This window comes from Genypterus blacodes, unplaced genomic scaffold (genome assembly GCF_046128005.1).
Source record: "Genypterus blacodes isolate CSIRO-AG114 ecotype Tasmania unplaced genomic scaffold, CSIRO-AGI_Gbla_v1 ptg000007l_1, whole genome shotgun sequence".
Classification (NCBI taxonomy): Eukaryota; Metazoa; Chordata; class Actinopteri; order Ophidiiformes; family Ophidiidae; genus Genypterus; species Genypterus blacodes.
This window is the reverse complement of record NW_027466821.1, coordinates 571,189-642,713: the sequence shown is the minus strand read 5'-3', so window position 1 is coordinate 642,713 and position 71,525 is coordinate 571,189. Positions and strand designations below refer to the sequence as shown.

The window sequence follows — 71,525 nt, the reverse complement described above, 5'->3', positions numbered from 1 at the left end:
GCTTACATGTTTATATCAACATTTAACACATTACATTACAATTTACTCATCTGGTTACACACAGACAGCAAGTACAGGCTAGCAAGTGTTTAGCTCGCAGCTGTGTTTCCCAATCTATGGGTGTTCCTAGCTCAAACTTGACACAGCTGGTCAATCAGAACAGATATGGGTTTTTAGGAGGGGGCCCTTAAGAGACAGTACTTGAGACCGGCTAATTTCCCTCAGTGTGCAGAGCAGTGCACATTAAGTGACATCATGGATGATTCAGAATAGAGCCCTGTAAGACGTGTATGTTTAGATCTATCAGTTGCAGGTTGTTGTTTGTGTTGATACTATTGCACTGCTGTCATTAAAGTGAAAGCCAAACTACCATGGTCATTTCTAAGTAATTGATTTACATTTGATTGAATTAAAAAAGAGGCTGCTTGAGGAAATGATATATTATAGGTTTTTGACTGACAATGATCTGCTCTTGTTGGGTTTGTTGGTTGGAATCTCGTGACTCTGCACTCTCCACATTTCTGTCTCACTTTCTTGTCTCTCCACTCATTCCATTCCATACTACTAAGCATAGCACAAAAGAAGGTTATAGCTACATTTGTAGCTTTTCCTCAGCTGAGAAAGCACGAGGCATGAGGTGAAAACTCTGTGGCTATATGTTACATATATATATATATGTTACATTTCTTTACTGGCAGGAGGCATCTGTCTTTGCTGTGACTGTTTTGTGACCTTTTGATAGCTGTATCTAGTACATCACATAATACCATCTACAATAGAATCTACAGGAAGTTACTCAAAAACATTTGCGCACAGTTCCCACACCAGTATTTCCTTGTTTGACAGGAACACTAATCAGATGACACACCCCAAAGGCTCTAACACGAGTTCACTTAAGTCAAGGAAGGTACTGGCTTTTAACCTGACACTGCATGTTGCCTATTTGGATTGAACCATTGTAAGTACTGTATCTATGCCCTGTCTTTGAGAAATATTAATAGAACACAAACCCCAATAATCTGTCTATCCATTACGGTGAGTGAAATTAGCTGATGTCATCTTTGATATGAATATTGAGGGTGCACATTTCTTTGAATTTCCCCTAAATTCTGCTCCTTTGCAGGGCAGGAGAGTGACTGAAGTGATGAAGAAGAAATAGAGTCCTCTAGTGGTCAGACAGATTTCACACTGTAGATCATAAACTAAAGTTTATTACCCACAGAAACTCATCGTTGCTGCATTCCAGCAGTGAAATACAAAAATCTCTAATCACTAGCAGCAAGCAGAGTTCTAAGTTCTATAAACACCCTAAAGTCATGAGTTTGGGGTTCACAATGAGACACAATGACACAATGAGTCCATTTTTTTATTTGGTTGTCATTGCCATGAGCAATGCGTTTTAAAAAGGCCTTCATTTCATTACAAATGATCGCCACTGACTTATGAAAGGAGCTTGTTTTGGGATGCATTGCACCTTTGAGCTTCCATGACAGAATCACCCAAAGGCTGCATCCATGTGTGCTTCATTTACACCGCATGTCATTAAAAGTAAACCTCTAAAAAGCTAATGGAGCAACTTCTGCAGGGAGCCTCTGGAGGTAAGATTGGTAGAATCCTGTGGCTGCTATTGGTGAGCATCAATTCCTGGTTTAATCAGTGGAGCCAGGATTAAAGTTGGCGGCACTGGCGGCAGTGACATGTGTGGACATTTCAACATGAAAGGAAGATCTACACACACACACACACACACACACACACACTCAGGCACACCGGTTATTAACATCTTGGTTCTGAGGATCCCATTTTCAATTCTAAATATCAAAAGTCAAATTTTTAAATTTACACCTGCAGAAAACCTTTTTCCTGTGACTGTGGTGCTCATGTACATACATGCGATCACACACCAGCCTCTAGTGACAACATGAGATGAAAGCATTATCATTTCTGCCAGCGGCGATCTAAGGTGTCCATGAATTTTTGCACGCACACACACAAGGTGTTTTTAGCCTTTTACAGAAATGTGACTGCTGGTGAAATCGCAATGAGAAAAGAGAAAAGTGAAGAGGAACAAAGGAGACAGTTGACTTAAGCAATCCTCTTCCTGCAAAGCAAAACAGGAAAACGTTCTTCCTGAAACTGCCTGTGTAAACCATGACAACAACAGTGCAAATCCCTGGATCTCATATTCATCATGAATTAAGTTGACAATTTAAAAGTAGTCAACTAAATGAAATTTTCTGTCACAGTAATTCCCAATCCTTAGTCCTTTTGTCGCCCAGCACTGCATATTTTCCAGCTCTAGTTGCTCTCCCACACCTGATTAGTAAAACAGCTAGTCATTAAAAATCTAGGAAGCAACAACACTCAATCAAGTGAACATAATGATTTAGTTTGCCAGGTGTGGCTGGAACAGAGAGAGATGTGAAATGATGCTGTGTTGTGAACCACAACTCTATGGCGAAGCGAAAGGCATCTTCATAGCATTAATACGCATTAAGGAATATTTATATGCGTCAAGTCAACTGGGAGCCTTAAGCAAAATAGTCAAAGAAGTGAAAAAAACATGATGCACAACACTAATTAGACTAAAACTGCAAATAGGTGTTATCAAAATATTTCCCCAACAAATACTAACACAGAACACGGATCACAGAATGATGACTCAAAATGCACTACAATGAAAGTCCACACTGTCCTGAATAACATTTGTTGTGTTTGATGCTGGGTGACAGAACAAGCTCAGTATAACAAGATGTGCACACGTTGACAACATTTAAGCACCAGTGACAATGTTGTGGCAATGCTCTGGCTTACATGTTTATATCAACATTTAACACATTACATTACAATTTACTCATCTGGTTACACACAGACAGCAAGTACAGGCTAGCAAGTGTTTAGCTCGCAGCTGTGTTTCCCAATCTATGGGTGTTCCTAGCTCAAACTTGACACAGCTGGTCAATCAGAACAGATATGGGTTTTTAGGAGGGGGCCCTTAAGAGACAGTACTTGAGACCGGCTAATTTCCCTCAGTGTGCAGAGCAGTGCACATTAAGTGACATCATGGATGATTCAGAATAGAGCCCTGTAAGACGTGTATGTTTAGATCTATCAGTTGCAGGTTGTTGTTTGTGTTGATACTATTGCACTGCTGTCATTAAAGTGAAAGCCAAACTACCATGGTCATTTCTAAGTAATTGATTTACATTTGATTGAATTAAAAAAGAGGCTGCTTGAGGAAATGATATATTATAGGTTTTTGACTGACAATGATCTGCTCTTGTTGGGTTTGTTGGTTGGAATCTCGTGACTCTGCACTCTCCACATTTCTGTTTCACTTTCTTGTCTCTCCACTCATTCCATTCCATACTACTAAGCATAGCACAAAAGAAGGTTATAGCTACATTTGTAGCTTTTCCTCAGCTGAGAAAGCACGAGGCATGAGGTGAAAACTCTGTGGCTATATGTTACATATATATATATATGTTACATTTCTTTACTGGCAGGAGGCATCTGTCTTTGCTGTGACTGTTTTGTGACCTTTTGATAGCTGTATCTAGTACATCACATAATACCATCTACAATAGAATCTACAGGGAGTTACTCAAAAACATTTGCGCACAGTTCCCACACCAGTATTTCCTTGTTTGACAGGAACACTAATCAGATGACACACCCCAAAGGCTCTAACACGAGTTCACTTAAGTCAAGGAAGGTACTGGCTTTTAACCTGACACTGCATGTTGCCTATTTGGATTGAACCATTGTAAGTACTGTATCTATGCCCTGTCTTTGAGAAATATTAATAGAACACAAACCCCAATAATCTGTCTATCCATTACGGTGAGTGAAATTAGCTGATGTCATCTTTGATATGAATATTGAGGGTGCACATTTCTTTGAATTTCCCCTAAATTCTGCTCCTTTGCAGGGCAGGAGAGTGACTGAAGTGATGAAGAAGAAATAGAGTCCTCTAGTGGTCAGACAGATTTCACACTAGATCATAAACTAAAGTTTATTACCCACAGAAACTCATCGTTGCTGCATTCCAGCAGTGAAATACAAAAATCTCTAATCACTAGCAGCAAGCAGAGTTCTAAGTTCTATAAACACCCTAAAGTCATGAGTTTGGGGTTCACAATGAGACACAATGACACAATGAGTCCATTTTTTTATTTGGTTGTCATTGCCATGAGCAATGCGTTTTAAAAAGGCCTTCATTTCATTACAAATGATCGCCACTGACTTATGAAAGGAGCTTGTTTTGGGATGCATTGCACCTTTGAGCTTCCATGACAGAATCACCCAAAGGCTGCATCCATGTGTGCTTCATTTACACCGCATGTCATTAAAAGTAAACCTCTAAAAAGCTAATGGAGCAACTTCTGCAGGGAGCCTCTGGAGGTAAGATTGGTAGAATCCTGTGGCTGCTATTGGTGAGCATCAATTCCTGGTTTAATCAGTGGAGCCAGGATTAAAGTTGGCGGCACTGGCGGCAGTGACATGTGTGGACATTTCAACATGAAAGGAAGATCTACACACACACACACACACACACACACACACTCAGGCACACCGGTTATTAACATCTTGGTTCTGAGGATCCCATTTTCAATTCTAAATATCAAAAGTCAAATTTTTAAATTTACACCTGCAGAAAACCTTTTTCCTGTGACTGTGGTGCTCATGTACATACATGCGATCACACACCAGCCTCTAGTGACAACATGAGATGAAAGCATTATCATTTCTGCCAGCGGCGATCTAAGGTGTCCATGAATTTTTGCACGCACACACACAAGGTGTTTTTAGCCTTTTACAGAAATGTGACTGCTGGTGAAATCGCAATGAGAAAAGAGAAAAGTGAAGAGGAACAAAGGAGACAGTTGACTTAAGCAATCCTCTTCCTGCAAAGCAAAACAGGAAAACGTTCTTCCTGAAACTGCCTGTGTAAACCATGACAACAACAGTGCAAATCCCTGGATCTCATATTCATCATGAATTAAGTTGACAATTTAAAAGTAGTCAACTAAATGAAATTTTCTGTCACAGTAATTCCCAATCCTTAGTCCTTTTGTCGCCCAGCACTGCATATTTTCCAGCTCTAGTTGCTCTCCCACACCTGATTAGTAAAACAGCTAGTCATTAAAAATCTAGGAAGCAACAACACTCAATCAAGTGAACATAATGATTTAGTTTGCCAGGTGTGGCTGGAACAGAGAGAGATGTGAAATGATGCTGTGTTGTGAACCACAACTCTATGGCGAAGCGAAAGGCATCTTCATAGCATTAATACGCATTAAGGAATATTTATATGCGTCAAGTCAACTGGGAGCCTTAAGCAAAATAGTCAAAGAAGTGAAAAAAACATGATGCACAACACTAATTAGACTAAAACTGCAAATAGGTGTTATCAAAATATTTCCCCAACAAATACTAACAGAGATTTACATAACATCAACCCAATAAAGCAGCAGCTTGAGTTGAGGATTCAGTACGGGGACCCTGTTGAGTAAATGTGTTGTGAAATGGGGCCCTGGGCCGATGGTCCAGTTCACTGAGCTCGGCCTCCTGCAGGTTTCCAACCCTCTCCAATATCCATAAATCACACATGTGAAGCCTAACAAGCTGCGGCAAAATGCACCATATTGTTTTCTTTTTGTTTGTTTTGTTTGTTTCCGTCTCGTACGGTGGATATAATCAAATCATATCACACTGGGAATGAGCATAAGAGAAGCGTTTCATAGAGCTTCTCTAAGATAGAACATAAACAGGGTAATTTTCCATATTTATCTGTGTTGATTCATATTGTGCAGCATATTGTCTCTCACCACCCTCTGGCCTCCCCGCCATTTCCATATCTTTAGAGAAAAATGGATCTCAAAATAACAGTGGCCTCATATGTGACCTCAACTGTTTTGGGTTGTGGACATTTTAATGATATTGCGATGCAACAGCCAATAAAATATTAAACATAACTTAGTGACAGGGCCAGATGAAACATCAGACATGATATTGCACAAAATTGTGAGAACATTTGCTGAACATATGCATATTCTGTCACGTTATGCCAGAACAGAGGACCCAAGTGCAGATTCATAGATACAGGTATTTATTTAACAAAGGCAAAAGTATCCAGGGAGCAGGCAAAAGGCGGTGTCGGGGACAGGCATAAGACGGAGGTCGAGCGCACGGGGAAACACTAGATGTAGTGCCACAGAGGAACAACAGGAAACAGGAACGGGTAACAGAAGTACCACAGGTAGCAGCAGCACGCAGGTACAGAAGCAGACGTGACAAAGGCAACGATGCGACAAGGAACACAAGTCACACAGGGGTACATATACACAACCAGACAGGGGAGGAGACAAAGAGACACACGTGAAACACATTAGGGAAGACAGGTAATCACAATGATGGGAAACACATGGGGGCAGGATGTAAAGACACCAGGAACATGGACAAGACAGATTTACAAAATAAAACTGGAAGTACACAAGACAGACCGTGACATATTCAGTAAGTAGGAAGAAATACTAAGTGCATGAGTGCAATATTTGTGTTGATACTGCTTTTAGTGCCACGTTTTTAAGATACTTCTACTAAACTTGTGCATGTATTTGACAGGAAAAAATATTCATATAATTATTTTTGTATTTTTGGTATTATTATTATTATGGAATGTTCCCCTCTTGTGTTTCTAGGATTATTTTTTTAAATAATTTATTTCATTATTTTCAAAGATAAGGAAGATGTTTAACAATTGGTGATTTGAATTAATCACTTTTAATCTTGTTCTTTTTTAGAATGTTTAAATGTAATTTGACTATTAATTGTTCTTTTTAGGTTAACTATTGTCCTTTTTTAAAATAGAAATTCTCAATGATTTATTTCCACAATTGCTTCCAATCGCTCTTTGTTCTAAAACTAATGATTAAATAATTATCAATAATAATAATTGGCAAGTTTGTCAGCAGTATTAATATGTTCAAGGACCAAAATGTGTCATCACGTTCTATAAAATGATTATTTTTCTACATTGCCTCTCTGTAGGTGGCAAATGAAAGAACATTTTAATAAACAAGTATTAGGCAGCATCACAGCAGGAAGTCACTGAGTAATATTTTCCTGGATGAGGAATAATCTCATCATAAAATAATCTGTATTGTATTTTCAGTAAATGATTCACCTCTTACTGCATATACCTCATGTATAAAGCATCAGCAGGAGTGAATCCTTCAGTGTCTATTTGATCAAATTAACTGTAGAATCTGTATTATGGTTGAAATAATAATACTGACTGAAAGCAGATAAAATGACCCTCCTGGGTGCTGAAATTACAGCTCTGTAATTTCTCTATTATCATCACACTTACATCTGCAGAAACTTTTTCTTCTCTCCATTTTCCTGCTGGGAGACACCACACTGCACTGCAGACACTGCAGTGCAGTGGGTTTTACAGATTTAGAATTCAAGACTTTGAGTCATTCAAGACTTTGAGTCATCATGATAAAGTCTGTGAAAAACTGAGCAATTTTGACACACAATCCATCAGATTTTGACATTAATGGAAATTCGTGAGCTTGCTAATTTCCCCAAGCTAAATATAAGTTTTCATCTGTATACATTTTGTATCTTAGACATAATACTCAAAAGTCTGAACTGATTGAACTGAAACCTACAATTATTAAGATTGGTATATTTTGTTCAATTTCATTTAAGAGAATACATCAGTTGCCTGATTGGTGATGATTTTACACAAGGATCCCCTTCAAAGGGCTTTGGACCCGGTTCACCAACTGTCAAATAGTATCCTTTACAAGTATCACTTATAGATGTGCATGTTATCTGCTACATCTAAGATCTCCAATAACTAAATGCACCCCATCGACACTGGTCATTGACTGCATGTATTTGAGAGAGAAAGAGAGAAAGAGAGAAGAGAGAGAAGAGAGAGAAGGCACAGAGACTAGCTCACGTTTCGCTTCCATCCTGCCGTGGCAACAAATTGACTCACTTCCCCTGAGCTTACGGCGTACTTGGACAAATACAATTTCCATTTAGTAGAGAGGCTGAAATAAATCGAAGTTGTTTTCAAGGGCGCACAAGTGGAGGATTTTTTACTGTGGTGCAGCAAAAAGAGAAGAGAAGGTCTTACAGCTGAGTGATCCAGAATCACTCAATCATATCAGGTAGTCCAGCCTCGTCTTGCTGAAGTGTTGTGTTGACCAAGTCATTGATTCTCTGCCCAAAGACGCAGCTTTACCTCAGTCCTGACCTCTGAAGTTTGAAGACCCTGTGGGCTAGAAAATGACAAATTCACCTAAAGAAACAAATACTGTGTGACATGATAAGCTCGTTGGAGCATTCGTTTTAAGATTGGATTAATTCTAACTTTAATTCAATGTGATCCAACATGTGAGAAAGCAAAGAGCTTATTACATTTCACATATACACCTACTATGCAGACAAATAACAAAAAAACAGAAAACCTCATTTCAAACCTCACTGGCAAATGAGGAGATTATTGGAAAATTGCAACTGTATGGAAAACTGTCTGTTAGTTACTGACCAAGCAGCAACAAATAAGTCACTAGCTGATTTGATCAACACGGATCAATCAGAAGTGACCACTGTTAAAAGCCTTGCAGGGTTGAGTGAGGGTAAACATTTGGCTGTTGGTGCTTCAGCTGACTCCCTGACAACATATAGAGCTGGACGAGTCACAACATGCTCCTGCTCAAACTCAGCTGGGAACACACACACACACACACACACACACACACACACACACACACACACAGTCACAGTCACAGAAACAAAGACCCAAGCTTCAACACACAACTCAATCTCAGGATGAAGTGGAACATATGACTTTGGTGCATTCAAGTGCTTCTCTGAAGAAACGCCGCAAACACGGAAGTATAAACACGGAGGTGCAGAAGATCATAACACTGATTTTGTTCTTTTAGGTAAACAAATACATATACTTTTTCAGGCATTGTTTGGTCCGGGAGAACACGGACAGAAATTCAACTTCTATTCTAAATACAGATGTACAAGGAATTTCACATGGAGTCGGATCAGGTCATGGGAAAAGTACACAACACAAGCTCACTATGAAAGCACACTAAATACAAAGTAAAGCAATACAAGAATAAAATAACTAATAGTTGTGAGTGACTTTATGTTATTGTGCTTTATGAAGTGCAAAACTGGATACATGACATAAACAGTAGAGGTAGTGGGAAATGGGTTAAGTTAAGTTATAAGTTATGAACAATATGTACGCATGGTGATTGTATTTAAATTCTTACAACGTACACATTTGCAGGTGTGGATATGGAGTGTGAGGGCAGGTGTGGAAGGTCCTGGGACAGGACTGTGAGAAGTGTCATTGTTTATAATGCTGATGGCTGCCTTGGAGGAAGAACCTGTGGAGGTGGCGAGTCGTCCTTGTTTTCAGTGCTTGCACCTTCTTTCATCACAGAGAAGGGAGACACTGAAACAGAGAGTGTCCTGGATGGAGGTTGTCAGACATGATTTTCCTTGCCCTCTTTCTTGTCCTGGATGAGTGCAGATCAGTTAGAGGTGGAAGTCGGTGATCCTCTCTGCACATCGAACACAGGGGTGTAGTTTCCACTTAGAGTGTAATGTTGCAGAGCCAAACCAGACTGTGACAGATGATGTGAGGACTGGTTCTATGAGGGCAGTGAAGAATCATTTGTAGCTGGAAGTGTCCCAGGAAGTATATGCGCTGCTGGGCTTTTTTTGGGGGGAATGATAGTCCCTAGCAGTGTGGCTAACTCAGCTCTGCTTATGATGGAGCTGGGGATTGACAGGAGCAAGAGTGTGGTGGGCTTCCATCTGAAGTCCACAATCAGTTCCTCTGTTTGCTACCTGTTCAGCTGAAGGTTGTGAACACCACAACATGACACCAGATGACCAAAACCTCCTGTCTGCATGCGGTCTCATCTCTGTCAGAGATGGGACCAATTATGGTGCTGTCACCAGCACACTTTAGGAGTTTGACAGACACAGATGATTGTTGTTTTCTTCGTGTTGATTTATCATTTATCAGCATTCTCTGATTCTCCTTTGTTTATCAGGAAAACACTGTGACACTTCTGATTTCCTTACTTTTGTTCCTTGCTTGATGATGTTCCTGATCTACAAATTGAGTCTAATTTTATATTATTCTTTTTTATATTATTTTACCCCTATGTTTACTCAAAGTTGCTCCGGATGAGAAGATTAGTGAAAAAATAGTGTGCCTAAAATACAGGCACTTACTAATAGCGATCCACAAATGCGTCCATCCATGAAATGTTTTGTGTTCCAATCAGGAATGATTTATTTCTTTGAAAGCTTTTAGGGCTTTTAGCCAATGTGGCTGACAGCGTTCATTCATATTCATTGGGTCGTCCGTCTTTATCCCCTGCTGCCATATTACACTAACAAATGTGACATTTGAGATAACTAACCAACAGATGTTTTTCCAACATGCCTTATTTATATTGTAATTAACAGTAACAGTTAGTCACATTCATGCTCCATTTTAAAAAGACACATTCACACTACATTCACAAAATGATGTTACAACTACATTTCTGGTCTGGCTGCAATATAATTCACACGTAAGTCTAATGAATTTTGACAAAACATTTAATATATGTTACATAGATATCCTTGTCCTCTATAGGATAATAAGGCATGTGGGCAGGTAAACTCATAACATAATCAAGCAATGGGTTTGTTTTACTGGGTGCATTTCTTTAGGTGTCAATTTTGCAACTTTGTCAGAGTTCAACACTTGCTCTGCTATTCTCATTATGAATTCACAGAGCTTCCAATTCTGGTTAGAGGATACATTAATGTTGTTCAACCATCCTGTGGCCATTTGAAGGCACAGACTTGCAAAGCTGCCTATACCAAACACCATCTATCTGTATGCTTTTACACTTCATGTGGCTCTTAACTAATGAGTGGCAGATGGTATTTGTGTTTGTGTTCACCACTGAGTCCAGTCTGTTGGCCATCAACCACCAAACAGGCACTCAGTTTGCTTTTATGGAGCCCCTCATAAATGTTTTTGGCAACATCTGGGTGATAACCACAGAATGTAAGGTTAAGTTAATGATTAATAAGGGAATCTACTGCGCATGTGTGTGTGACGTGTCCTCAGGGGACTCCAAATAGAAGTATAATTACAATTACAGGCTTTAGGTTCGAGTTCACTTTTGCTTGTTGCCGCCCTTGATGTGGTTGCTGTACTTAAGGCTCCAGTCACACAAAGAATGTAATAAGTGGGTGATCGCAAGAGTAATGACATAATGAGCCTGTGCACAGAAGAGCAAAGATAGAAGGTAAACAATATGTAAAACAACACATGCATGCATCCATCTTTCTCCTTCATAACCATAATGCTTCTATCAAACACAGAGCTTGTAGAGTAAATCTAATCACTCCGTCACAAGTGCTGACAGCTGCAGCCTCCATCTGCACAGCCGCAACAAAACATGAATTATGAATTATGTTTGTGATAATGATTTGATTTTCAAACAAATTACAGTAAATGTTTATTTGGTCGCTACGAAATTATGAAAATGACAAATCATTCTTCAAACATTTATGGCACTTATCTAACCAATCATTGTAAATTCTTCTCACTATCTCCTTGATAGAAGGGTTTGATTGATACAAATTAAGCCCATTCTAAGCCTGTGATGATACAACTCAGACATGTTTTAGTGGCTTTTTTTTCAACATAATCACACATCAAGTGAATGTCATCATCATGGAGCGAAATGTTTCCCAGCATAATACTGGCGGAAAGTCTGACGGGGCAAAATTATGATCACTGAACTCAAATGAAAGCAGACGGTGCACAAAAACACCAAAGTAATCATATCACAAACATAATACTTGGGTCACTTCCTTCGGTCTGGCTCAGACTCTGAACCAAACCCTGTATCAGAGTAGGCATTTTCCTCCAAATTTTACAATTAATGAAGCTATTTTGATTACCTTTCAATAACGGGGCCTTTTAACAATAATAGTAACTGCTTAGACTGCTGATCCATACAACTGTGCCCTTCTTCACACAAGCCCAGTCTTGCAGAGCGTTTGGCGGTAGATTTTGTGTATTGTGGTCTGTTGTGCAAACACTGGGGGCCAGTCCTCAGACAGCCTGCTTGCATACAGGGCGAGATCCGGCCTGCTTCAAACCGATCTGTCCCATCAACTTTTCGCGCGGTGCCACAGGTAGTATTAGCGCCACTCCTGCGGTCGACCCCCTCCACTGCCTCCCATCTGTCTGTTTCAACCGCAGGGCTAATTACAGCCATCCGCAAGAGACAAAGGCCCGAATGATTAGGTCGAAGGTATTAATAGCAGGTTTCTAGGAGCGGGGTTTATGCATTTCGGGACGCCGATGTGTCAGTGTGGGAGAAAGCAAGCAACACCTCCTTGATGAATTTAAAATAAAGATCATCTGTTGAGAACATGAGTCACTCTATCCGATCTATAAAAACTCATCCGAGAGATTATAGGCTGTATCTATTTACAGTTGTGGATATGAGTTGAACTTGAAAGCAGCGAAATAATGTCAGTAAGAAAGGTCATGTTTATCCTGAGGCGGTTCAGAGATGTTAGAATTACTTGAACAGGTTTGAAACATGTCCAACAACTTTTCCCGCTGGCCTTTAAATATTAGTACCCGGATGTGAGTGCGGAGTGAGACCTCGTTCTTTCCCCCTTCACACTTTGGGCCCGAGCGCGCCTGTTGCCCCGCCAACACAATCTTGTAGGCGTGGTCACCGCTTGCCCACTGTCGAAAACCAAGGAACGCTTCCAAGCCGGTCAGACGCGATTGGCTGAAGGCGAGTGACGTAATAACAACCCTCGGCGCTCATTGGTTGGAGGCAGCCCGATGCCTGAGAGCGCCAGAAAACAAGCTTTCGAGCGGGTGATGATGAATTCTCCCCGGGAGTCGGACATATTAGACCGAAGCAAACCGGGGAGGAGGTTCAGACACCCGCAGCCGAAGACTGAAGACTACTGCCCGCTTATTTTTATAGACGGAAAGCAGAAACTATGTTGTTCTGAAGAATCGACGCACTGACAACTGTAAGCCTGGACACACAGACACAGTGGGATAACTAATTCATTGGAAGAGTGAGAAAAGTAAGAACGGTTTTTACTTGTTATAACTTAAATGATTTACCAATCAGCTGAGCTAGTGGTGTTAGCTGAACTGCTAACTACAGCTACATTTGCTTTAATTATATCACAAATAAGTAACGAGTGGCGGTCCATTGCCTTTTGTAGGCTTTGCTGCCTGTAAATGGGCGAAAAACATAATCATTTGGGCTAATTTGAGGCAAATGCCTTCACTCAGCCCGTAACGCTACAACTAATAACTTCGCTACAACTGATTTATTACTTAAGGCAGAAATATTCAGAGATTTTTACACACACAACTATAGCGATGCTGTAGGATATGCTGACAATGAGTAAAAAAGTACGAGTTAAGAGTTTCTCCACTCTTTTCGCGTCCAGTTAGCTTGCTATAAGCTACATTAGCTGATGTCTTTGCGCCAAATTCAGCTGACCACTAGTCTGAAGTTTCCGCCTACAACTTTATTCACCACAGTAAGTTAGTGATAACGTTTGCCACCTTGATTTGTTCTAATTTCCTATTTTCCTTTTCTTTTACCAATGGTCTCTTCTCAGATGGAAGTTGAATGTCTTGCACTGAAAGACCTCACAAGTCCAAGGAAAAGTTTCCCGGCAGAGGCAGATCATGATCTGAGCCAAAGCGAACAAAAGGTAAGATGGACTTACAGTGCAATGCAACAGTATGAGAGTGGGGAAATGGGGATTAATGGACAGATTTGATGGTAACCAGCTGATTCCCTCCCCATGTCCATCACAGGAGAACATTTGCACAGACAGGAGAAGATCCACGCCAATAAAGTCGGCGGAGTCCAACGTCCCCGCTTCGATGAAAAGTAGGAGAGCTGATACCCCCGACCTCACACACATCACCCCTATCAAACACACGAACCTGACCGAGCAGCCCTGGACGCCCACGGCCAACCTGAAGATGCTGATCAGCGCGGCCAGTCCGGACATCAGAGACAGGGAGATGAAGAAAGTTCTGTTCAGACCCATAGAGAATGAGGACAAACCTACCAGTCCAGACACGGTGGCAGATGAGACAGAGATGGAGGAATCTACCCAGGTGTGTATTCTTAGTATTTGTCTCAAAGCATCAATGTATATATGTTTAAATTTTCACTGTTGTGGTAGAAAAGTCTGTCATTGTGCATTTCTCCAGCTTAGTAGTAATAAAACTCTAAATTCAGTTCAGTAATTACTCTTTTATCAATGCATCTGTTCATATTTTTGTCTAGTTTGAAGCTGCGGAGGAAGACGAAGATGCAGAGAGGAAGCCGAGCAGGAAGCAGAAGAGTCTGGGTTTGCTGTGCCAGAAGTTCCTGGCGCTCTATCCAGATTACCCGCCAGTCCACAGCCCCAACTTGATCTCACTGGACGAGGTGGCGACCAATCTGAGTAAGAGCCCGTATGAGGGGAGAAGCCAAGCGGAGGGGAGGGCGAGGCGAGGGGTCGTTAGTGATGTGTGTGACGAGTCCCAGCGAGCGCCATTGCTGTAATTGGGAAGACCTCATGGGAGGCGGATGATAATGGAAGCAGTTAATGTCGGTTTCACGAGCATTGTAAAGTTTTTACACGTTATTGGATTTAGGGGCGGCTGCTATGGAGACCTCTTCTTCATGTGAGCCGTTATATGCTGCTGTAGTTAATGGTAGTGAAGTAAAGCCTTTTGGTTTTGTAGCTCTGTGAGGCTGAAAGTAGAAATATTTAAGGAATACTGCTTATTTTATGTGACTTCTCCTTATTTCGATCATTAACTTTCTTATTCAAAGTGCTTGATATTATCTGTCTGTGCTTTCTAAGGAGTGGAGCGCCGGCGAATCTACGACATCGTGAACGTGCTGGAGTCTCTGATGATCGTGGGCCGGATGGCCAAGAACAGCTACACCTGGTACGGCCGACAGCGGCTGGAGGCCACGCTGGAGGAGCTGCAGCGTAAAGGCAGGCAGCAAGGATACCACATCCAGATGGAGCTGGCCACAGAGGCCAGGGGGGCCGGGCCGGGGCGCGAGGACGACGGCGGGGAAGGAGACGCCAGCACCGGTAATGAACGAGAGATAGGAGGAGGAATTCTTCAACATTTAGATAATGGAGTCGGGGGAAAAAAACTTCTATTAAAGAATGCTTTATAGCTTGAGCCCCGTTTACTTTCCCCATCACCTCGCCGTCATTACCAATAGCTCCTCTAATGCTGGTGATAAAGTAACTGAGTTTTATGATTGCACTTATAGGATAAGAGCATGGGCCTCAATGCCTTAGTTGTGTGTGTCAAAGTGAAGTGTCGGCTTTATCCCGGGAGCAGCTGCCTCCAAATGAACGCCGCAGCTTAACGATGGTTCACACTTTATGCTGAAACCCATAGGAATGAATACAAGCCTGGTTTCCATAGTGACCACGCCTCCTCACTCACACCTTGACTTTTTCATTAAGAGTGATTATCGAGGGTGTGTTGCTGGGTGATAACGGCACGTTTGATAATATCTGATGTCACCGGAAAGAAGTTCTTGTTGTGACTGTTTAGCTCAGCGAGCAGCACAAGAAATTCAAGACCGAGTCTGCATTTACAAAATAAAATCACTAATGTAATGCTAATAGGGGCCTCAATTGCTTATGAATGAGTCTCACCCCTCACACACATGTTCCTCTGTTTCCTGCAGCTGCCGGCAACAGGAAAGACAAGTCCCTGCGCATCATGAGCCAAAAGTTTGTCATGCTGTTCCTGGTGTCCAAAACTCAGACCGTTACGCTGGACGCGGCCGCAAAGATCCTCATCGAGGAGAGTCAGGACTCCTCAAGTCACAGCAAGTACAAAAGTAAGAAATGCAACCGACGAGGATGTAAACGTATCGTATAATTTTTGTGATGTTATTCAAGGATAACGCTGCCTGTCACATCACGTCCACACAACTCACACACGCATACTTCCTGTGTTCTCAGCTAAGGTGCGGCGTCTCTATGACATCGCCAACGTGTTGACCAGCCTGAACCTCATAAAGAAGGTCCACGTCCGGGAAGAGAGGGGCAGGAAGCCGGCCTTCAAGTGGCTCGGCCCCGTCGAGTTCCACAACGCCGCAAACGCTGGTAAGGATTCATCTGCTTGAAGAGAAGAGATGAGCAGGAGACTAGAGGCCATCATTTTCTGATTCATTATAATTCTAAGGTGCACTCCATGACAAATGTTTCCTCGTCACTCTATGTAGGAAACACCGTGAACCCAGCAGCCGTCGCCCCAGTCTGTACCCAAGGAGCCATGCAGCCGGTGGCGATCCGGGATCTTGGGAAGCCCAAGCTGGCGCGCCACGCTTCCTTTAACATCACGCCAACCTCTGTGGCCATCCAGCGGCAGGTCAGCTCCGCCCCCAGCAGCCCTCACAGAGAACGAATGGGTAAGAGAGACAACAATGTTCTGATTCTACCCTATTGTCGACTACAATACAAGGTTTGGTATTCATTTCCCATTTGCTTTGATTTTTCCCCACGCCACAGCTCTTCCACACCAGCCCGTGGATTATTCCAGAATGACAACATTCAATGGTGCCGTGTGTCGACTGCAGTTTGAAAACACCACAGAGTGAGTGGATGCACCACACAGACACACACACACACAAACACACGCACACACACACACACACATATGGAGTACATCACTTGCTGTGTCATCATCCCACCGTCCTCTTGGGTCTGATTTATCTGCAGCAAGCCAAGTAGTTCTACAGCCAAACCATTTACTCCACACACACTCTCTTTTCATCAACCTGCCACACACACAAAGAATCCACATCAGTTGCTGAGGTGACACATTGAATTGTACTGAAGTTAAAGCTACAAACAATCGGATGTGTTGTTTCTCCGTTGCAGTGACCGTCCCAGCTCAGGGCCGCAGACGCTCGCCCACAGACACGCCAGCAGAGCGCCGCCCTCCAGCCAAACCACACTGCTGGCGTCCGAGCACCTCTTCACCCCCCCCGCCTCTCCCCACTGCCTGGCCTACCTGCCCAGCCTGTCGCAGCCCTCCGTGGTGATGCTCTACAGGGCGCCGGACAAACCCAACCACACCCCGGAAGGTCAGGGGTCACCGGGGTCCCAATCTGAGGAGAGGAAGAAGAGAAGGAGAGAAGAAGAAGAGACAGTGGTCAAGAAGAAGGGACTGTTTGAGTCAGAGGAAAGGGTGAGGCGGACATTTGATTACCAATGTGATGAGGGTTTCAGCCTGAATCGCTCCTCCCAGATCAACGTTTGATCATTCCATGGTTCAGTCCAGGTTAGTTCAGTTCTGACGTGTGTTTTTATTCCAGAGAGCTGAACCCCAAGGAGAGGCGGATCCACAGACAGGACTGTCCAGAGATCAGGCGTCCAGAGAAACTCAGGGTGGCAGCAGTGAGCTTTCACAGCCATCACACTACCTCTATGTGCCAAACAATGCAGGTATGAGGATATCTGTGCTCTGTTTCTTGCTTGTTTGTTGTTGTAGTGAAATGTAGCATCAGAGTAAACACTCCTGTAAACCTCTCCCATCCCTTCCAGGTCTCAACAGCCTCAACTTCCTCCTGTCCACGGGTCAGTCCCCAGCCGGCCTGTCCCTTCCGCCCAGCAGCGTCCCGACGCTCGCCCTGCCCTACGTCCTGGTGCCCTCCGCCGCCCTGTCCCACTACCCCATCGTGGCCGGCGGCCTACAGAAACAAGGCCTACCCACCGTAATGTCGCCCGCCCACTTTATGGTGGGGGCGGCGCAGTACGGCCTGGCGGCAGCTTCAGAGATGAGCAGGTCGCCGATTCCCTCGCCGTCCACCCCGGAGCAGACCCGGCTGTACGGGGCGGCGGCAGGCCCGCCACACTCTCCCTCAGGACCCAGACAGACCGTCAGCACCGCCACACCAGAACCACTAGTAAGATGCACAGTGACACATTTCTATGACAACTATTTTTCTGTACTGTTTACTTTGCCCCACGCCTTCATTTCTGCTCCAAAGCTCGATTCATTTAGACAGCAGTTGACTTCATATTGATATGTGACCTTTCTGGTATCAGGCCGCCACAAAATGCCACAACCCTCCACACTGCCTGGCTCAGCAGTGTCTCTTTAGTAGCAGGATTTCCCTCCTTTATTCATATGGATGTTGCCTTTTTGTGCCAGGGCAGTTCCAGTTGATTAATCTCCATGTCATTAAATAAGGATTAATGTTCCTGTCTGCGGTGCTCTGCTGGCATTTCTCTCCTTGCATGAAGCCGTTTTCTGACTACCTGCAAGGCTCTGGGTGGCAAATTAATGCACTATTAGTAACAACGGGACAAGGCAGCAACTGTTGTAATGAGGCAAGAATCAGTGATGCCTTTGGAATGATAATCTCATGAAAGCGCAGACAAAAGAAGAAGGCAGATGTTTGCTTCTTTCTTTATATGGATGAAAAGATTTGACACAACTAAATGCTAATACTCGTCTGGCAGGGTTTCCCCAAACATTCTATGGCGTAGGGGAGTATTTATTTTTTACAATGAATAGCATAGCACATCGATGTTCTCAACGCTTACATCTCCCTCCTTTCACAGACTCCACACACTCCCAAGGAAGCCATGGGACCTGCTTCCAAGGCTTTCTTCCAAACCCCGGGAACGTTGGGAAATGCAGTCGGCATCGCTCCAGCCGCCCGAAAAAGAGGCTCCGCCCAGAGGAGGCTGGATATCGGCCACCCACCAACCTGTTAGACATCTGAGCAGATGGGCAGAGTGTGTGTGTGTGTGTGTGTGAGCACGTGTGTGAGCACAGGCTGGATGTAGTAACACTCTGGTGTTCCTCCTCTTTTTCCTCTCCTGTGACAAATGTGCCGGTGCTTTGTTAGTTTGCTAATGAATGATTCAAAGGTTTCCTTCCAAAATTTCAGAAAAAAACTGTAAGCACAGGGTTTAAACGTCTCTGCTTGATCCTTATGGGATTTTATCTCATTTGACTTTTCGATGTGTCGCTGATGTAACAGTGCCCTTCTGTCGCGGGAGTCACCCACACAGAGTCAAGCTCCCCAATTCCCTAAAATGTGTGTATTATAGCCCAATCGCTATTTATATATTAGCTAATTTATGTCGATTACAGGGACTTAAAAGGAAATTTCATTTTAGCACTAAGTAATTTAAAGGAATGTCTGTTTGGTTTCCCCCTTAAGATTCGGTTCCAGTTTCAAGGTATAATAGGAAAGAGCTGCTGATCCCTGGTTTACAACGATAATATATGGGATGATGTCAGACATTACTGTGAGGACAAAAATCACTAAAGCCTTAAGTTTAACTGTGGATGACTGATGAGTCTTTCATGTATCCCTGAGTAGTCATGGATACGCGTTACTGTTGCTGTTGTGTTTACTGAGTTTGTCCAACCATTATCTTTTTATGTTTCAATGCCCAACTCCTGATAAGGGGACGATGCTGTCAGATACTTGAATAACCGACTTGTAACTTTAGGTGATGAAATCTAGAGAGATATCTGAGTACTGTAATTAATTGTTGAACCTTTATTAACCCAGGGACAGTAGACTGAATTATTATACTGTTTACCACCAGCGTTCCACATTTATACAGTTACACTATTTGTACTATTGGACTAGCGGTCGTGAGTCCACTATTCCAGCCAAAACCTTGGTGCTTTGTACAGAGAAACCACTGCGACTGATTCAGGAGCACTCAGCGATGTCACACCAAAGGCTGCAGAGAGCATCCACTCAGTAATGTACAGTCTGATGTCAGTCATTATATTTGTACTTCTTATCCATAGTGCCATGTAATTCTTTCATGTACAGAATGTTTAATGCTTGGATGGATGCACTGCTGGTGTTGTTTCTGCTGATTGACATCTTGGCTGTAGCTCTTTAAAAAGCGGGGTTTCTTCTGTGTTGTAAGCTTTGTAATTAAAAAGTATATTATACTGATCAGTTTGGAATGTCTACTTTTTATATTTGATAGTAGTTTGAGGGGGAATCGTGCCACTAAGGGGAAATGTTGCATACAGATGTCCATGCTCGTTTTATTCTGAAACTTGCAAAGCCTTTATGTGCAAAACATCCACTAGGCAAATGTTTTTCAGGTGTTAAAGGGTTTTTTTTACATACAAAAAAATCCTGAGTCACAACACAAACCACAAAATGACACATTTACAATTAAAATTAGTCAATAGTCTCAATTTATGTATACTCACTCAGTGTGAAACCTGGGACTGGCTAGATGAACACAAAGCTGATATCCTGACCGGAACTGAAGAAAGGCACCCACGTAGCTCTTCCTCAACAGATCTTAGTCTCTGTGTTTTTAGTTTTTTATAGCAGTCGTGCTTGAAAGGCTGAGCTCGATTTGATTTGGCTACGAGTTCAGTTACTACCATTTATATTACTCTCTTCGTCTGGATTAGAATTTTGTCCAGGGCCGAGTTGGGAGTCGTAATTGTTCCTTTTCAAGTATTTATCCATAAATGTATGTCTTGTCACCGACACGACTCGCGCGCATCACTAATGCTATTGTCTTAATAAACAAGGTCATTATAACGCTACTGCCACCTACTGGGCAGGTTAGGTCAGTACACATGGAGGAGGATTGAATTATTTCGCCAGTCACTATAGGTGTTCAAATACATTTTACATTAAACTCATAAAGGATATTCTCAATTGCAGCATTTATGTGCTACAGTTCTGCTTACACAACATACATTACATACACAAAAATACATAAATATACTGTAGCGTTAATTAGCAAATATCAGCTATTGATATCAGTTTGCCAATACATCAGTTAAGCTCAAACATGTTTCCAAAACAATTCTACTAAGGCTCAGGGGGGGCAGCACACAGTGGCTTCAGGGTTTGAATCCACCTGTCCAGAGTCTGCTGCGCCTATCAATATAGCTCACCTATAATTCCACTTCAAAATGGCCCAACAGATGGATGTGAGATGACACACACGCCAACACAAACAAAGAGTTTCTGTGCGTCACACATCCATCTGTGACATATATATATATATGTACATATATATATATATATATATCTGTGAACAAGAATGATATTATGAATAAACAACATGTTTGTTATAACGGTCAATGAGTTCAACTTAAATACACTCATCATCTGTGGATCCAAACATCTAGTATGGGTGTTTATAAAAGACCTAAAACTGAATACTAGTGAGCTGCCATTTAAGACAACAAAGCACAGCAGATGAAAATAATGAAAATATGCCAATTTAGAAGATTGACATAATGAAACTGAGAAACTGAGCTGTCTTTAATAGTACTTAGTTACTTTCCACATCTGACAAGTTGTAACTAATGCCACTAGGAGAGCTCTGGCTACTGCCACAAGAACTGCTTCTACTGCAGGATGTTAACATGTGCTGTGTATGCAGCAGGATGCAGATTATGTGCAGTAAGCGTGTGTGTGCGCACATGCAGTGAGCATAAATCCTCCTCCAGTGACCTCAGAAGTGTCGACCCTCCCAGATCAATGAGAAATGTCTGTTTATGTTGCTTGTCCGGCCTTAAAACCTAATGAGCTGTCTGGATATTGCACACCACAGGCCCGTACATCACCACTGACTGCCAATATTGTGTATGTTTACAGTTTATATGTGGTCATAAATCAATGAATGTTGGCAGCAAACGTTTCCTGCACGGCAGCAGTGATTTAGAAGATGCTATGTTCAAGTAAGTGTAGTGAAGTAAAATATCTTACAGTACAGCTTAAGTTGCGTAGAGGAAGTCTCTTGCCTTTCTGCGGGTATGGCCTGGAGGAAAGACGGTCCACCAATCAGCTTAACAATGATGTTTGCTCTCCAAAGGACACAAGTTTAATTTATGTCTTAATTTATGTTGTTGTTTGTTTTTTTGAATATATTTTTATTGAAGAAAGCATTTGACATGACATTGAGCATACAGTTATGGGACATTTTGGAGATCGCTTTGATACAGAGTATAGAGAGAGAGGGAGAGAAGTAACAAATGTTGACTGGGACCTGTGAATGAGATTCACATGTGGACAAAATGTATAAGAAGAAGAGGGGACGGTGACTTGGGCTGATGACCTGTACAGTCGGGTTACTTATGACAGCTTTGTTGGAGATAAATGGTTGTTCGGCATCAAAGTGACACTATTTTACTTTTTTTTAGATAACATACAGGAGGGGAGAGAGAGGGGGAGAGGGGAAAGAGGAGAACTGAAACCCTGAACTAACGACATTTATGTTTTCATAGACATTATTCTGCAAACTCCAGCAATACATGGTCTACACTGCCCCCTTCTGGTTGAACTTTGAACTGGATTTAAGAAGATTTCTAGATGTCGATCTGAGCATTTAATGATCAGTATTTATATCTAACGAACCTATTGCATCACTCACAAAGGAGCATAGGGTAAAGAGTACTCAGTTCCAAAGTGATGGATTTATTCTGCATTTTTGAATTATTTCTGAGTAACCCAAATCATCTTTCTTGAGATATTTATTGTGTATGTAGAGGGATATAATCTCAATAAAAAAATATTGTTTGTGCTTATACAGTGCATTCTGAGCCACAGGTTTTAGTTTTGCCCCAAGTTACACTTCTGGTTAGGTCACTTGTTTTGTTTGTTTTGTTCCCCCGTGTCTCCTCCCCTTTTTCTCTTGCCACAGCTCGTGATGCGTTTTACAACTGCTAGTATGGTGGAATGATGTCATCCTGTAAAACCTGCGTTTATGAGCTTACCCCTTTGCTTTCGCATGTACATCACACATCCATACTCTCTTCATTGTCCCATGACTGGATGCTTGTTGTATTGCCAGATGCTTTCTCAACCAGTCTCTGTGCTTGGATTTTATGAATGAAAGAAACTAAATGTAATAATGACAGGCGCTATGGGAAAAGGTGTTCACATTACAAAATCATACACATTACATACAATACATGCAAAGTGTTAAGTGAGGTTCTGGGTTTCCACAGATTCTCATCGATTCAATTCCAAGCATTCTTGCCATCAGCAGTCTTAAGTGTTGCTGAAATGACACTGTGGTTAAAAAGACGGTGCAAGATTATGGATAATAATCGAAAAACGAGTTTAATATCCCTGAGCACTGTTATTATAGTATTACTACAATTAGCAGGGCAGTGTGAGTAACTTCAATTCACTCTGTAAATGTATTAGTAAGCCCACAGTCATGACTGAAACTGGTTTGAATGAAAACCACGATAACTGTTAGTCTGTTATTACGTATAATTTACGTCTCAATCCACGCTTTCATCAGCTTCATTCAATCGTGCCAAGCCACTCCCAGGCTTCACTGTGCTGAGACTTGCTCAAGTGCTACAAGGAAGGTCACAGGTTTACGCATAACTATACAGTTCTTCTGTCTGTATTTACTATAGTGATTTAGGATCTTCCCTTGAAAACATCTACACTATTCAAAGGAGAAAAATAAACAAACCTTTGAGAAATAATTAGATGCTTCGACCAGTAGGTGGCAGGATTACTACTATAATACGGACAGACGGGCTAATAATAATTAAGAATGTTTGGATTTTCAGTCAAGACTCACTGACTCACCAAGTATTACAATGTCTCATTATGTGTCACAAAGAACATATGTCATATGTCTGAAGCGAATGCTGTAAATATGTTAGGGGTGCAGTATAGTGAATATGAAGAATACTATGTGATTATTCAGGATTCCGTGTGATTCCGTGTGATAGAAAGTTTTGCAATTTCATTCAAAAAAACAATGGAGTGTTAAAAGAAACTTTTGTGTTCGATAAATAATTATGCCTGGAAATATTTGTGGTAAATATTTCTGAACGACATTACGTGAAAGCAGCAGTGATGAGTTCACGCCCCTCGGTAGAAACCACACCCTCCATAAGGCAGTAAGCATGCGGGGTATGTGGCATCACAGTCAGTATAGTAAAGACGCTGCCGTGTGCTCACCGACGAGCAGCTGGACACACAAACAATCTTCAATTCAACATCTGGAATTACCTGCGATTCATAAAGGTAAGCGCGAAATGTTTCGATCACAATTTGATTTCATACACTAACGTTTTTTTTAAGTAGAATTAAAAAATGAATGTCGCATTTTAGCCAACAGATTCAGAATCACGAAAAAAAAGTGCTTAGATACATATTGAGGGAAATTAAGTGATGTAAAATAGTTAAGTAATGCAAAACTCTGAATTTAATAGACAATATCCAGTCTAACTATAATTATTACTGTTTTAAGTCGACCTTTTACCTTTAATTTATCGGCCTTGTTAGCGTACTTACCACTAGGATATGATACTATAGGCAAAATGCTGTGTTTCAAAACAAAAATGTGAAAGAAAATGTAAAAAAAATGACAATTTTTTTACATTTATTTCTGTATTTTATGTTCAAACTTTGTATACGATGTACTTTAAAGCCTTTTCAGATTTTCTGTCTGTTCAAAACGAAAAGCAAGTCATTTCCTCTCACATTTAACTGAGCTACTTGAACGCATCCCACAGAGGTCAGACATGGTGCCCAGACAGTGTTCGATAGTGTGTGATAATGTATTTTAGCAGTCCAAGGAAATATAAAAGAGACAACTTTAATAACCAAAGAGTGGTGTGAGTCTGATTTAGTAGATTCCATATATTGGATTTATTAAAAACCAGAAACAAGTATTTCTTAATTTAAAGGAAGCAATATCCCGAATGTCCTGAGTCATCCTTCATTAGTTTTGGTGTCTTGTGATGATCTAAATGCCGATTCAGACTGTTGTGTTTTTAGAAACTCGAAATCCTTCCCACAAATTTCAGTACCGGCTTCAGCTGGACCCCAATTCTTACGTGAGCTACTATTCCTGCTTGCACTGAGGCCACCTTTATGAGGCTCAGACATATTTATTTCACACTATCAACACTACACTTTTTGCTTTCCAGCTCAGCTTTGTCATCTTATCGCTCAGGCCCAGAGGGAGGCGCCGGTGTTTGATCTCCTCTCATGTTTGGGCCTGTTGTAAAATCTGTGACGCAGCTGGAAGGGGAGGCTTGGTGGCTGACATTATGAATAGTCTCTTCTGTTTTGTGTTTCCCTTCCAATTAATGAACAGATACAGCTCGATGTAAAGTATCATAGAACATTACACAGCCTACAGGAATGCATAAGGAGAACCCAGCTTGTTCTCATGTTATTTTTGTCCCGTATGAAAGCTTGGTGATGGCCTCTTGACAGCTTTAAAGTGTAGCGAGTCTGTAATTACAGGCACATGGATTTGGGCGGTGACAAGAGTGTTTAAGTCGCACTCACTGCTCTTCTTGTTTGCGGCTTTGAGTTTGTATCTTACAGGCAAACTACAAAAAAGCCTCCAGGTTTGGCTCCTCCCAACATTCCTCTGGGTATTAGCCTCGTCTGCCTTTTTGTTCAGCCGTTCATTTTGTTTATTCACCTATTTTTCGGGACCCTTGCGCAGCTTTTTTAACTATGTCCTATTAAGGCAGCCAGAGCGTTTAATGTCCAACAAATGATGGTTCAAGTTCCTGCTCAGGTGGTTGCTCATGAGTACACCACTTTGGATAAACTGCCAAATGACAGGATGTAATACGAACAAGCTTAGAGGCTGCATTTCTATGTAAAGTTATTAGTAATTGAAGGGATTCTTGGCAATAGAGCGATGGCTTCAAAGTACAGTATTGCTATTGCTCTGTGTAAACATCTATTTAATGATCTTAACGTAGTTGTTTGTCTATAAGTATTATTGACGTGCTCTTAGGCAAGGCACGTACCCCTCTACCCTCCTCAGTAGACACTGACAGGAGGAGACTAGCTGTAAAAGCTCCTAGATAACATTGTTAATGTTCACTTCCACATTCTACTCTCATTGATCAACAAAGCCCTTTGTTTCTGAAGTGAAGACGAGAACAAGCTCTCGTCAGAGCATCAAGCAGAGGCAGAGCAGCGCCTGGATCAGAGGGATACTCCACTTCAGACGAAACCAACACTGACTCAGATCCTTCGACCCTTTTTTAAATCTTTCCTCCGTTTCCCTTTCAGACGCAAACAATGCCAAACTGGGGCGGAGGCAACAAGTGCACGGCGTGTCACGGCACAGTTTACCACGCTGAGGAGGTGCAGTGTGACGGGAAGAGCTTCCACAAGTGCTGCTTCCTCTGCAGTAAGTGCTGATGCAACAGTAACATCTAGATTTCTGGATTAGGATCAAATTAAAAGGACCACGTAAGACCACATGTTCAAGAACGACTAAATAAATCAAACTGACATCATTATGACAGTTCTACAAACTTATTACAGTTTAAATGGGTAAAGTTGCCATTGTTGCAAATCCATCTACATTCCTCCTCAATCCTTTCAAGAAGTGTTTGCAGATTTCTCAACATCAAAAGCTGAACTATTGCCCCTCTACTGGCAATTACAGCGTTGGGTCTTCTTGGGCAAGTCTGTACGGGCTCTGCACATCTGGATTTGCTGCAGTAGTACAGACGACAAACTCTAGGAAAAGTCCTGGTGGTTCCAAACTTATTCCATTCCACAATTATTAAAGCCGCTTTGCTCCTGGGAACACTCAAATTTTTAGAAATGTCTTCACACCATTTCATCTTGGAGGTCCACAGAGAGTCTGAATACTTTCTGAAGCCACTGTAGATGCAGGTGGAACTTGTCAAAGACGTACAATGAAGACCCAAGTTTATACACCGGAATAATTGTATAATTGTCTTCTTCATCAGAGAGATGATGGTTTGCTTCCGAAAAGAGGACAAACGTGAAACCTTGTGCGATTGTTTGTGTTTCTCGCAGTTAAAAACACTTGTACTCTCGAGACTTTAGATATAAGGGTTTCCCAGGAGTTCTTGGACAAACAAATCTTCCTTTACTTTGAAGATGGCTCAACTCAACCTAGGGAGACATGCTATGACATCAACGCCATCTGTAATAAAGACAGAACCCTCCTCTTGAATGATTGCATTATCCAATGTCCAATTATTCAACATGGTGATAGGAACAAACACGAGGATGGGTCAGAGGAAAGACTGCTGAGCTCTGTTTCACCCTCTGGAACTCAGCCACTGCTGTGGAGAAGTTTCGCTGACATTTTCTCAGCAGTTGGGGAGTTTTGCAGTGCATTGTGGGTTTGCAGCACGACAGGATGGCTGAAACGCCCTTCAAATGTCAGCAAAGACACGGAAACAAAGGCCGAGCCCGGAGAGCGGGATCACACAGATGTGGCCATTAAGCACTTCTGCCGGCATCAACAGAAGAACAAAGTCGGCGGAGCTGTGAAGGATGAGTTAATATTTTCCATCAGATCCTTCTTCACAAAGGGGTCCTTGTCTGACACGCCCACTGTGGAGATGAACAGCAAAGCGACTCGGTGTCCTTTCACTCTCTTTTCACCCTTTCCCCTCTACTCTCTCTATTTGACCATTCGCCATTTTCCAACTCCTGTGTATGCATTGGTTTACATGCAAAAGAAGCGCTCATACACAAACTTGCAACTCAGAGAACTGGGAACACTCCAGCGACCGACAATGACAGCTGTGTACGGGAATGTGAGGATTAGAGCAATTGAAATTGGGCATAAATCTGCAGACAAACAAACATAGGACTTTGAGTTTCAGGACCGAGATCACAGAGGTGGAAACTTAAGACAATGAACCAAACAAACTCAACTGGAAACATTTTTTTTTCCACAAGGCCACATAAGCAGTCATGTGATGTATTGGAGCAGTTACAGATGGTCACACAGTGCAGGTCACGGTCACAATGCTACTGGTGGCAGTCAAATAGAAGATGATCAAATCGGGTTTGAGAGATCCTGTAAAGTGACCTGGGACAATCAATGTGGAATGGATACTCGAAGCAGAAATGGAAGCAGTATCAGTGAATTCTATTTCTGCACTAAACAAGGTTCATACCCTCCTTACTTTACGTTGAGGAGACAGTTGACATTCATCTCGTGTGAGTTAAGTTGATAAAAGACGTCCCTGCCTCCTCTCTCTCTCCTGGAACCAAAAGCTGAAATTCTCGTTTCTCTGAGAACAATTCAGCAATGTTCTGATCCCAGTGAGATAAGTGTTCTTCAGCCAACAGTGTGACTCCATTACAATTATGCCTGTGTGTGTGTGTGTCCTCAGTGGTCTGCAGGAAAGGATTAGACAGCCACACACTGGCCATCCATGACCAGGAGATCTACTGCAAGTCGTGCTACGGAAAGAAGTACGGCCCTAAAGGTTACGGCTATGGGCAGGGGGCCGGGACGCTCAGCATGGACAGAGGGGAGCGGCTGGGAATCAAACCTGAACAGTAAGATGGGCTGCTGCATGTCAGCGCAGTGTTACATGAGGTTTAATGTGTATTGTATAGGCATGTTGACGTAAAACAACCCAAAGGTGCACTAACCAGACAGCTGGGAATCAAATCCAAGGATCAGAGAGCTTTAACAGCCCTGGGAATGGAGTGGGCCACTCACACTGCACATACTTTCACTTATTACACGGGGTCAAAGGTTACCTGGCCGCCAACACTGTGGCTGCTGTGGTCGGGTCCAATATCTCTGGCCCTTCCAAGGTTTAGATTAGACACACATTAGAAATGAGAACATGGAAAAGAAACGTTTATATAGGACTCGCTTTTGCATAGTCATAGATTAGAAATTTTGCAATTCAAATGTATCTCATGATAGTCTGGGCCTCTAAAGGGTTAATGTTCATAAGTCAGAACAGTTATTACCCCAGAAGTGGAACCACTGAGGTGAAAGAAGTCTGTGGGTTTAGTTTACAAAGTCAGGAAAACTTCAAAATATCATCAAATCGTTGTTTTGAGGGTTCATATGCAAAAATATGTAACAATGATGTTTTTACTGTACATTCCAATAATTCTAGAAGATGAATCATCAAGCCAGTGAAGACAGTCATGTCATTGTTGAGCCCCATCACTCCTCCCTCATACGGCCCAGAGTACAACGCACAATGCTGTGTTTGATCATGAGTGGCACCCTGCAGTAGCGCTCTGCCACTCACACACACTTGCCTGTAACTCAAAGCTTGTAGCTTTAGCTTCCTGATCATACGTTAAACCCTCACCGCCCCCCGCCCCCCCCTGCATCTTTCTCCAATTGTGAGCCACAAAGAAAGAAACCTCAACAGAATTATTATCCAGCTTGGCCACAGCAGTGTGCAGCTGCTTTGGCAAAGTAGAGTTCAAGCTGTAGTTTGTGATATAAGAGTCAAAAAGTTCCGTCACATTGTTTTCCAGCCTAAGAGGCCGAGTTATGGAGCGGGACAAACATCTGAAACCTGAAACAGGAGCCTACGCATGTCCTTATATGTGCATATGTTGGACCTTGTATACGTGTGCAGGCACGACACACCGTCGCAAACAGGAAAGAAACATTAAAACAGACAGCAGTGCACCTAGACCAGGACTGTTTTTGTTTACTCGGCCCTGGTCAGGTTCTAATTGTTCTGAAAGAGCTGATTATGTAAGCGACGGGGTCCCGGCCGCCCCGCTCACCCTCCTCTCTGTCCTCAAGGACAAAGGGCTTCATTCAGGGGCCGAGCGAGGCGGCCAGTTCCCCTTGGATAAGCACAGCTCCAGGGCCTCAGGGTGCCCTGCTCACTTCTCCCAACTTTGGGTGAATGTTTGGACATTTGGAGTCTCTATTACAATTTAAAACCAAGTCATATAAGTTTGAACAATGCTATCTTATAGTTATTAGATTGTTGATGATGTGTAATGTGCTTGGATCTCCATTCTCCATGTGATTCTCAAGACTACTTGTTTTTTGTTGAGACACTTCTTCACCCGCTTCACCTATCTGTCCTTTCCTAGGACACAGACTCACAGACCCACCACCAACCCAAACCCCTCCAAGTTTGCCCAGAAGTTTGGAGGTTCGGAGAAATGTGCCCGGTGTGGAGACTCTGTTTACGCAGCTGAGAGGGTCATGGGGGCCGGCAAGGTGAGCATGTGTTTTACTTTATCCATTGTTTTGGAAGATTGTCCACACCCGTACGCTCATATACTCACTTTTTCAGGCACACTGTCTTCATATTTATCTATTTTCTCTTGACGTGGCTCGCAAATTTCATATATAGGTCACAGTTCTATCCCACAAACTCAAAACACAGTGACAGAGTTGTGTCAAAGTTTCAACCCCGGTAGTTTGGTGGCTAGAGCCTGACGACATCACAGTCCAGATCACAAACCACATGGTGAAACAGCTTTGAACCAAATGCAGGAAGTGGTCTCCATTGGATCCTAATGAGAGAACACACAATTCCTGCATTTGTGACTGAAGTCATTCCATAAAATATGGCTCTGAGCTTCTTAACAGCTTGAGTTGATAGGGAGAAACAGTCTCAGGCAGATGTTGAACACACACACACACACACACACACAAATGTACAGCCAGTAAGTTACAAGGTGAAACCTCCTGAAATGATTTGCTGTGTTTGTTAATGATTATAAATCCACAAGTCTCCTCTCATGTGAGCTTGTATGCAGTGGAGGACGTATTTATGTGCCGTCAAGATTTTCTCTTTCCTCTAAAACCGGGAGTCAACCATCACATAAGCATTTAGATCTCAACTGATTGATAGCAGATGATGTCACTGGGCTGGGAGATAAAAGCAATGTGAGTGTGTCTGCCAGCTCACTAGCTTCTACGCATTTGATGGGTGAAATGATGATAAATGATGCAGGGAAACCTCTCTCTAAGTTGAGACTACTACTGGGACCACTGGAATTCCCATGCAATGCGTGATGACTTGCACGAGGGGCGTCACTGGAGGTACGACCTGAGAATTCTCTCTCTTTGTCTCACAGCCGTGGCACAAGAACTGCTTCCGCTGTGCAAAATGTGGGAAGAGCCTGGAATCAACCACCCAGACTGAGAAAGATGGAGAAATCTACTGCAAATGTGAGTTTTTATGTTCTTTAGTCCACAAAGACAAATGATCAGAAATTCAAATACATTTTTGGACTTTAGATCCCAGCTGGTAGACCCACACATCTCTGGAACAGGTCAGCCAAGGCAATGCATTATGGGTATAAAACTGCAGTCTTGTCAATGCCTGACAAAGGGAATCCATCACCAGAAGATAAAACTGAATTTGACGTATTATGACTCCCCCCCTCGCTGCCAAATGTCTTTGCTTAACAAACCCTCCCACTCCGGTTCATTGTGAGAAAATATAGCCTCCATAAAACCCAGACTTAAGGCACGAAGAGCTCTTTGTTAGATTTACAAGATGGGTTTCAACACAGCAATGTTAGGTTTATCATCCCATGATTCAGCCGACCGTGATTTACCGGCACTTCCTGACGTGTAAATGCGTGTGTGTGTGGAGGAGCTGATGACAGGCTGTTGACTCGGGTTTCAGGGAGAAGCTCCAGGTGACAAAACTTTTCTGTCGTAACTGTGTGAGGCTGCGTCATTCCACACACACACACATTCCACAGCCATTATTTTGAAAACAGAAACTATTCAGTGTAAACTATCCTGTAGAATACTCATTTCTGTTTAATTGCACATCAGCTTGTTGTTACAGACCAGCTGCTCATTTGTTGTTAGGGTTAGTGAACTGTTACTAACCAAAATGAAGCCGCAGAATAAAGAGCGAGCAGAGGCTGACGGTGTGATTTCATCAGCAGAAACAGAGCAGGATGAACTGGCTCGTGGGTATGAACCCTCTGACACAAAACACACACACATATATATCCCAGATGATTGTTTTTTCACAAATCGCATGTTGGTTTGGCAGACGTGCAGTGGCCTTGTCAACTAACAGCCCTGTATATCATCTGCTAGACCTAAACAGCTGCGGTCCAGCCTACACAGTGATTCCTCCTTCCCCGATGAGCACACAGAGACAAGGATCCACACACACACACACACCCACACACGGATACACACAGGTCAGCAGACGGACGCTTGTTGAATTTCAGAGTGAAACCGTTTGCTGATGAGCAGGAATGTTACATCTCAGCTCGAAGCCCAAACAGGCCAGAGTGTGCTGCTGCGATCAATCGGCAGTTTGGTCTCCGTGGGAGACATCTTGACTCGATTTGAGCAGTGGCTACATGTTGTTTTGAGGCTCACCGTCTCATCAGGAGAGTTTTTAAAGGCAGATGTAGGCAGCAGACCTGAAATGTCGCCTCAACAAAGTAATCTCTGCATTAGCTCTGGCAGGTCAGAGGTTTACAGTTGCACAAAAGCAACTACAAAACTCTCTAATTACTAAATAAATCACTGTAAAGCCTACCGGGGCACAGAATTTGACTGAGCCCCACTTTTAAACACGATTCAAGCCACAGGTTGCATGCAGAGAATTAAGAGCTGCCAGAAATTCTGATTGTTTTTTCCACCTTATGAGCAAGTGAGCTCATTTTAAAATTGGCATGTTCACGGGAGATAAACAGATTAGAGTGCCGGAGCTACAACAACCTGATCCAGCGAGTGCAAAGGAGAAATTCCTCCCTCTGCAGCAGTCGCCCATGAACACAGCAGGATAAGTAAAGATTTAAGGAATATTTCATCAAAAAAACAGAACCGTATCAGTCTTTCATTCAAGTAGTTTTGGTGCCATTTGTGGAATTAAGGTTGAATTCACATTAAAGGGTTTCTAGGTGTGTAGTCAGTCGACATAAAGTTGCTAAAGAATGCTACTTTGCCAGTTGCTAATGCTTCATTCTTTCCTCTCCTTCTTTCCTCAGCGTGTTATGCCAAGAATTTTGGACCGAAAGGTTTTGGTTATGGCCAAGGCGCAGGTGCTCTGGTTCACGCTCGGTGATGGCTTCACTCTTCAGCAGGATCCACAGACAATCATACCTTCAAACATTTACCCTCTCAGAAATGAAAGATTTTACACTATACATTGTTGTTTATGTCAAAATAAAATTGTCCTATTGTTGACTCTTTACAAATAAAATCAAAACAGAGTGCTCACTTGCTTGGTTTATACATTTTGATGCTGGTCAGAGGTTCTGTTGGACCACTCCAGTCTTCAGAGAGTCAAAGCACAGGTTCACTCATGAAACATTCAGATTTGACAGTATTTTATTATTAAAGCCATTAAAACTGAACCATGCCCAATATGTTTACATCTGAAGCGGAGTTACAGTGACGTCCTGATGGTGGCGCTGGAGAGGCACTGGAGATGATTATGTGCTTTACCTTTTTTCTTTATTTCCCCCACATGGCGGAATGAGAGGAGAGTGAGGAAGCACGTGGAATGAAATGTGGATCAGCTTAACTCTGCTCTCTAGTGAATCATCCATTACTGCTTGTTGGCAAGTAACCTGCCACCTTTGAAGTACACAGGTACAATGGTAAATGTTGTGATTCTGTGGGGCTGCTGTGACATCGGCTGGTATGTTTACACGCTCACCGTACCCCCATACAACCGATTTTTGCCTTTTGTGTGATTAAGGCACAAATTCAGCGTATGATTTAAACAAAGAGGAATCAGGAAATAGGATTTTGTCCTCCACTTAATTGGCTAACGTGATAAAGTACCTCATGTGATGACATTGCGCAGAATCTTAACACCGTTTGCTTTTATGTGCATGAGCAAATCGACTAACAACTGCACAATGTCTGCACACAGAGTACATCAAGGCCAATTTCAATCTGATTAGAATTCAAAGTTGTAATGTGCGTGTAAACATACTGCCGGATCAGCATGTCCCCATATGAGGACGGCCTGGCTGAAGGATGGGGGATGGGCGAGCGGTGAAGCGTTGTGGGATGATGACACAATTGTCCCTTTCTGACGATGCAAACATGAGGCCCAGAAGTCTGGGAGGCGTTATTATAATATACCTCCCTCTCTATTGTTAAAACTATTGCATGATCACATTTCAGCTTTTAGAAAACAAAAACGATTAAAGAAAAACAAAAATTGGCATCTGCCGTAGTTCTCTAGTGTCTTTGCTTTACAATTTGTACATCCAGTGGTATAACAAACCCAGCAATATATGACATAGAAAAAAAACCCTTTAGATTGACTACAGAGTCCACAAGCATGGAACATTCAAATATATTACACACTTGCACAGGAGGGCCCGACTCGAAATCTGGCAACCAAAACAATTTGCACTTAATAAGATACAGACACTGGATTTGAAGGGATCAACTAAATCAGACAAATGAACAAAACGCAGGAAAGTACTTGCAAATACTTAACAACATTCAATATATACAGACACGTGGTTTGCCGGGCGGTCACCCGGTCGCTTGGATGGCAATGGGTTGGATCAATAGGATGTCGAAAGGCCGACAGTCCCGAGCATCGAACATGCAGTGGAGTTTTTTTGGTGGGGAAATGGGGGGGGGGTTCAAATGCCTATAGACAGCAGTGTTGGACATCACTAAAAGCTACAGTCATACAATTGTAGTATAGTCACTGAAACGTCTTCTTTCCAAGTGGTAGGAAGAAACCCCGAACTAAAACTTTCCCCCGGAGCCGCTTCGCCCAACACTGACAAAAAGAACGAAAAGTCACTCAAGGGGAGATTTCTAGATTGTTTATGTACAGATGCACATTCTTTACACTTCCAGTCCATCCTGCCGCTGCCACTGTGGGGGCCCGACTGCGCGGGGGGCCCCCGAAACAGGAAAATGACGTGGCTGCGGGAGAAAGTCAGGCAGCCTCGTCCTCTGTAAACGTGGAAGCGTTGAGCCTGAAGCAGCAACTCAACTCTTGACCACAAAAGAAACAAGAACACAAAACAAAAAACAAAACAGTGCAATGTTGTAGGCAGGCGAAACACATCGACAAACCCCCAAACAAATAAAAGACTTTACAACACACATGGAATGAACCATTCTCGTAAACCTGGAAACCATTTTTCATGTAGGTCACAGAGGCATTAGATTGTTCTCTTTTGACACCTCTGTATTTAATAAATATAGGTTTTGTACCTGCCTATAGGTTTGTGGTCAAGTTCTCGGGGCTCCAAGTCAAACAGCTACAGGTACAGCTTTGATAAAAACATACTCGGCTAAAATGGCGTGAAATGTAAAAATAGGATGGTGCTAGTACATAATTACTTTATAAATAGTTTTAAAATAAATATACTTGTATCACATTGTTTATAGGATCATTTGTCTGTCAAGTCCACTGAAGAAGTTCCTCTTCATGCCTTCATCCTGCCTCTATACTGCAAATCAAGTGTTACCAAACACTGATATCTCCCTAATCAATGATTTCCTATAACTGGATAGCTGCAAAGAGACCAGAACTTAAACTTCCTCTTTAGAATGGAGCATGACTGCAGCATCAGTTCAGCAGGTATTGGGTCAAGCGTGGGACTTCTACAACTGACCGCTTTGATAAGATGAACAATGTTGGCAAGTCCTCCTCAGGTCTCGAAGAGCCCCCTTTGACAAGGAACCAAACTCAATTTATCACGGTGCAAAAAAAAATCAAGGACTTAAAACGACATTCCCTTATCTAAATCAAAGTCAGGTAAAAAACAACAAAAAAAATACAATCTTCCCTCAACTTCCCTGGCAACCACAGTAACACAGGAAGGCCACACCTCCGGAACCAATCAAAAACAAAACAAAACACATACAGGGCACATCAGCAACGACACCATGAACAAGGGTTTGATAGAAAGCGTGAAGGGAAGAAATGATACTGCTGTTTAGTTGCGCTGCTGCGTCGCGTTTCCTTTACAGTGGAGAAATATAGCTTTTATTTTGAAATCCTCTCTGTCCCTCCCTCTCTCCCCTCTCCGCTCTTGCCTGGCGGCAATGCACCGTCCAATTTGCTCGGGAGAGGAGACGAGGTGGAGGGGCGTGACGGGAGTTGCCGGGAGCTGGTACAGTAATGAAAGTGGAGTCAGAGAGTAGTAGTAGTAGTAGTAGTAGTAGTAGTAGAAGTAGTAGCAGTAGTAGTACTAGTAGTAATAGGGGTAACGATGGTGGTAAGAGGGGTGTTGGTGTGGTGTTGCCCCGTAACAGCATGCTAGTCCTGGCTGATTCTTCTGCAGTCTTTTGATCAGTGAGGGAGAGATGGTCCAGAAAGCAAGCACTCCCGAGAACTGGAACGCTCCGATATGAACGCCGGGGGGAGGAGCCGAGGACGCTGCATCCCCCCTGCCTCTTCTTCCTCCTTCTTTTCCTCCTCCTCCTCTACACCAGCTGGTAGCCTGACCCTGATGTCTGGTCGTAGTCTATTGTGTACTGCGTGGTCCAGTCCACCGTCACGGGCCGGATCAGACCGCAGCAGCGAATCTCGAAGAAGTCTATGAGGTTTCGGAAGCAGCCGTGGCTACGGAGGGAACAGAGAGACATAAAGATAAAGCTATTGAAACACTTTGATCAATCCAAACCTTGCCATTATAATTGTCATCTCATCAAATTTCAAATCAGTGCCATCAAATTTCAGCTGGAACAATCTAGACACTGTTTATATATTTTATGCCATTACATCTTTGTGTCTCTGAATTCTGCTATCCATTTCTGAAAAAGAGAAATGATTTACCCAACGATGCAGTCATGATTGAGAGATTGAGCTCTGTACATGTAGGATCTGGGCTTGCAGCAGCCAAGTTTAAAACATTAGTAGAATGCAAATGTATTGCCAGCGAGTAAATGAGCATTTACTTGAAGGGGCTTTCGATGGATGTGGCTGTGACTTTAAAGTGCTTGTATCTCCTAGCATTCATCCTCTCATTGGTGGTGATTCCCAGAGCGGCAATCTGTGGGAAGACAAAGCAGAGAAATCAGAGATTAAAGTATGGAGAAGAATTCTGAATTCTGTATAATGGGCTTTATAAAGAAATGATTTGGTTAAAAAGGTAAAGCCAGACCTGGTAGAGCTGACACATGATGAGCACAGCCACCCACATGAAGTGGAAGATGCTGTTGAGGAACATCCAGAACATCCAGGGGGAGCAGGATGCGATCTGCGTCAGATAGAGCCAGAAGCCGTCCTTGGCATAACTGGTGGCACAGTGGAGCCTCCAGTCTGGGTAACAACAGAACATGTTAGCCATAAACACAAACGAAAAACCAACTGAGGGACCAGAGACACGGTTTGTTCACTCACAGGAGATGCAGCCGTATATCATCCAGCAGATCATGCAGAGCAGGAAGAACAGATAACCCATGAAGTAGCGGTGATTCCCACTTCCTGTAAACGAATAGGGGGAGAAAAGTCATCCCAAAAAACCCAAGGACTTAAAAGTTTATATTTTTCTGTTACATTTTCCCAGCAATCAGCTTTGATTAAAACATATTATTCAGGATCCATCAGCTCCTTTCATGTGTTCATCTTTTGTGGGGCGATTGCGGTTTGGACACCACCGTTACTTCCTCTGTTACTCTCCGTAAACTTTTACTTAATTGAAGTGTTGTGGAAATGCGAGCTAAGAACCTGCGGAGGGAACCACACAGATTCTCTTTCAGACCATTCCAGGTTTAAGAACTTCTAAATATCATTCTGTCCTCTCCTATCAGATTCAGGCCACTTCTTTGTTCACTTCAAAGCCCCCTTCCTGACCACCTGCTTTCAGTGTGGAACTCTTACAATCCCCCATGAACTTTGTTCACTGCCGACCACGTCTAGTCTCTCAGACGCTGACTCAAACACACACGCTTCCTTTACAACATACATTACATACAGGAATGGCTACGTTGTTTCACTTGTCACTTCCTGCACCTTCTTGTTAAACAATTGTCCACAATCTTCTCATTTCTGTTAATCTCCTGATGAGGATTGGGGATCATTTTGCACCACGCTAAACAATCGTTCTCTTATTAGGTTACATTTTACTTACTTACTAATAATGGGGTTGAATTTCTGATTTGAAGATAGAACTAATCTGTGTATAATGGTTTACAAAAGTGAATGGGTATTATTTTGCTGAATGGCAACATTCAATTTGACAGGAAATAAGTATAAATACACTTCCAGTCCATGAGACGGAAAGATGATACTTATTGGGTTCAAACTAACTTTAGAGTCCAACATTTTCCACTTGTTTTTCTGTTGCGTCCAAGAAGAGCTGACAGACCGAGAACAGAGACTACATTCAAAACACATGCTGCGTCTTCAATGGGGTAAAGTGGAAATGATAAAACACACAAATAACCTCTCATCTCGTAAACAACATTAACAAGTAGCTGGTTAGTGACTGCATGTGTTGATTGTTGACTCATAAATCACGTACCGACACAGTTTCCCACCCAGGGACAGTGGTGGTCAAACTTGGCGATGCAACGGTTGCACACGGCACAATGTTTGGACCTGACAGGCTTCCGTATCTGTGAGAAAACAAATAAAATGTCTGTTAAAGCTAGTTGCTTAGTTATGGAGAGTACTGTCTTCTGTGCAAGGGGAATGTTTCTCGGCTTGCATATACAGTCCCAGAAGACCAGACTTAAGATTTGACACACACAGTTTCAAAGGGATTAAAACGACTGTCACTGAGGATTTACCAAGCAAGTGCTGCAGAATATGCTCAGATCCAGGCTTCCTGTCTCTGCCAGTTCAACAATTGTCTAAAGGAAAGAAACAGGACACAAGAAAGGGATTTCAAAAACAGGAAAAAGAAATGTACATTACCAAGGACTCTTTGATACACAAACAAAAGGCCCGCTGACACAAGCTGAGGATGACAATTTCATCTGAACCACTACAGTGGACGCTCAGCTGATCCTCAGTCAAGTAAAGGTCTCAGTTTGAATCTGTTTGTTTTTTATGACAAAGTGCTTCTTCAAGAGGCTTGGCTTTTATCTCTATGGGCACAAGTCATTTGTTTTCCCTTTGTGCTTTTATGGGGTTGGTTTATCTGTTCAAATAAACTAGAGCAGGGGTAGAAGTGGCTTCTCAGCAAAGGAAGTCTTTGAAGCTTCCACGGCAGCTGACTGGCCTGAGCTGTGAATAGCGTTACACAGTTCTAACAATGCAGGGTAAATTTAGCTCTTCATTCATGGCAGAATAGGGATTGGAGGCCTTGTAGGGAGCAGGACCCCTGTTGTCTTCCATCAGAGAGCGATAATGAGGGACAGAGAGGCCAGGGGAGAGAAGGAGGACCACGATGAGCTTCAGGCCACAGAATTGGCTCCGTATGGACGACCAGCCGCAGTCCAGCTGAGAGCTCTCTCAAGAGAATTCAAAGTGAAAAACCTGTCTGCTTTAGGTTAAAAACTATAACATCTGAGGTAGCATTACAGCTGAAGTCAGAATAACATTATGGGGGGAAAGGTGTATTTACTACACCTACTGGAACCAAGACCTGACATGAGACCCAAGTCTTTGTATTGTAATTTATGTATCATTAAGTCAGACATTACCCTCCAGGCAATGTTAAAACTGCCAATTTCAATACCGTCAACAAAGACGAAAAACTGAGATGAGCATTTCACTGATAGCATGAAGGCAAAAGAAACAGTGACAGCAACGTGATGTGCAAAAGTCTATCTTAGCATATGTTTTACACATGTCACTGCTCATACATTTTCAGAATTCAACTGACAGTGATCCAATTACATGAGAGAATGCTCAAGAGTTCACGGGAGAGACATTTAAAATGGTCAAAATACAACGTGGAAAATCAAACCTGTAACATAAAGCAGGAGCAGGCTAAGCTCCAAGGCTAAGTGTTTACCTTTTTCTTTTGCTCCTCTGAAGCTTTAATGATTCCTGGGTCGGACTTCCAGGATTTGCCGAAGTTGTAGAACAGACATATGGTGTTTAGCAGGAAGGGAATATGGACAGTGGCAAAGGGTAGATGTGCAGTGGGGTTAAGGGAGATTGCCAACAGGTGATTTTACAGTCAACTCAATTCTGAAATACCACTCAAATCACTCAACTTCACGAAAATAAACTATTGACAAAGAAAACAAACAATTTCAGTTAAGTCAGGGACTCGAAATATGCCGATACATGAACTACAACTAGTTGCTGACAAGATAACATTATGCATGTTTGCATTGGCATCTACTGTGGGAAAGAAATGTCCCCTGAATTTCACTGATTTCCCCTTTATTTCCCCAATTATGCACCTAACAGCACAAACAAATGGATTCCTATGTTTAAGCTAATTCAAGGAAAGGAATAATGAGCATCAAGGAAAGGACCAAGAGGAATTTTGTTTTAAATTCACCTTCGAGTAGAGGTAGAAGATATGGGCAAGACAAATAGTCAAAAGGGAGGAAAAGGAAAAGGGGGGTGTTCTGATCTAATGTCTATATCAGGAGCACTGGTGAAAAGTGCAGGTATGGAAATCTCATTCATAAGACAGACAGATGTAATTGAATCCAGAAATAAGTAATCCTCCAGACATACTTAAGTCACACAGACATCACCCCAAAGTCAGATGTGTGTGAAAGTAGGGGACTCGTGTAGAATTTAACTATTTAGTAGCGTAGAGTGAAAATGGCGTTTCCCAGCACTTCTAAAATTCCTCACCGACTTCTTGCCCTGAATCTAATTTCATCCACCTCACCTCTGCTAGAAATTTAGCTTTAGTGAGCAAAGCCTTCTCTCCTCTGAATGTTGAGGAAAATATGGCCTGGGGCTTAGGAGGACAGAAAAAAATGTCATAGAGCTCCACCCAGGTCACTTGGTCTGATTTCAACCATAGACCAGGTGGGAAAGTAGGCCAGACCTAGCACACACACGCTGCTCTGATCTACAGTAGAAGGCAACATAAAGGTGTACGTGCATAATCCTGACCTGCTTAACTCACCACACCACTTAACAGTTCAGACACATAAAAGCAAGCACCAAATGAGCAATCATTTCCCTTAAGAAACAAATCAGCCCTTCCGTCCAATTCATTGTTTTTTAACTATCAGTGAAACAAGACAGAGGACACTCTGCTGTTCATGTCTCTAATCATAATTGAGCCAGCGCAGCACTCCCGCAGTTTTCCATTCATTTAGCCACTGCCCAAAAGTCAATAGTACTTCCATTCATTCTTCCAAGTGCAGGCATGTACTGTACAAAAGAGGAAACACAAGCAGCAACCCACGCTGAGCCTCAGTCCACAGCCAGCCAACAAGGCTGTAAAGGGACAAAGAGAGCGAGGAACTGATGCCTCAAGTGACATTCTCCTTTAACTGTGTCGAGCGAAGAATACAAAGAGGACATTGAAAGATATCAACTACAATGACCAAAGCCTTCTTTTGCTTTGGGTGGTAGTATTAAAAAGATGCTTGTGAGAATATGCCATGTAATGGTGCAGCCAATTTCTTAAGTATTGGTAAATTTTATGATTTAGTACTCGGTGTTAAGACAACAACAAAACAAGCAAATTGCATAGTGCGCCTGTGCTGCAGTCAATGCTTATGCACTCAGTCATTCTACAGGGTCAACATTTCTAACATTTTGCCTCTACGACAGAACAAACATCGACGCTGACAGAGTAAATGTCTGTGTTCAGGTCATGTTCATGTCTGTAGTTTAATGCCACGCTCGCTCCCAAACAACACATCTTGTGAATTTTCCTGTTGTGGGACGAATAAAAGATTATCTTATCTCATCTTACATTATCTCCATAGTTGATGCATTAAAGGTGGAGGCATGACACATGCACATGTTGACCCTCATTCTCTCCTAAATTGAATCAGCTTGCAGCAATATCCAAACATCTGCAGAGAAGAGCAGGATTTCTATCATAGGCAGTGTCAACCTGAAATGTGGAACACTACACGATCAAATTAAGACATAACTTAAGTATACAGTATGCAAAGGTCAAAAACACGTTTTCACCCCTTCCCATTAACGGAGCAATGAGGCATCAAATTAAATGCCTTGCACAAACAAGAACTCAGCACTCACCTCCTGCAATTAACGGCTTGGCATTGGCGTGAAAGCCGTCATGCCAATGCCAACAAAAAAACTTGCTTCAGTGGGTTTCACACAGCAACAGCTACAAACCAAACTCTGGCATTCAATGAAACTAAACACATGCAGCAAACAGTAGCACTTTCATTTAGAAACTATATTGGCTCGGGGAAAAAAAACACACACACACCAGAGCTCATTAGAATAAAACCGCAGACATGGGTGGAGGTTTTGGCCTGAATTGTTTCTCAACCTCCCCAGAGGCACCTTCGGCCTCGACATTTACACACACTTTCTTCCATCAAAAACAACTTAAGACAGCATCATGCAGTACAAATCACTTTTATGAGCTTACGTTATGTTGAAATGATCCCTGCCTGGCAATCACATGCCTGCCTCACCGCTGGTCCCTACAGAATCATAAAAGCCTGCGGGCTATGATCTATGTTATGTATTTGATTGCTGATAACGAGCATCATAAAACAGCCCATTTCACTTTGAGGCGATGCCATTTCTCCATTATGCAGCGGGATGGAGTGCCACGGCTTTCTACTGTCCACTCAAGTGAACTCTTGGTAAAGGAGGACTAAAAGTGGGACTATGGATGTAGAATTTAATGTGGTGGAGAAGTTGTCGGGTCTGCAAAGACTCTGTGGCAGGTAGATAGGAGATATGAGCAGTACGGCTGCCTTTGGGACTGGTGCAGCGTCTCAGAAAAAGCACTTCCAATTGGAGTGTCCTTGAGCAATACACTGAAGCCTGTAACACACCCTCACTGCCAAGGTCCTCTAAGTCAAGAGTGTTGGTCCTCTAAGCCAACAGAGGACTCGTGGCCACTCCTCTTTGCTCTGATCAACTTTGCGGGTGTCTTTCCACACCAATTAAAAGGATATCATTCCAGAACCAGTAGAACCACGTCGTGTACATCCAGAACTTGGTGGCCAGGTAGATTCCCAGAGGAAGAGCGCTGTGCATGGAGTGGTCAAAGAACGCCCTGCGGATGAGGAAGAACGGCGGTTAAAAAAAGATGCTGAATTTGAGCTGTGAAACAGTGCAGACAGTGTGTCACATCTGCTTTAAATTAACCCTTTGACATAGATGTACTAGAGACAGCATGATAAAGAGGTACACACTCATTATACTGACGTGGCTTTGAACATCAAGATCAAGTGAGTAGCACATGGTAACCCCAGGCTGCATTATCATCATTATCAGTGAAATTTAAATGCCCGTCAGCTCAGAGGCGTTCAACACATCACAGCATTCTTCTTACACGTGTGCTCAAACTGTAGCACAGATGGACAAACACAAACCTGAGGCTTTGATCTGAACACCGCAGTCAGCCAGTCACAAAAAAATAAAGCAAACCCTAAGCTGGTGTCATGATGTTTATGTTATTTGAAGAATGTCAGTAAATATAAATTTGCACACGTTAATGTATATATTGCTTTTACAGAACAAACAGTGGTTAGAGGCACACCAGCAGGACCAGGTGGCTTTGAGTACGGTGAGAGTGTGTGTGCGTGTGTGTGTGTGTGTGTGTTTTCAGTGCATAGATATGACCGGAGCGTACTTAGAAAGGAACTGCACAGCCACCCAAACGCCGGCGTACATGATGCCCTTGATTAGCCAGGAGTCAATGTCCAGGTCTGCGATGAAGCCCACAAGCCAGATGACCACAAAGGGTGTTCCAAGCATCACCTTCTGCCTGAACTCCTGCAGCAGAACAAGAAGATGGAGGGATAAATAATAGAGCAATGAAGACAGGTGAAGGAGACAGACAGAGAAATTGTCATGAGACAGACAGATATTGATGCAGAGAAAATGCAGATGGAGAAAAGAGATAGATGAGGAGGGAAAAAGCCAAAAGAGATGAGACCAAGCGAGCCAAGGCAGAAAGGCAGAGACAGAACAAAATGGAATGAAGGCAAGACAGAAAATGTAAACGGAAATTAACAGATGAGGAAGATAAAGAAGCAGAGGAAGTGAGGAACAATGAGGTTGGGGATCAGAAAAAGACATGTACGCAAGGACAAAAGGAATTTGGCATGGAATCAAAGCGTAGAAGTAAATGTGTAGGTGTGTGTACGAGATGGATGGATAATGTTCCAGAAAGACGATATGGACACAAGGAGAAAAAAGTAAAAGGTATGGCAAGCCATATGTGAAGTTAGATAATAAAGAAATGACTCTGCAGAGTCCCATGGAGCATTTTTCATTTTGTGAGACAGAGCCGTGCAGCTAAAAATAATTTAAAAATCCATACAGCCAATAGTGCACAATAAAGAAAAGATATGACTGAGGTGAGTTTAATTTCTAGGTCATGGGTGACATAAATCATGCATTATGGCTTTTTTCTTTTTTTTCGCCTTTTTTGGCCCTCGGGTGTTGAAACAGTTAAATGTGAAGGAACATTCTTGCAAATTATCAGCTACAAGCAAGGACTGTATGGTTCAGTCAGAAGGGGCAGCAGTTACTGTGCTAATTTAGCGCTCAGAAGCTCACACTCACTCATATAAAACTGTAAATAAATGATTAAATGCAGCTAAGACCTGAAAAATTCATCAACACTACCTCTATGCAGGGAACATACGTCAGCTTTAAATGTGAAATTACTCTAGCATTGTACTTTACCTTGAGTAACTAGTAATGTCCCAGCAGACATTTGGAAAGACAACAACAGATTTCACTGTGAATTTAATTGTTGTAAACACCGAAGATAATGTCAAGTTCAAGCATCTTCACACATCAAATCTATTAGGCTTGTAAGAAAAAGTGAAACCAGCTGGTGCAGCAGGAGAATGAAGCAGGCACTAGGTACACATTGTGCATTACTTTGTGTTCTATAAAGTGCAACACAGCACAACAACAAAAACTAAAACAAAGTACACTCCGATTTGATGCCACACTGTCTGCAATTAAGACTAATTTGGTGTAAGCCTTACAATCTATATATAACACTCACCCTAAGCCAACGGAGTGTTTACATGCTTCAGTACATACATTTACAATCACATTTACTGGCTGGTACTCAACAATGCCAATTTATAGTGCAAACTGTGTGCTGTGCAAGCTTTAACATCACTACTGTCACAGCTCTGTAGGGTCTATATGTGTGTTTGTGTCTGAGGATGTGTGCTTGTGTGTGTGTGTGTACCTTATCCATCTTCAGTCTCTTTAGGTAGGATGGACTGTCGTAGCCCTTGGCTTGCCGTGCTTCCTGTAAGTGATTGATCATCCAGACATTCTTCCTTTGCTTGGCAAGATCCAGGGGTGTCTCACCCTGAAAAACAGAAACCCAGCAGTTCGCCATCATTAGAAATAATGTATGTAGATTTGCCTTTGGTACTGGAAATACAGGACAGAACAGATCTTCAGAAAGAATTTAGAGTTGAATTTAGAGGATCGCATTTAGCTTATGCTTCCGTTTACCATCCAACCTGCAAAAGGGCAATCCTTATCGCTGCATCCAACACTATATTTCAATATATATACCTCACTGGTATATAATATAACAGTGAGGTTGTTGGGACTTGCAGCAAACAAAAAGCTGTGGAGATACTACCTTGATGTTCTGTGCATCAACGTTAGCATTGGCGTCCAGCAGCAGGCTGATGACAGTGGTGTTGCCGGCCAGCACGGCCCAGTGCAGCGCTGTGTTCTTGTGATATTTGTCACCAAGGTTGACAGACACATTGAAAGTGAGGAGCAGCCGGGTGGGGTCCACACTAAAACATTCATGCATAAAAATATGTATTTATGATGGGAAATAAAACCAATTACGCGTATTTCCTGCTACACAAGTCTTATTTTAACAGTAAGAATGTTGCTTTGTCTGCTATGTGGTAATTGATTATTTAAAACCTTGTTACCCTCTATCTCAACCTAGAAGTGATGGAAACATTCACAATAGTGCACTACACCGCAGAACTACATCAGTGTCAGCACAGCAACAGCTCCTTACAGTATAGCTGCCAGACACTTAACAGCTTTATTCATTTATATAATTTCTTTATATTACCTCGCTAGTTTTTGCTGCTGTGTTAGCAGTCTGTTCTGATTTATGATGATGAAAAAAATACTATGATATTAAGTTTTCAGGCATTTTCAAGTCATCAGATTCTTGATTTGATCCCAGGTTGAAAAACACCTTCAACACACATTATTTGAATATTTAACATTTGTAAGAATTCCAATGAGATTTAGAATCTCTTTGAGACGGACCAGTTGAGAAGGGCAACAGATTAAAAAGCTGCACTCGTGGGATACATAAATGTACACACAAACCTGTGGGTCCTGTAAGCTGCCCACATCAGAGGGGTCATGCCGTTCTGATCCATCATGTCCACATCCTGAACAAGAAAGAAAAATATATAAATATTAAGAAACCACTGTCAACAAAGCAAAAACATTAAGATACAAACCAACAGAAATTGAACGGATCAGTGTTGGCAGTAAGAAAGGAGATAGAGCCCCCTCTGGTGGATGCCACATGAAGATCTAAACTAACCAGGGGCTTTTGATACACAAGTTTGTCCAAACAAGAACAAGAGCATAACAGGAAAGCATTTTTATGGAGGAATACTGTTGTAACCTGGAAAACATGTAGATGATTGAAGGACAAGACAGTCATGTAATTATAATCACAATGCAGACATTTCCCTGCAAAACAACCATTTGAACATCATTTCAGAAAAATAAACACTTCAGTCTGCTCAATGATTGTTTCCCACCTGTCCCTTGGCAATGAGGTAGGCCACAATGGAGGTGTGGCCAAACTGGGCGGCCAGATGGACGCAGCTACAGCCTTCACCATCAATCAGAGATGGGTCTGCGCCGTACTTCATGAGCTGCACCACCATGGATAGATGGCCTTGTCTGGGAGAAGATAACCACAATTCCATGAATGTAATGTAACATTTTAAGCTGTGGGGCTGCCCGACATGACATAAATGTTATCAATAGAAAATAGCCGGTATAGAAAGTGAAACATTAAGACAAATGATAAATAACTACAGACTTTTAAAAGAAGTGTGGTGAGAGAAGCCAAAGCTATACTCACCTCCTCACCTACTGATGGGCTTAATGTTTGACCAGGTTAAATTCAACACTCCAAATATCAGATTCTCAGCACTCACTCAGATAGTACTTTATTGAATGCCCAAATGAGATTAAAGATTTCTAATCAAATCAGTACAAATTGCAGGAATTCAAGGCAGCTTCTGGCATTGTTTAGCTGGCATTCTATCCAGAACAATAAGCTGTCACAAGTGTGTCAAAATTAGGAAAGGTTTCAGGTTTTGCTCAAATCTTGGCCTAAGTGCAAACAATATGAACTAGCATATGAATTAAAAAAAACAAATGAACAATTTTCTGTGACCCTGACAGGAGAAATCTGTCTGTATGGCACACACAGAGCAGACTGGGAGCTTGTAAAGGTCATTGGTGGATGGTGTTAGTGAGAGTGGGGATGACACAAGACTCCTGATTGTCTGTGTATCACGGTCGGTATGGATGCCCGTTGTCAACCCAATCAATTATTCAGGAAGAGCGAGCATCGTGCCTCCCTGGTTTCCTGGGAGAAGGTGGGTGGGTGTCATGTGACCTGTCCTTTTACTCAAACAGATGTGTATGGGTGTTCCATTTTGGATTTAGATAGTGGGTCAGTCTGGGTGTAGATATTTAAAAAAGCCTTTTACGTGGCTGGCTTCAGTTCATGAGGCAGTTTGTTTCGCGAATCTCAGTCTTCACATTATTTAGCCTTTGAAAACAACAGGCCAAATAAGAACCCCCTGCCTTACGATCTCAGACCCATTCTAAAATCCATGATCAACTAGCACAGAGAAGCCAGAAAGTCTAGGTAAGGTATTGCTGTCACGTATTTTCATCAATTATTCTCCAAATAAAGCAGCAGTCCTTAGGTTGCCACACAGTCCAGCCTTCACAACTTGTTTTTTTCCCCCATTCACATTGGGCAAATGGATAATTCCAATCAAATCCATCCAAATACATGGATTATTCCTATTTTTACCTTAATTGCAGTACAGAAAAAACTGGAGTAGTGTGTATGTAGACGTACTGACAAAGTGTGTTACCTGGTGGCCCAGTGCAGAGGCGTTGAGTTGAGATCCCCTCCCAGCTGATCTACTATGGCTCCCTTTGATATGTAGTATCTGCAGAGTAAAACAAACATGTGATGACTGGCCGCTCATACCGACTGATAAGATAAGAGATTATCAACATCACTACTCTGCTACTTCCTTTAATACCAATGCTAAATCCACTGGCAACTACTTTCTACTACTATTAAAACGCTACTTCAGTCAATACTTCAACTGCTGCCATTGCTACGGTCTTTAAATCTGTGTGAACAGGGTTTTACCCAAAAAAAACACCTCAGAGGTCTGCGACAATATAATCAGATTTTAGGGCAGAGGAAACATTAGGGCACATTGCATATTGCAGCCTGGGCATATGCAGCAATAATCTCTGCTACACCTTTTATACACGTAAATAATAATGGGCAAACATTTCTTGGGGTAAGGTAAGCAGGTAGGGAGGCAGTGGCTCAGTGGGTAGTGCTTCCGCTTGGGAACCGGAGGGTCGCCGGTTCGAGCCCCTGCCGAGGTGCCCCTGAGCAAGGCACCAAACCCTCAATTGCCCCCCCCTCTGCGAAGGGTTGGTAATGTGATGTAAGTCGCTTTGGATAAAAGCGTCTGCCAAATGATCGTAATGTAAGCTGAGGACATTTGTTCCTTTTCTAGAGGTGGTGCTTCATATACCACACTTTCACACATTGGAACTGAAAGTATATGCGATCTTCCACTATTTTCTCTATCCTGTATGCTCATTGTCATGTCAAATGCTTTCTTCAATAAAATACATTCCAAAAAAAGAAAGGACTTACTTGACCAGGTCTATCCTGTTGTTGATCGCAGCCCAGTGGAGGAGCGTTACATTTTCTTTGTCTGGCTGCCGAACGTCAAAGCCCGCCTCCACCAATTCCCTGCACCGCTCAAAGATGCCGTACCTGAGGAAGAGGAGTAGACCAAGGGCTTCAGTTCATGTTACAAGTTAGATATACAAATACAGATACAAAGTAAAGCAGACAGTCTGGTTTAAAAAGACCTGACAAATAGTAAGCACACATAAATGAACTTCACTAACAATAACTCTCTAAGATGCTCTTTTTATACCAATGAAATTACTGACTTGTTGCCAATTAACTCAATTAGTTGCAAAATGCTCCTCCAGCTCTTTCTTTAGTACCACTTACTTTTCCAGCCTTTGTTGCCCCCATCCCAACGTTTTTGCAACGTGTTGCTGCCGTCAATTAGCTATAATATTATTCATGAAATAATAAAATGTCGCAGTTTAAACATTTGATATGGTTCTATGTTCTATTATGAACAAAATATGGGTTTATGAGATTTGCTAATAATTGCCTTCTGTTTTTCTTTACATTTTACACTGAGTAACAACTTTGTAGGGATTGGGGTTGTACACATATCACACACGCCCATCCCCTCAAAACCAGGTCAGTGCATGATGCAGGCTGCCTGATCAAACTGTGAGAGACAAAACAATGCACCCATATACAGTTCACTCCCTGGCACACATTATGCACTCACTGTGTGGCTTTGACGATGTCCCAGGTGCTGTAGTCATCCACATGGTTTTTACGACTGACATTCTCACTGTAGCCATGGTTGTAATGACTCTGGGGTTTGATTTCCTGAAAACAGCAAGGATGGGCAAGAAAGAGAGAGAAGAGCAGGTTACTGATAGAGATAGTCTATTGGGTATCATGCTTAGATAGGGATTCTGCACAAACTTCATCATAAACAGTGCATTAAAACGGACAATTCAACAGCCATGATCATCAACCCACCACAGTGTCTAAATTTAGAAAGATAAAGAGAAGCAGGACAGAGAGAAAACAGCTTTCATTATGTCCACTCTAGCTGCTGGTGCGCTGATCTGTCACATAGCATTCAATTAGCATCCTTGGAAATGCAACAATTAGCCTCCATCTTCGAGCACCACCCAGCTTTCAAAGCTCTCAAATGACAACAACCCACTTGTTCGAACCTAGAAAAGTCCCTAAAAATATTAAATCAAACTACAACATTGCAAATATTCAGAGGCAGAGACAAAAATAATGACTTTTTGTTTTTATGTATGAGACCAAACTAAATAATTTAATAAAAGAAAATTCATAAATAAATACTGAAAAATTGTGTTTAATCATTGTTGGCTCTTCCTCATTGCGCACCGCAATAATAATCAGGCAAAAAAAAAAAACAGCCTCAGGCAAGACCTCAGAGCCGCAGAGACCAGGAGCTGTATGATCCTGTCTTCTTGCCTCTGAATTTAGCCTGGGCATCCTGACACAGCTTGCAGGAGGGGCTGCTGAGGCGGCATTCCTGTCACCCAGGAGAATGAATGGTGGTGCTGGAAGAAGATGAAGAGGGTGCATGGGGAAAACTAATGCAAACCCTGTATGTAATTAAAGTGAAAATTACTTTCTCACCTCCTTAACTAATGCTAACATTATACCATACAGGGATGATATCATACCTATTTCCACTTCCTCCTGGTCACGGTCCATGTTTGTTCATGTCAACCCTGTCCACTTTAACAGCACCCGTCTAAAGCTACGTGTGCCATCCCACTATCCTGTTTCCAGTGGATTAAGTCAAATTACAGGAACAACACACCACTGTATAATGGTTTCCTTGTGGCTTTAAATAGCTATAACCACATTTGAATATAACCAACTGTTTATTACCATATAAATACATCCAGCAATAGTTATCTGAAGTCCAACAATCAGGATCAGATTTCAAAAATCTTCAACCAACAACTTTGAGCCAACACATGAGAGCAGAATACAAAACCCGCCACACATGCCAATTCTCTACTGCAAATATCTTGTTATGTCACGGCTAGATGTAAACCCGAGTTTGCCTGTGGGTTTTCGACATGCCAACATTACATTTTAGGCATTTATCTGACAATTCCATTCAAATAATACACCAAGTTCAAGAGCACAAACATTACAAGCTGTTAAATAGCTGAGAAAAATGGGTGTTGATGCTGATGTGCATGGCAACACATGGAACAAACAAGGAATAAAAGGACAACAATGACAGGGTTTTCCTGACCATTATATGGCATAGGTGCAGCACCCAAGTGTTTTGTACAGTGACCAAGAAAAAAAACACATACAAAAGAATTGCACCTTCTTTTCCCCACGGTGTTCAAACCGAAATGAAACGATAATAGAAGAAAGCAACAACAAAGAGTGGAGCAGTGAAAAAGATAGCTTGGTAACTCCATTTGGTGTTTTCAGTGCCCACTGCAGGCCACACAGAAGATGCTCGGGAGACAAACCCATGCACCAGCTCCATGGGAGAAATGAAGGTGACTATCTTACACTCTTATCCCTGTAATGAAAGTGCAAAAGCTGCAAGGAGGCCAGAGTTTGATCATTTATAAATCCATATGATCTCTTCAAACTATCCCATGTGCTGTCTGGGCTGATCGTCTTAGAAAGCTAGAGAGCAGAGCGGGAGTGTGTGAGTCAATTATGAACGTGACTGTACTGAGCTTCTTTTTTTTTTTATACAGAAGCAGTATAATAATTTGAAACTCATAGCCACTTCCCCAATCTGAATATTCAACTGAAATAAAAGGCTTTCCTGTCAGGCAAAGGAGACGATCACATGAGTACAGCTCCAGCCAGGCAGTCCTGCTCCTTCTAGTCACTTCCTCCTACTGCCCTCAAAGTTGCTGGCATTTTCTGACTGATGCCATAACTACAGGTCCCTTAATTAGGTATCAGTTTGTGGAAAAGGAGCACAACAACTTGGTCGGCTGCAGTGAAATTATCATTTAATTGGTTATTCATTTCAGTGAAGCCATTAATTTTAGACTGGAACAACCTCCTCTGTTGGTGAGGAAGCAGACTTGGATTTTATCAACATGGGGTGGTGAGTTGGACATATGGCAACTACTCCTCAGGGGGTGAGAGTCATGTGCCTTGAGCTATAAATGTTGGAGAGCAATCGGTGACAAAGACCAATTCTAACAAACTGAAAGGTATGGTGTGGCAAATGGCAGCCCAAACCTAATGGACTTGGAGACTAGACTACTAATTAATATTCATTTTTCAAACCCTCTAATATTGAATGTGGAACGAAAAAACATGCTCAGTAAAATCCAAACATTTACTAATTAGTTTCTTTTGTGTATCTGTAACATATTTGTACATCATCACATATATTCACGGCTGTGTTATGACTGCACTGTTACTGAGCTCTTTCGTCATCCCTGCTTGGTGCGGCAGAACTGCACAATCAGATTTGATCTTAAATTAGGGCCATTTAGAATAACAAATTCAGTTTGTGAGGCACAGTTTGCATTTATGGACCAGCACCACATAGGAGAGACAATGTTTTTATGTGGGAAACAATGAGGAAGCTCAAAATATGAGCCTTTAACTTTTTGCACAGAACATTGGAGGAAAGCCTACCTTTCTATGACTTGTTTGCAAAACAATTTGCAGAGGAAATGTTTGCAATTATGTGTTGCCTTACACATTCAAACTGAAAAGCTGTTTCTGAATGTGCAGACATAGTTCAGATGCTCTAATTCAGATGCCTCATATACCCTGACTCTTAATGCTCTCTAAAGTCTTGGAGATGACCCAGATTCCCTGCAGGCTGATGAAAAGAACAGCAAAAGAGGACCTTTGAGCCAGGTGTGTATGGGCAAACAAGGAAAATAAACATTCATGATGAAGTCATGATGAACGGAATGAATGATGAAATGATGAAACGTTAGAGAAATTCTTACAATATGAAAAGTAAGCCACTTGCAGAGCAAATAACGCAGGTGAAAAAGTCATTTGTGGTACATACAGTTTAAGCCTCGCAAACACGGAACAAGAAAACAGCCAGATTGCAGTTCAAAGTGTTGTCTTTCTTGTGTATGTACCGATGCAGACATTGCTAGGGTATAGGGTTGAATTCTTAATGTCATTTAACAGGAAAAATACTGGGGCCACTGAAAGTTGGTTGAGATACATGTTTCTTGAAAAGCTCTCCAAGCAACAATTTAAGTAACTCAGTGGTAATCATTTTACTGTTTTGCTTGCTCCGTCCTTCACCATAGCCACAGTAATGTCCTTCTGGCACTAGCTCAGCCCCCAAAAGGGAATCCAAACTGGCACTTGGCTAAGTCTGAGGGCTCCAGAACTTCCTGGTCACATTGAGCAGCAACATCCAAACAAACGAAGATAGGAATAACTAACAGTGCCGTGTTTCCAGAGTGCAAGGAACAGATATTTAACACTCAACAAAGACAAACAGAGACTTGATTTCATCAGTGTATGTCTAACCTTTATAGTGCCATTAAGAAAAAGCATTTTATCTGTGATACAACAGGCCAACATAGATGGAAACTACTCTGATAAGATAACTTAAAAGATAATTGGTCTTTCTCCAAATCCCAATTACAAATACGCACCCCCCGAATATCTACAATAGAGGTTGCTAAAGACTAGGACACCCTGAAAAATCTGAAATAAATTTCAGTAAAGAGCTTAGAAATAGAATCAATGGTCTACTCATACACCGAAACCTATTTCTGTTACTGTACCTATTACTGTACCTCCCTCCATCCAGATTAAACTGCAAATGATAAATGGGCATTATTTAACATCATTAGTTCTGGTTAATATGTACCACTGCCATGACAACTTGTGTTACATGGTAACAAATTACATCTGTGTGTCAATTAACTGACAAAAGCACTTATCTTCTGATGTTTTGCTTCAATGTCTAATTTTGAAGATGAAATTATGTGAGAAAGTGGAGTTATGCCTGAGATTATAGGACAGGACTATCATACTGATAATCACAAACAAGACTCAAGCAGAGGGTTTTAGGAAATAAAAGACAAATCTGTAGTGCCATAAGGAAACACTGTAGAGCTGGCACAGAAATAATGAAACTTTAAACCCCAAGAAGTATGTTTGTATGTTATATAATAATGGTTTCTTTATTGCAGGCTGGCCAGGATGGGGTTGTGTGAATGTGGGGTTGTGTGAATGTGAGGTTGTGTGACTGTAGGGGTGGGGGGGGGGATTTCTTCCCTTTTTGTTTTCTTCTTTCTCCCTCCGCATGTTTCCCCCTTTATTTTCTTTAGCTTTTTTTCCTCCCACCACAGTCTATGATGCGTTCCAAATGAAAAACGAAATGAAATAATAATCACAATAAATAAATAATCTGTATATGGCAATGTGCTACACACGGACCCAACTAGCAGAACAAGTTGAACAGGTGACGATGTGGCCTCACTAATTTTACTTTGGCCCTGAACACAACTGTGTATCTGAACACAACTATGTATGTCCAACAACACCTCTTTAAACAACCCCTCAACCTCAAAAAATGTGGGAAGACCTGCTTACGTATCGCCGGATTCTGGACCTTGGGGACCTATATAATTCTAAAACACGACCGTTTGGCAGGCCGAGCTCGAACTCCAACTAGACTGGTGGGACGAAGTCATACGCAAACTACACACTGCCTGTCCTTGTCTTGCTCTCACCTAGTTTAAGGTCGTACACAGAGTCTATTCTTTCAAATCAAGATTGCCTGCAATGTACACAGAAGTAGAGGACAATATAGATATTTCTTAGTATGTTATATAATGTGTATCTGAATAATGTCTATCTTTTATAATGACTCTGGTAGTGCTCCTCTTGTTCCTCATCACACAAAGGAGAAGACACCGGTCCTGCTGCTGGGTTGCGTCCTACAAGGGCCCTGTCCAGCTCTTCCTGTGTAATGGCCAATCTCCTGGTAACTCCTCCATGCTCTTGAGACTGTGCTGGGGGACAGAGCAAACCCCCTTGCAACCACAAGTAGGGACGTGTCATCCTGGAGGAGCTGGTCTACCTGTACAACCTGATAGGATTGCAGATACTACCTGACGCTACAAGTGACAAGGACACTAGCAGAACACAAAACTACAGAAGGTTCAGGAAGGCTTAGAAGAGAGCAATTGTCTACGACATCCAAAACCATTCCCTTTTTGGAGGTCGGTTTTGCTTTTGCCTCTTCATTGCACCTTTTGCCATTTCCATTTGCACCAAAGCAGATGTACCCTTAATTTTAATACATGTTCAAGTACCAAAAGAGAGACATTTCTATCACTAACATGGCATATAAACAAATACTTGAGCCACAAAGTAAACTAGCCCACTTAACCTGCTGATTAGAGTTTTAGCTCACAAACCCAACGTGCAAGACCACATGAAAACAAAGACACACAACTTAACACACAGAGATCAATATTTACTCTTCAACATGCACTACTCCCCAAGATGGAAAGTGCAACATCACCTGTCACTACAAAGCACAGTTTATAAGTACATAAGACTCAGCTGGCTCAGTTGCAGTATGCATTAGATTACAATGACAGAGGTGTAAGAGATTAATCCAGTTTAATATACAAAGACAACCGCCAACATACACACCATCATTTGAAATGTCGGGAAAGCACCGATAAGAGCAATTCCTTGTCTATCAAAAAGATGTAAATAACCAAGCATTATCTGGTGTATACAATAAAGGTGAGTGACATGGGCTTAAACAACTCAAATAATTTGAATTCCCTTGCCCTCTCTGGAGAACATTTCTAAGACTTGTTGTCTCTGCAGGGCCATCACCATCCGGAAAGATGCATCCCACCGTTGTAACTCCCTGTTCTGTCTGTTACCCTCTGGAAGGGGATACAGATCACTGAACACGCGCACCACCAGACTGAAGAACAGCTTCTTTGTAAGGGCCATAAGTGAACTCAACAAAATCAAACATTAGACAAGTTAGTACCCCAAAAGTCAATTGCAATATTGGGACATATTGGGACATATTGAGCTATGATGTCATGTGATGTCATATGGGGCATGGGACATGGGACATGTGATGTCATATGGGGTGATGTTATGTGATGTTGTGATGTCATATGGGATGTCGTGATGTCATGTGATGTCATGTCATATGGGATGTCAAGACATGTCATATGAGACATCTTGAGCTATTGGGACATATTGAGCTGTGGGACTACTTGTGTTGTAATGTATGAATGGAACTGTGTGTTGTTTATTTATTGTTATTTATTTTTTATTTATAGTTGTTTATTTATAGTTTATTGCTGTTTATATATAACTGTTCAAAGATTCAAGCACAGCACAAATGCATTTCGTTGCATTATCATGTACAATGACAATAAAAGCTATATTATTCTATTCTAAACCTCCATGTTGCTCGCTACCTAAACTGGTAAGACAATATATGACTTGAGAGCACGGTAATAAAAGTTAAAATTAAACCATCATGTTTAGTTACCTTCACATATATTTTATTAACAAGCATTCTTGTTTTATAATACGGGTGTGTGTCACGGATGCACAAAGTCCAGACAGGAAAACAACGATGAGACGATAATCAACGATACACACTGATGTTTGCCCAACCCAATCCAGTAACCGATGGAGCTGAGGTAAAACATTAAAGCAGAACATGCAAGTTTTTTCAATTAAATGCGTCATTTACGGGTTATATCCATGGTTATTGACAATATGACCACCAGCAGTGCCTCTATTTGACACCACAACACTGTAGCTAAAAGAGCAATTGCCAGTTCGGCTACAATGGCAGCTAACGTCGTACGCCTGTACAGACTTAATGAACGTCACTTCTCTCTTTCAACGGCTAACACGCTTTTACACTAACTGCACGATGTCGAGTCCGCAGAGAACACCAGCTAGCTTAACGTGAACTTTAATAACACGAACATCTGTCCAGCGTTTACTGCCTATGCAGCAGCAGGAGGAGGAGGGGGCTGCTGTTAGCATCGATAGCATCGCTAGCTGCGAACCACCCCCCCCTCCGCCTCCCCCCCCATTACTGATTTTGCAGGGGACAACGGAGTTTCAAAATAAGCACGGCGAAAACACGAGACCACGTACACGCAGACAGATATAAAGCATTATGTGAGTGTTAATGTGTCGCCGTGATGGTGAGAGCACAACGGAGCTCACCTCAGGATGGAGAATAGGGACGCAGCCAGCTTCTTTCTCATATTCCTCCATAGCGTCGGCCATCTTGGTGGTGAAGTTCGCTGAGCATTGTGGGAAGGCAGAGGCTGTGAAGGAAGGAGGGGGCAGCTGTCAAAAAGGCAGCCACAGATGTGTGTGTGTGTGTGTGTGTGTGTGTGTGTGTGTGTGTGTGTGTGTGTGTGTGTGTGTGTGTGCCAGGGAAACCCCTGAAACAGGAGGCCTGCATCTAGGTGGAAGCTGCCCCCTTCCCACCCTATACAGTCTGTGGTGTAAATTCTCTTTCCCCATAGAATACATTTAATTGTATAATGAATGAAACCTCCAGACTTTGGCTGAGCGTACAGAGCTGCTTTTTGACAGAGTCCTACTCCAGACATACAGAGGGGAATTTGTAACATTATGTGGCCGGGCTGTAAGGCGGATATGTGTGTGCAATTTTGCAGAGGGAGGTGATGACAGCTCAAAAGTCTTTTCAGCTAGGTACTGCATTTTTTATTGGAGTATTTCTTATTGGAAATAATTTGACCTGTAAGGAATGCCCAGAGGTAAGGAGGATATGTGTGTGGATAGTTGAATATCCAATAGGAATGGTGCATGATCAGATATTAGAATGGTTTAGTAGTCAGAGAGTTATCTATGAGAGTAGTCAGTGAGTTATCTATGAGAAACTAATCAATTCTAGAGTATGAAGTATAAATTGTGTACCTGGGAAAAGAATGAGAGCTTTTTGAACGAAGGATCAATTTGCATCTTCTACCCTATCCTTTCCTCCTCCTTCTTCTTCTTCTTCTACTTCTTCTTCTTCTTCTTCCTTTATCACATCTGAGTCCTTGTGAGTATAGTTCCTCGTGAGTATAATTTCCTCACTTCAACACATACACGCACGCACACAGTCACTCTCTCTCTGGTATAGTAGTATCACCACCTGTCACGCAGAAGTCCACAGTTGGATTCCCACAAGGGGAGACTGATACCATTTTGCCGTCAATGGCTATCACTATTGTCCCCAAGCACAAGGGCCTGGGTTCCATTGGGTCCCTGTGTGCAATTTGCACCGTCTACCCGTGTTTGTCTGGTGTCATGGTTTTAGACGACCTGCTCGTTAGTATAGTGGACAGAATCTCCGTCTATCATGCGGAAGACCGGGATTCCATTCCCCTTACGCGGAGACTGATACTATTATGTATTTAGTGGCTATCACTACTGTCTCACAGCCAGAAGAGCCTGGGTTCGGTTGGCTCCCTGTGTGCAATTTGGTGGAGGGAAGTAATGGCAGCTCAGAGGCTTTTCAGCTTGGTACTATAATTTCTTATTGGAAAAACTGGACCTGTAAGGAATGCTTTCATCAACAACCAGATCAGTGAATAGAGACACAGCCTTTGCTCCTGGGTTTGATGGCTTGTCCTTTTTGACTCCATATTGCATCCTCTCCCCGTATTTGCGTGGCTTTTATCAACATGCTCTTGGTTCACTTGGACATCTGTCGTCCTCGTTGGTATGTAAACAGTTTCACCACCTGTCACCCAGAAGACCACGGTTGGATTCCCACACGCGGAGACTCATCCTATTATGCCCTCAGTGGCTATCACTATAGTGGGGCCTGGGTTCGATTGGCTCCCTGTGTGCAATGTGGACGAGGGAAGTAATGGCAGCTCACTGTTGTCTCACAACCACAAGGGCCTGGGTTCCATTGGGTCCCTGTGTGCAATTTGCATCGTCTACCCGTGTTTGTATAGCTTTGATCTGCGTGCTCTGGTGTCATCGTTCTAGGCGACCTCTTTGTTAGTATAGTGGACAGTATCTCAGCGAGGGAAGAAGAGGGAAGTAATGGCAGCTCACAGGCTTTTCAGCTTTATACTGTAATTTTCAATTGGAAAAACTGGACCTGTAAGGAATGCTTCATCGACAACCGAAACGAATGTCTGTGTCTGTACGAGGAGAGCGCAATTTTCCAAAGTGTGTGGTTTGCATTGTGTGTAATGTTTGCATTGTGTGTGTGTGTACAAATGCTTGTATTTAAGAACTGCATGGAGTGTAAACTGCATGGATCTGATTTCTGAATTTCTCAATTCTGTGATAAAATAAGGGGTGTTCTTCTTCTCCTCATTCTTGGGGACCCTTGATGAGTAAAGCATGGCTTACAGTGACTTAATTGTCCGCTCACTGGCGCTTGATGCAGGTGTGAAGTCCACCAGGTACACCTGGTATCCGTTTTCAAAGAAAGTGTGGTGGTAACACAAAACACAAAACACAAACCACATGTCAACAAATGGATACTAATTTATTTAAAGTATTTATGTTATACTGTATTTGATTTCATTTTAATTTTCTTGTAGCTATAGTAATAGCCACTGTGTGATATTTCACTTTAGTTGTGAAAATATTTGTTATTCCTGGCTGTGATGAGTATTTCCATGTGTTGATGAGGACAACTTAACAGCTCCTGATGTGCAGGTTGGCTCTAGCATGGCGATCCTGTGTGCTCAAACAGAAAAAGAAGCATGTCTACTAAACCACAAAAAGGAAAGGGGTCCGGAATGAGGATCCTTTTCAAAGCCCCTCTTTGCTCCAACTAATGACATCAAGCTTTGATTCCTCAGTGACCACACACAGGTACAACAATGGCTTCACCCACGTGTTTGAATAAAACCCCCACTCTCACAGGCCAAATACATACAGCTGATCATTGGACACTTTTAGACAAAACTGCAAGCCGATAAAGTGAGAGACAACGTTCAAATGTAACACCAAGGCAAACATCTTCCCTGATCCAGATCACTGCCAAATGGTAACACAACTGACCCCACCTCCTAAATAAAACAATAAATAAATAAACAATAAAACAACCAGGCTGCAACAGATGAAGCATTGTTTACTTTCTAGAACAACTGTGTCTTAACTATTATTATTATTAAATTACAGGAAAGATAAAGAACATTCTATAACAATATTTATGAATCTTGCTCATTTAAAGACAAGTGCTGCTACCCAGTGGTTAAAATCTGTTCTTGCAGTCATCGTGCTTGATGTTGTGCATTTAGAGGGCCAAATGGAGAAATATCCACGCAGCATCAACAACATCAGCAGCCACATCATATTTTTATTTTCTGGCGCAAAAGGAAAAACGAGTTGGCTAACCATCAACTTCCACGTGATCCACTCCCTATTAAACACAGAAATGCAGCAGTACATATAAATAAAAGGCAAAATAATTATATTATGAACAAAACTATAAATGCAACACTTATCAATTTCAAAAATGTGGTTGAGTTCAAAGTAAATAACTGGAAATCAGTCTACTGAAAGACATTTATTAAGCACTTATCTGTTAATTCCATGTGATTGGAGATACGGAAAACTCATCTTCACATTGAATTGATCGTTTATTGTAGCCTGTAACTCATCTTCAACAGCTGTACCAAGTTGTTGGCTATTAGTGGGAACTGGAACTGGAACACGCTGTCATATGCACTGATCCAGAGCATACCAAACACTTGCAAAGGGTGACATGTCTAGTGAGTATGCAGGTCATGGAAGAACTGGGACATTTCCAACATCAAGGGATTGTGTGCAGGTCTTGGGCATGTGGGCATGTGCATTGGGAGGGGATGGGGGTGGATGAATAGCACAGCAAAGAAGCTCCAGATCACATCATAATATCTCTGTACATTCAAATTGCCATGGATAAAATACACACAAGTTCTCCGCCCTGCCTACAAAAACTTCAACATTTTAGTGTGGCCTTTGATTGACCCCATCATAAGGAACACCAGTGTAGTGATCAGGGCTTTTAAATGTGCTGGAGATGGATTACCTTGATACAGGTTAACAATGAAATAAACTAAATGTGGGATCAAATTGTTGAAGTATGATTCAAACGAAATGAAAATGGCTTCAAAAATAAAAGTGTTAATAATTATGTTTAGTGTAGAAAAAACACATTAAATAAATTAAGGCCAACATCAGTGGTTTCCTAAATATGGCACCAAATTCCTTGTGTTGTAAAATTTGCTGGAAAACATACAACTGCCAAAACTTGTCAAAAACAGCGCAATCATCTCATATGAACATAAATTATGTACTGAAGTAGTTACTTAGTGTAAAACAATGTAGCAATTTTACTAAGATCATAATTAGTGATTTGAAGAACAATCTAACATCATCATTTGAAACATTAACAGGTACATTAGAGTAATACACAACTGTCAAGCACTAATCTGTAGTAGATGGTGAACTATCATAGTGATCTATGTTGTAAGTATTTAATTAAGACCTAAAAATCAGCTTTCAGTCGACTCAATACACAATGTTCCTGCTGTGTTTTCATTCTACGAAACCTGGAATTATTCAGCAACTAGATTTGAAGATTTAAGTCCCTTCACAATAAAATGCCACATGCAGGTGATGTGGTCACAGTATGTCATAAATGTCTCACTTTCAAGACCAGTGCAAGAACCCTGGTGATTCAAATTCAACATGTTCAACAACAACAACAAGGCATATCAAAATAACCAACAAAACCAGCATGTACACAACATAAAAGATTCGTCAAACAAAAGTCTTAAGATTTCAAATGAGGCATTAAGAAATGAATAGAGGTTTAAGTAGGAATCTTGGAATTCCATACAAGTTCTGATCTGATCAGCCCTCATTTTGAATGCTGTGCTGCTCTTTAAGAATGTTAGAGACTTAACACAAATACCTACAAAACATAGTGACACAAAGTCAAATTATATTTGAAACATAAGTAAGAAAATGCTTGCAAGTTGATCATATGATTGTCACCATCTTGTTCAATAAATGAAAATGATGCGTTGTAAAAACATAGAAAACAAATACATGCATAACTATACTTCCCTATATAAAAACATGCTACAAGCTCAAGTTTATGTCTAAAATGTATCTTATAATGCTCTTCCATGTAAGTTATCAGACTTGGTGTTAATCCCTAAATGGTACAAAAAGATGTCATAACCTTCAAAATAAAAAGGAGGTAAAATTTACATATCTGCAGTGGTAAGACTTTTATATGCATTAAGTTATCCCAATGAAGTGCCGGTTTAAGTATTTAAGTGAGCAGTGCAGGGGTCACTGTTCCTCCAGCAACCTCAAGATGGCAGCACACATAGACATAAAGTTCAGCTATAGCAATAAATGCTCAATAAAAATGTAGACAAAGAGTGTCACCGTAACAAAAACTAATCTTTGCATCAAAGTAAATCCGTGACATGTTTTGGCTTTTATATTTACCATACCCTCCATTCCCACGGACTATGACAGTAAAGCTTTAAAGAGTTGGATTCACTATTGAAACAGATGACATTGTCATTCCACCAAACGAAGGCAATAAATAAATAATTCCATTCCAAAATCAGATCTGCAAGATTTCAAAGCGCACATCTATTGTTAGAAAATGACGGATGACAGGAAAGTAATGGACATGATGTGTTTACTGTCAGAGAGCCGAGATATTACTGTTTGGGATGAATATATCATCTTTTTGAAATATGAGTAGATTGTTTCACCAGACTTGCACAACATTTTGGGATGAAATCTTGACAATGAATAAATTATAATCTGTTGCACTCCTGTACAATGCAGAGGTCCTGCAGTGAGTTCATTCAGGCCTGTTGCGTCGCCTGAGGCCAGAGGCCAAAGGCTCTTCTTTAACCTCCTCAATGTTTGTCGCATAAGAGCCCTCTAGTAAAGGCATCTGCTCAGAGTCATCCAAACCTCCCTGCCCCTCCTCTTCCTCTCCGTCACCCTCCTCGTCCCCTTCTCCCTCCTCCACTTCACATTCAGACTCCTCCAGTATCTGCTCTCTCATCTTTTCCGCTTTTGTTGCAGCGTCATTTATTTCCTTTTGGACCACCTGTTCAGGACCCCCTGTTGTTCCTTCAATGGTCTCATTGTTCCCTTGAGAAGCATCTGCTGCCAAAGTGTCACTGGCTGACAGAGACTCGATGAGGTCGTCTAGATTACGCTCACATGACGCATCTGAGGGAGAGGGATAATGTCAGTGTTAAATCAGTCATCAGAAATGTTTTGAACTCAAGGTCAAGGTAATTATGAAGTATGATGGTCGACTCAATGCATTGACCAATAGCTCAGCCCTATAAGTGCGAAGTTTCTTGCAAGAATATTACACCCGAGATAAATCTGTCAACAGGGAATGGTTGCAACATTTAGCAGAGCAGAGACACAAAGCAAGCTTGTCTAAATTACAATTTGTGTTACCCAAAGTAACCTTTTTGGCTCATGAAATCTCTGCCAAAGGAAAAACACTGAGCTCACAGTGTAGAGGCTATTCTCCAAATTCCAAAACCACACACAAAGAAACAAATGTTGTAGTATTCGCGCATGACAGGCTACTGGTGGACAGTGGATCTGTGACTATGCAGCCCTTGAATACACATTCCCAGCACTTCACCCATAGATGACCATGGACTGACTGTTACTGACTGACCTACAGTGCATGGACACCTGAAGCTATACAAGAGCTCACTGACTTAAAACGGGGCTTAATTTACCTTCATGTAGACCACTTCCCCTGCAAATGAGTGTTAAATTAAGACTTCCATTGTGCGTCAGAGCTGTGGCAACTGCTAAGTAGGCCGTTGTTTCATCATGTGATATTGTGGGTTATGATCCCTTGACTCTACTTGTTCCTCATGCCGTTCTTTCCATCCTACTCAAGCAGAACACATCATATTGATCTCCTGTGAGTTGGCTTCGGTATAACAACATTCTGTTGTCTCTAACTGTTGGGCGCTATTCTGTTTTAAGTCCAGCCACGCTAATGCCCACACCTATAAAACGGTAAACCCCATTGTTGTCTTGCAGTTGCTGGCGGTTTGTACTCTGAAACCAGATCTGTTGGAAAGTCCCTAGGTGCATATAATGTTTGTGCCAAATGTGTTGTTTGTCTTACATATAACCTTTCGGGCCGTATGATCACTTGCAAATGGTTTGCATTGAACTAACACTATGTGAAGTACAAAGTATTGTTTGGTGATATGTTTTCATAATGAGTTGAAGTGTTTCCTACAAAGGCCGCTGACGCAAAAGCAGTAGCAAAGCGCAAATCACTAAAATTGTGCAGTCAAGGTCAGCGATGAGTTTATGAGGCTGGGGGGATGACATTGCCCTCCTTAGACACCGGACTGCGATGAGTGCTAAGGGGCTGTGGAAAAAAGAAGAGGACAAAACAAAATACATTCACACCTATAGACTTTACTGCATTGTTTATGTCAGCATGCAGTCTTCCCCTCCTCTTTAATCGCTGCAATATGCCTTACTACCCTCTACACAACAGCAATGTGTATGTCAGCCAAGTGTTTATGATGTGTAGCGCTGGTTGAACACTGGATCCAAATGCTGCAGGGACAGGTAGTTACTAGTCACTGTTACATGTTGTTACTACTACTAACTTTAGTCTTAACTGTATTAACACACTCATCCAGCCTGATTAACAAAGAAAACTGCATGGACAGATTGGACTAAAGATCACAATTGAAAAAACGGAACCAGCTACCAGGATGAAGAAAGACAGTCAGACAGGCGATCAGCCCACCTTGGACATTAAGGGCTGGACAGTCCATCCCTCTCTTCTTCATCAGGTAACGGATAGTGTGGAGTTGACTCATGATCTCGTTCTTCTGCTCCTGTGCCACAGACTTCACACTGCAGAGAAAACAATAGTGCAAAATAACCGACTACTCCGGGAGTGTAAAAAGGAAACACGTCCTGGAGGTGTTGGATAGCACTTGAGGAAAAGACGCAAATGAGGGAAAAGTGGAAGCAATTAAGATGTAAGAAAACGCTCCACATCATTTGGCTCACAGTGTGACTGTAGAGGTATGGACAACGTAGGTTCCTTCCTTTGCAATATTGACATAAACATTAACCTCATCGTTAAATAGCTGAGTCTACAATTAAACATTTGAGTTATGGGCGTAAAATGAGACTGAAGTTGTAAATGTTGTCTGCAGTCTGAAGACACATTTCTGCCAAGGATCACTGCCATCTTCTCTTGTCTCTTTCGATTCCAGACCAGAAAGACATCCGCCTATCAATAATCAAACAAACTGACCATAAAAGTTCAATCTGTACATGTTAAACTCAAACAAAGGAAATTATCAATCAAGACTTAAACAGAGAAATGAAGAGATGGGTGACAGCACAACGACGGTCACGTTTCATAACCACAACCATTTCCACAGTGGGATGACCAAGTGCAGTGCACACACACAATGGAGGCCAACATGCAAATATGGCCAGCCATCATTACTCACCAGTTAGTGAGAGGGTCCAACTGAGTCAAGATGGAGTTGAGCATCCTCTCCGTCTGTGCTAGCCTTTGTTCCAGTTCATTCAACTGGCTCTCTGCACGCACATTTAGACATGAACACGCAATGACATGGCAGGCAAATATTTGTGCAACCACAGGAGGTGCAAATATAATTTCCTAGCGCACACAATACACACCTGCCTCTGCTGATTTTTTGGCACCCTTTGCAAACGTGTCCTTTTGAGCCTGGTCGTCTGCAGACTTGATCTGTCAATTCAAAAACCAGTAAGAAATAAGGAGATGAGCATTTATCGTCCCTCCAATAATCAAAAATCAGACACAATGACCCACTTCAGAATTGCATGTAGCTTTACTTACCTTCAAAAACTTATACGCAGCAAACACCCCAACTCCAATGGCATAGAGAGGCATCAGAGTGAACACGTAGCCTTTGTTGCTACTGGTTTTGAATTTGTCGCTCTTCAGCTCTTGCTCCATCAGTTTCTTCATCTGCTGCATACTCTCTGGGGACTGAGGCGAGCCGGGGGCGTTCATGCTGACAGGCTGACCTCTCACTGCACCTGGGCCTGGACCTGCTGCACACAAAACACAGTGATGATGAAAGAATAGACAAAAGAGGAAAGCTTTCAGTACTGAATCAAAATGGAGTACCTAGAGTTGGGGAACAACAGGTCCACAGCTTATTTCCAGTGTGAAAAATTGGAAGCATCTTGACATTGTCACATCTTGCGGACTGATTTGAGATAGTCCCTTCAAGGTCCATTAGCAATACCACATTTGTGCAATAAGAAGACTTTTATTGAACCCACGTGCACATGTTGTACCTTTTCCCAGTCACGTCGTCTAGCCATGTTGGCGAAACCAGCTCACTTCTGCTTGTACTGATTTGTATGTTTTATGATCAAATCACGTCATGTCAATCTTTATTGTATGTGCATATGCCAAAGGGTGGAAAGCGCCCAAATGGCACTCATGGTGGAATCCTATAAAGTCTTTTGACACTGAACAAACCAAAACATTTAAGTATTACCACACAAACAATCTTTAAAAGAAACATCCATGCATGTGTGCTGTGCTCAAACTGAGAGGTTTGCAGTATCAGGATCAAAACATTGTATCCACGTCGAACTAGTTGAACAGAGGGTGAACACAGGATGAGCTATTTCAACCAAACTTAATAAGAATAATAGTTAATTTCCAAAATAAAAGAATTACCATTATTTGATTCATTGGAGACATTTCCAAAGGCAGCCAGCAGACAATGCTGTGTGTACCACTAGTGATACACCTGTAACAGCTGGAGAACTACTGGTTTATGGTCCCAAAATGAGAGAAATTATGGCGTGAAAGGTCAAAATGGGGCCAGTAAAAGAATCACTTCTGGAAAGTGTAATGTATAATTTACACAGAAAGAACTGCCAAATAAACAAAAATTCGTATCCGATTGCTTTGTAGATGCTGTCATACCGAATCATCGGTATAGTCGGTAAACAGCGAATTGTACCTTTTAGAGAGATCATCTGGTACAGACATTTATTTCCGTAAACCAAGCTAGCTGTTGCATGACTTTTTGTGCTTTTTCTTGTCATTTCTGTCATTTTACTCTGAGCCCGGGTGTGTAAGTTTACCTTTTCGACTGTTACGAGGCTCAAACCTGGTTTCCTTCGCCCCAGTCCCGCCAACACCAAAGAGCCTCGGCAGGACGACAAATGTGAAGAGCACCGCCGTGAAAGCCAGGGCGACTTGTTGTGATGTTGACAAAACCATTTTCCGGAAACAACAAATACAACACCAGACATCCGCCGAGAACAAGCACCTTCAGCCGGCGAAAGGAAGGAAACCGCCGGCCTATTAAGCTTGATGGGATGTTCTAAAAGGCAAAAACGAAGGTGTTTGGCCCAAAACAGCTGTGGTGTTCAGTCAATGCACACAAGAACAAGACTTCCGTTTATCTTTCAAAATAGAAGCATGGCATTTTTTTCCACATTTCTCAGCACTTCATGGCAAAATGGCGATTCTGCTAGTTTTTTTATTATTATTATTATTATTATTATTATTATTATTATTATTGATGCTTCTATTCTGCACCAGTACAGAACAGGAAGGAGTTAAGCAATGCCTGTTCTCTAAGGGTTTGTTAACTTGGGGGCCCAGCAGAAGGCTACAAAGATTGCTTCATGTGTGCCAACCCTCTAACTCTAACCTCAACCCTACACACTAATGTTGATAAAGTTGTAAATGAAAAAGTTGCATGTCACACTGCGTCAGTGTCTGGGTACCGTCATTTCAGAAGGTGCAGGTGCCAAGAGGCAAAGCCTGGAAGAGGTATATATAGTTTTTTTTTCAGTAGATGAGATATTAAGTGTGAAGGTGTTTACGAAAGATTAGGGGTTTTAGCGATTTTTTGTGGACAGCGGGGACTCAGCAGATCGAACTGAGTTTGGTAGCCACCTCGGGACCACTAAGAGAGAGAGAGAGATGTCTGAATAGAGACGGCGGGCCTGGTTGTGGTGGTGGTACCAGGCTGCGTTCAATGGCTGAGCGGAGAGAGAGTGAGGGAGCATGAATCTGAATGTGAGAATTCAGGTTTATTGCACACTGTTTTGAAGGCTAACATCTTGTCTCCTTTACTTGATGAGTGACAGGTGCTGTTTTGTGCTGGTTGAAGCCATGATGAGCTGCTGTGTTATGGATCATTATTAATTGTTAAGTATTATTGAATACACATACCAGTAGACCTGCCAGTAAGGCACATATTGAGTTGCTATGATGATCGGAACAATATCAATTTTTAAAACAACTTTTAATGCTGTTTAATGCTTTTAATTTGAAGGTTTCATGTCAATACATCCGGAAAGTAGGCAAATCTTCTTCTCTCGATGTAACACAAGTAAGTGAATGCACGACCGCCCCCTGTACAAATATAGAACAGGTTTGACAGAAATACATGGCAGACGTCGTTTGTCGTTTACATTGTTACAGTACAGATTCATTACAAACACGTTATGTGTGGTGTGTGTCATGTAGGAACTGTTTTCTGTAATGAACACAAGATTTAAGATTTAAGATACTTTATTCTAGTCTTTTTGCATGCAATTCACAGCAATTACACACAATTGAAATTTGTCTTGCACCCCCTACATATCACACACACAAACACATGCATTACAGAGGGCAGGGCAGCCGTTCTTCGGCGCCCGCGGAGCAGTTGGGGGTTCTGTTCCTTGCTCAGGGGCACCTCGGCAGTGCCCTGGAGGCAAACTGGCAACTCACCAGCTACCAGTCCACTTACTTGGTCCATACAGGATTCGAACCGGCGACCCTCCGGTTCCCAAGCTGAATCCCTATGGACTGAGCTACTGCCGCTACTGGCAGTTAGAGTAAACTATTGTAGACATCAAAAAATTAACAGAGGAAATTAACATTACATTCAAATGTTCAAATGCTTTTATTAAAAATCCAAATGTTCAAATGCTTTTATTAAAAATCCAAATGTTCAAATGCTGTTATTAAAAATCCAGAGGACGGTAAATGTTACATCATATACAAGGGTGAGAGTGGTTTTAGAGCTTGCAAGAACCAGTGCAAACACCAAGGAGGGACGTTCATCAAAGACATTGAAGACCTGGACAGCAGGTGAGAATGTTCTGACAGAGGCGCAACAACAGACCTAATGCAATGTTTTTACAGCATACTGATCAGCTTGTTAAACCCCAACAGGACGGTCAAATGTACCAAACATAATTGGAAGTTGAATGCATCAACAATGCAATATGTAAACCCGCCCAAGAGCTTTACACAGGAGGAACTTGGTAACTGGAGCTTGTTTAATTGTGTTTTACAACACAGGTTTGTTCTTTTTCCTGTTATTAAAAAAAAGAATAAAATGTGGAAAGAGTTAATACCAAGAGATTTAAAAAGGACAGTGATCCGGTGGTAAAACAATATAACACAGACTTGACTTGACTTTAAAAAATATACTGTAACTTCAAACTCAAAAGGAATTAGGCCTTGTCTGAGTGGAGAGCTCCGAAAACACAGTGAGGTCAGGAAAAACAAGAACATCTCTCTAATCCAACAGATTCTCAATATCCAGTACAAGTGAAGCAAGACAGTACAGGACAACTTGAAAGGCAATGTCCAAGTAGAAATGAGAGGTCATAATTACCATCAGCTGGAAGACAGTGGCACTTAAGGAATGAGCTGCAGACGAGTAGTGACAGGCAGAGGGCTTCAAACCAGGACTTAACACTAGAGAAGCAGAGGCACAGTCCAACAGACAACTAGATACACAGATAAGCAAATGAGGCAGAGAAGCAGGAAAAGCGGAGTAGGAGAGGAATGGCTGTGAGTGGGAAGGAAAAAGAGGATGAGAAAAAACTGTGGCAGGAAAAAGGAGGCAGAAAGTGATACTGTAACTGATGCTGTAGCTCTCTTCTGGTTCCCTGCTGCTACAATACACTGTTTTCCATCTAATTTGTCTAACTATCACTGTACTCTTCTGCAGTGCTATTACAGCTGTGTTCTTCTTTCTCCTGTACATTCCCTTATATTTTCTAATTCTTCCTTAAGTGTACACATACTTCAAACAAAATCTGTAAGTAACAGAAAATAGAAAATAGTAAAAATCTTTGATCACTCTTTTAAGCATGTGACTACTGAAATGTCTTGATTTGCAACTGTACTCTCTGCACAAAGCTAATATAATTATGTCATTAGGTTACATACCAAGATGTAGACTCACACTTTTATTGGTACAATTCAAGGAATGCTGGAGTCGTCTGAAGGAGAACATTGCAATACTACTATGTTAAACTGCCTTGTCCTACATCTATCTATCTATCTATCTATCTATCTATCTATCTATCTATCTATCTATCTATCTATCTATCTATCTATCTATCTATCTATCTATCTATCTATCTATCTATCTATCTATCTATCTATCTATCTATCTATCTATTGTTGTTGTTGTTGTTCATTCGATGGCGATGATGTGAAGATGAGGAAGGAGTCTCCGCTGACACTGATCTATCTATCTATCTATTTCAACATTCTATATTTAAAGTAAACAAGCTATTCAGATATTCAGACATAATATATGTAATCCGGACAATTTTAAGAAATATTATAACCAAAATGGTGTTTTTATCTTTTATCTAAATACAATCAAACAAATGCGAGGACACCTGCTTTTTAGATCATATTAATTGTGTTGAGCATATTGATAATTATATGAGCGTATATAGGCTTATTAACTTTATTTGTTTAGTAATATTTATTTGAGGGTAAGATCAGTCACACTAGTTGCGTGCTTGTTACCTCCCTCGCGCAGAGGAGTTTACACTTTAGGTCTCTGACGTGCGAGCCACTTGCTGGAACGTGGCTGACCTCTCATGAGAGCAGACTACAACACAACACAACACAGCGTTTCAGGACGGTTGTGTTTTTTGACTATTTCAGGTAAGTTCTTCAAATTATCTTCGTACAATTTGCTGTGGAGCTAATTTGGACACATCTCTCCCCCAAATTGTTGTAAACTAGAAAGCGATGGTCCGTGCAAAAACGTCAAAATGAAAACTCTTGTTGTACGAGGGTATGAGACAATTGATATTGTTGATTCATCGTGGTAGGCAACGATGAAGACTGATGTAAGAATATGATTTAAGCCTAATTGGATGATAAAACGGTTACAAAATGTCGCATCCATAACAAGTTTTATACAGTAGTGTTTCTGGCGCAAAAACACACATTTGATTAAAGTAATAGTAAGCTTCTCATTTCGTTATTTTGTTTCGAATAGAGTTTGACTTGTTGTGATCTCCCGCATCAGATATCTTTGCGGCTGTGATATTTATTAATTTTTTTGCAATTTGTTTTTATTGAAGCAGACATTGTACATGACATTGTGCATACAGGTGTAGGATATTTTAGAGATCATTTATATAGAAAGAGGGGAAAGAGGAGAGAGAGAGATACAGAGAAGGGAGGAAGGTTGTGTTATCCCTACTATTGTTGTTGAACTTTATACGTAGACCCTGAGGTAGAGTACAAGTGGACTGGAGTTGCAATGATGTAGTATAGTATAGAGAGAAAAAAAACGCTTATTCAGAAAGTGT

The 71,525-nt window shown here is 41.9% G+C and overlaps 4 protein-coding genes across 5 annotated transcripts; 2 read left to right on the top strand and 2 right to left on the bottom strand.

Moving 5' to 3' along the window:
- The first annotated feature begins 12,978 nt into the window (after positions 1 to 12,978).
- On the top strand, positions 12,979 to 20,055 carry e2f7 (E2F transcription factor 7). Its single transcript, XM_076150178.1, has 13 exons — positions 12,979 to 13,185; positions 13,735 to 13,830; positions 13,937 to 14,245; positions 14,418 to 14,577; positions 14,983 to 15,222; positions 15,837 to 15,992; positions 16,117 to 16,260; positions 16,380 to 16,565; positions 16,666 to 16,750; positions 17,038 to 17,347; positions 17,475 to 17,604; positions 17,704 to 18,065; positions 18,727 to 20,055. The coding sequence occupies exons 2-13, from the start codon at positions 13,735 to 13,737 to the stop codon at positions 18,880 to 18,882; spliced, it is 2,334 nt and encodes a 777-aa protein (XP_076006293.1). The 5' UTR covers positions 12,979 to 13,185; the 3' UTR covers positions 18,883 to 20,055.
- Positions 20,056 to 24,040: 3,985 nt separating this feature from the next.
- Positions 24,041 to 33,091, top strand: csrp2 (cysteine and glycine-rich protein 2). The gene is made up of 6 exons (XM_076150691.1): positions 24,041 to 24,170; positions 26,190 to 26,310; positions 28,289 to 28,457; positions 29,985 to 30,114; positions 30,981 to 31,074; positions 32,871 to 33,091. Exons 2-6 carry the CDS (start codon positions 26,199 to 26,201, stop codon positions 32,945 to 32,947), a joined length of 582 nt encoding a protein of 193 aa, XP_076006806.1. The 5' UTR covers positions 24,041 to 24,170; positions 26,190 to 26,198; the 3' UTR covers positions 32,948 to 33,091.
- Positions 33,092 to 33,195: 104 nt separating this feature from the next.
- Positions 33,196 to 57,149, bottom strand: zdhhc17 (zDHHC palmitoyltransferase 17). Its single transcript, XM_076150678.1, has 17 exons — positions 57,078 to 57,149; positions 49,594 to 49,697; positions 48,870 to 48,992; positions 48,058 to 48,135; positions 46,696 to 46,840; positions 46,250 to 46,314; positions 45,528 to 45,690; positions 45,120 to 45,245; positions 43,536 to 43,678; positions 42,856 to 42,956; positions 39,780 to 39,904; positions 38,608 to 38,670; positions 38,340 to 38,433; positions 37,217 to 37,300; positions 36,978 to 37,135; positions 36,772 to 36,866; positions 33,196 to 36,436 (listed from the first exon to the last, which is right to left on the bottom strand). Exons 1-17 carry the CDS (start codon positions 57,138 to 57,140, stop codon positions 36,298 to 36,300), a joined length of 1,869 nt encoding a protein of 622 aa, XP_076006793.1. The 5' UTR covers positions 57,141 to 57,149; the 3' UTR covers positions 33,196 to 36,297.
- A 3,241-nt stretch (positions 57,150 to 60,390) lies between these two features.
- On the bottom strand, positions 60,391 to 67,340 carry LOC143002205 (uncharacterized). 2 transcript variants are annotated; one of them, XM_076152193.1, is made up of 6 exons: positions 67,035 to 67,340; positions 65,764 to 65,981; positions 65,583 to 65,652; positions 65,390 to 65,480; positions 64,669 to 64,778; positions 60,391 to 63,092 (listed from the first exon to the last, which is right to left on the bottom strand). In XM_076152193.1, exons 1-6 carry the CDS (start codon positions 67,171 to 67,173, stop codon positions 62,713 to 62,715), a joined length of 1,008 nt encoding a protein of 335 aa, XP_076008308.1. In that variant the 5' UTR covers positions 67,174 to 67,340; the 3' UTR covers positions 60,391 to 62,712. The 2 variants fall into 2 exon arrangements, with proteins under 2 accessions (XP_076008308.1, XP_076008316.1); XM_076152201.1 differs by having other exon boundaries at positions 65,764 to 65,978.
- Between the last annotated feature and the right edge of the window lie 4,185 nt (positions 67,341 to 71,525).

What these genes read in the sequence shown, in the direction of transcription:
- e2f7 (XM_076150178.1), top strand. Translation starts at nt 13,735, where the DNA reads ATGGAAGTTGAATGTCTTGCACTGAAAGACCTCACAAGTCCAAGGAAA. An exon ending in GGAAGGAGACGCCAGCACCG is followed by an intron (nt 15,223 to 15,836) that starts GTAATGAACGAG and finishes TGTTTCCTGCAG; the next exon opens with CTGCCGGCAACAGGAAAGAC. An exon ending in CAGTTTGAAAACACCACAGA is followed by an intron (nt 16,751 to 17,037) that starts GTGAGTGGATGC and finishes TCTCCGTTGCAG; the next exon opens with TGACCGTCCCAGCTCAGGGC.
- csrp2 (XM_076150691.1), top strand. Translation starts at nt 26,199, where the DNA reads ATGCCAAACTGGGGCGGAGGCAACAAGTGCACGGCGTGTCACGGCACA. An exon ending in GGGTCATGGGGGCCGGCAAG is followed by an intron (nt 30,115 to 30,980) that starts GTGAGCATGTGT and finishes TTTGTCTCACAG; the next exon opens with CCGTGGCACAAGAACTGCTT. An exon ending in TGGAGAAATCTACTGCAAAT is followed by an intron (nt 31,075 to 32,870) that starts GTGAGTTTTTAT and finishes TTCTTTCCTCAG; the next exon opens with CGTGTTATGCCAAGAATTTT.
- zdhhc17 (XM_076150678.1), bottom strand. Translation starts at nt 57,140, where the DNA reads ATGGCCGACGCTATGGAGGAATATGAGAAAGAAGCTGGCTGCGTCCCT. An exon ending in AACAGGATAGACCTGGTCAA is followed by an intron (nt 48,136 to 48,869) that starts GTAAGTCCTTTC and finishes TTTACTCTGCAG; the next exon opens with ATACTACATATCAAAGGGAG. An exon ending in TTGATGCACAGAACATCAAG is followed by an intron (nt 45,246 to 45,527) that starts GTAGTATCTCCA and finishes TCTGTTTTTCAG; the next exon opens with GGTGAGACACCCCTGGATCT.
- LOC143002205 (XM_076152193.1), bottom strand. Translation starts at nt 67,173, where the DNA reads ATGGTTTTGTCAACATCACAACAAGTCGCCCTGGCTTTCACGGCGGTG. An exon ending in GCCTCGTAACAGTCGAAAAG is followed by an intron (nt 65,982 to 67,034) that starts GTAAACTTACAC and finishes TTTTGTGTGCAG; the next exon opens with CAGGTCCAGGCCCAGGTGCA. An exon ending in TTGGACCCTCTCACTAACTG is followed by an intron (nt 64,779 to 65,389) that starts GTGAGTAATGAT and finishes TTTTCTCTGCAG; the next exon opens with TGTGAAGTCTGTGGCACAGG.